Raw genomic sequence first — 72,089 nt, 5'->3', positions numbered from 1 at the left:
CATCTTCATGATGGTATGTGGGTACACGACTGCGACCTAGGCTGGTTCGGATCATTTGCTACAGGCGGTACGTGAAGGTTTATTCAATACTGAAATCGCATTAAGGGACGTCTATCTCATTCAAGATGCAAAATTAAGCATCCTGCAGGGACGCAAGTACTGCTTGGTTCCACTGAGGAGAATGACGCCAAAGTTTTTGAATGACAAGCTGTTCCAAATGGCGAATGGTAGGAACCGGACTGTTGGGACAAAAACATAAGCCAGAATACGAGGTACTATCAGTTAGTGACGCGAAATCATCGATTGCTTAGATGAGCTTGAAAGTTTGAAAACAAAAGATTTTCATTGAGGGTCTGAGTCCAACAAAACCAATTGGGTACCTCAGCGCCTCCTGTTCTGCTGATATGCTTGATGATAGTCATAGGATGAACGGCCATTCGGTTAGTTTAACATTAGAAGAACCTATCAAGAAATATATATGCTAACAAGGTGCATTTTAATAGAGGTTGTATTATTTAACAAAAATTGTTAGTCCATGGGTGTTTAGCTAGTTGCTCTATGCCTAATATTAACAGAGAAGGTGATTTACACTAGTTTTTTTTCCGCAATAACATGCATTGCATTCTTTGTATGGCCTTGGGCCCTCCGATTCGAAGCTTCATAGCAGCTCATAATGATATTATTCACTGCGTCATAAAATTGCAGCTGAATCTACCCGTTTGAAGATTTGGCAACGTTGCTGCAGGTCCCATGAGGGTTGCTCCGCATATATCCTTCTTCAGCTGGTAATAGTGAACATGTTGGATGGTCCCTACCAAGGTGTGCGAAATAGTGGATGATCCTTTGCAGCTGTGTTGGTTATTACGTAGGCTCAAATGAGTTTGCGATAACTATAACGCGATGCAAGCGAAAGTTGACTAGAAGATCGATCGGATTAGGGGTTAGGTTTAGGTGCGGCAGAAGGTGCGAGTTTAAAAATGTTTCTCCAAGAGAAGCTGCAAAACAATCAAATACGCTTTCCACTTTTCTGTGTTGTCCGAAATTGAAATGACTTGATTGTGAGGCATGTGGTGAGAGTTATCACGAGACCCACGTTATAAGGGATCCAGAACGCAGAGCTTATCGTCATGAGTCTGTCTAAATTTTGACATAGACGATAAGATGGGTGCGCGAAGAGCTGATCTTGAGCGTGAGATGATCGTGAGCACTTTGCATACTGATGGCAAGCGTTGAGATGATAGACCGGTGTAGTATTGAGACCTTTGTGGCCTTACAATTAGATACGAGATCTTCGTTGAACTGTTTAATTGCTTGCTAGTCTTCAGAAGAAGAATCGGGTGTTTTTTCTAATACCGATAGCGATTGTTGTCTATGAACGTTTTTTTTTTATACGCTGGATACTCACAAAGCAAAAGTTCTATGACGGCTGAGTGATTTACTGATGATCGAGAGCAAATTGGCTGACATACGCCATTAGGCGTACATTTAGGCAGGTAAACAATAATCTCCTGTAACATCTTCCCCCTTTATTGTATTACACTATTATTGGTAAACGTTACAGAACATGGAAACCACGTAACTATTATTTACAATGATTAATAGAATTAAAATTTAAGAAAAACATAAGAACCACTTTTGTGTTTGCGATGCAGCTGGCAACGTTGTAGCATGTAACTGGCGCTACTAGTCGGCTTTACAAGTTAAAGCTGTTCTATTGATTTACGTAAAAACCCTGTCCTGTCATTGATGATGAATTCCCAGTAATTACTGTATTCATCGTTGGGTATTCTTATTATTATTGGCTATTTTTTTGCAGTTTTTTTTTTGTTTATATATACACTTGATATTCATATTGTTCTGTTTTTTTTTATAGATAAAAAGTGAACTCGCATTTGTATTGCGTTATTCTCTCACTTCGACCGGGCAGTTTCTTCTGTGCTGATGCGGCTGGTTGAACGTGGAGCACATGCGCATTCCTCTTCCAGCGGCCTGCTCTCCTATTTTGTTTGGATTGAGCCGCAGTCCTGCGTTTGCTACAGACCTTTCGAGCTACGCGCAGTAATTCAGACCCCAATCTGGGTTTGAGTGCAAGCCGTAGAGACAAGGCCTTTCGATGGATTTAGGATGCTGCAGCTATTCTGTGCGGTCACCGCCATAAGTGTCTAAAGACTGCCTATTTCCAAAAATTTCTATGCACTAAACTGCTCATTAATTTAAAGATTTTCTTGAAAACTACCAGTATGTAGTTTTGCCTCCATCTTTTAACTATAGGATTAAGTACTTTTACTACTACCTTTACGACTACTAGTGCTGCTCCACGTAATGCAGTTTTATAGATTCTTGTTTGAGGTTTGATTGACCTTTTACTACTTCTTACCTAATGTCCTATCTAATGAGTAATGTTTTACAGAAATCTCAAGAAAATGTCTTACCTTAAATGAAGAAAAGCCAACATTTGTTGCTTTAGGTGGCCGTGGGTTGCGAGAAGAGCCCACTCGTAACTGTGACCTTTGTGTTGTGTGAAGAGGGCTAGGCTCCTGTTGCCATTTGTTACAGCGATGTAGTCTTCGGTGAGCGTATGGTTACAACCATTCAGGATCAAATCTCTACTACACCGTTGGCCTGAGCGCTTCTCTCGATCCTTCAATGACTCGCGGTTCTTGAAGTGGTCCTTGCTGTGGGCACAAAGATTACGAATTATTTATTTTGTCAATTTCGTTGAACGGAGTAGGGGTCTCAAAGAAACGTCGTTCCCGATTTCTTAGAAAGATTCTCAAAGAAATCGGGATTCCGGTTTTGTCTCACACATTCTAGTTGCCAATTCCCTCCTGTAAAATATCATTCCCTTAAGGTGTCAACTCAACAAGATCGATACTTCCAGGAACGTATTTCACCGTTATATAGTATTTTTTAGTTCAAGGTGTATTCGTTGAGCAAGAATCTGAGGTTTTTGAAAATATGCTTTTCAGTGGCCTGTGGCCAATGGACCGTTGTACTATTCCTTGCGATCAAGCTTTTCACAAATAACGACTATTGCTAGAACCTCTGTCAGTTTTGGTAGGTAGTGCATGAAAGTTATAATAGCAAGCGATTAACACACTTCAGGAAACATAATACCTTTGCCGTTTTTTCGTGGTCGCATTCCGCTGTGTCTTTTTTCTGGATCCATTTTTACTTCTCAGATAACCCACAAACTTGGCCTCAGCCATTTTTGGTGTTGTTGGAACGTAATTCAACTGTAAGTGCTGGCATGAAGCTCCCGATGATTGTCTTTAGCATCCTGAAGTCCTGGCATTGTGGACTTCGTAACGTTTGGACAAACTCATCGCTAGCATTTACTGCCACGAATAGTTCTGTTTTGCTGAGACAATAGCGTAGCGTAACCTGTGTAGAGCTTTCCTTGGTGACTAGTCCAGAATACAGCAACGAGATTTGATCTACAGTTCGTAGAATGGTTCACTTTTTAAATGATCCCAACCTTTCCAAGTTTTCCATTCTATCCACAACAGCTTCCGCAAAAGTAACGAGTAAGTTCCGTCATAACCGGGAAATTTAGAACGGTTGTGGTAGTGGATCTAAACCTAAACAAAAGAGTTTCCAAGCGGTTCTTGTCTTACTGAATCACTATGTTTACACTTAACCCCTCCGAAAGTACGCGTGACACCAGTGTTGTTCATTGAATGTACAGAACTGTGGTAAGGTTAACGCTGCAACGAGATAAAGGGTGTGAGAAGAAATCTCCCGAAAAATGTATTCTGTAATTCATGTTTTTAGTTTGCGTTCGTTGCGTTCATAACATTGTCACTATACAGTGAGTAGTGACTGGATTTATTTTTTTTATTTTCTAGCTTTTACTAGATAAGTTCCCATTTCAATGATAACTCACGACACCACTGCTTACCGTATTCAGGACGTAAGCGCCAATACATAATCAGTCAGAACTTCTCCATAGGAGAATAGCGCCCTATGTGTGATCCAGTTGTTATCATAGTCCCTGAAGCTCACTAAGCCCGCTGAATAGGTTATCTAATACTTGTCAATTTTCGAGATTAATTTGTCCATAGCTTACGTTTTCTTTATTACGAGCCATCTTAAGATAACTTACATTGGTAACTTGTAGCCTGCTAATAAGGTCTTCTATCTACCCAATAAGGACCTTTGTAGTGCAAGAGGTCGACCGGCGTTCGTAGCAATTGACGGTCAATCCGACCGTCAAATTGGGATTTAACAAACGATATTCTAATATCGCTGCTACGTTAGGCACAGTTGGAGGCGCTAACTACATGGCACGTTGCTGTTTTCCCTATAGACTATTAAATTGAGGAGCAAAGGCGCTAGAATCATTTCTGCCTAAAGCAGTAAACTAATTCTCCAGCATACACCAAAGGTGATTCCATGCATCAGGTTATCATTAGTCTAAATTCAGTGTCTTCAAGAAAATCGGCTTGTTAGTCCTCTTCATAAACATTATTGTAAACGAGGCTCCATTTTCACAATTTTTTACTAGTAAATCGCATTGTTTCGCGTAGTTGGATACGTTAGCTGATAATTGTGGTCAGGCACCAATTTTAGTTATCGGCGAGAACGTTCGGGCCACAGAAGCACACTGGCCCGATCTTTGGCGCGATCATCTAGCGGTTGATTACTAGCTATTCCTTCGGATCACGTGACTAATAGTTGTTGATACGAGAAGAAACAAACTATATATGAAAACAGCGTTTTTACTGGAAGATCTGATTTTCGTCTGCTAGCAGGAATAACGCATAGACGCATGCCCGTTATCATGGCAAAGTCTATCCTAATTTAGATGCCGTAACCGGTACCTAAGAACGTATTATATAAATTGTTGAATCACTCACTCTTAGTTTCACCGTTTTCAAGGTTTTCTGTATAAACTAGATAACGCTAGTACCATTAGTGAACGTAGAAAAACAGTGCGTTGTACTCGTAGGTGTAAGAAACTCAAATAATTACCTATTATTAGACTAACGTAAACAGTGGGTCGAATTTTAAATCCTATCTCTCCGATTAGGCGTGCTTGTCTGTTAGGCTACCACGCCATACTCTATTCACTCAGGTATATTGTAAGGCTCGGGCTGTCTGTTGTTTAAAACAAGTTCCACAGGAAAACTGGAAGAATTTTAAATATATTGAAGTTACTTAGTACCACTTTACTTAATTTTTTTTTTTCAAAAACAGCTGTTACAGCCAAGTTGGGTGTAACAAATTACCACTAGAAATTCGAAGGATGTCTGGCAGCCCAATGAAAAAAGGAGGCGCGGGCCTTTATTAAGCAAATGAAGACCTTAGGTATAAGTTTAAACCAGGCGATGCGAATCCTTAACAATGACACATCCACTTTCTTCTCTATTATTGTCACAACGCCAGATTATTGTCCACTGATGATCTGCTCAAACTTCGAAATTTTACTTAATGTACTTAATCAAATGCATAAGTTTGTCAAATTTTCAATTTTTCCCGTCTTTCGTTGCAGAGTGTATCTAATAACATCAATATAAATTCATAAATATGATACATCAAGCCAAATAAAAGGTTCATATTCAAACACTAGTCACATTATGCTTCAGTTAAAAATTACCTCACATTATAAACAGCGAAATAGTGCCAGGTTTTATGTGATTAAATATCTTTTACTTCATTGTGAAATAGTAAACTCTGAAGGTAGCATTCTTTCACAAGGGTATTTATTTTTGAAATCAAACTGTCGACTTTTATCTTTTAGAGACGATCAGTCTTAACACCCCGATATATTCGCCACAGTCTAATGCTGAGACGAAAAAACGTTCAATGAACGTGGATGTCGTAACTGGTGTCATGACCCTCGTGCATTTTCGGTAAATTAAAAAACATGTTTGGCGGAGCTAAGATCGTGGTCGTAATTGGTTAGGTGAGGGTGTGGCATGTCTGCTTTCTAATGAAATCCCCCCCTTGCGCTCCCCCCCTCCCCCACCTGAACCCCAAAAACCTTTCCCGTTAAACGCCCATCTAGGTTTACACTCGTATCCTGCGAAATAGCGGCACACATTACTGCCACTAATGACCTCAGCAAGCTCCAAGCAACTGCTGCTTTTACTCCAGGGGAGCTAAGCTGTGAATATAATGCGAATGAGCGAAGTTACATCTGCTTCCCGAAATGGTTACTGCGTCAGGACTGCAAGATCAAGTGAAAACAACCTTTTCTCAAAAGACAATAAAACTACCGACGTTCACGAATCGTAGAAAGCTCCCCTCGTACATATAATAATAATAATAAAAATACGAAATTACTTCGAAGCCGCCATCACCGTCGAGGTGTTCTGTCTCACCCATCACAATCATCTAGCATCGTTTTCTACTTTTTTAGTTACGAAAATATATTTAGTTAGTAAAAACAAATAGGCCAATGTATCGAGAACATAAATGCTGTTGGTTTTGTGTACGGCACTGGGAAATTGTCACCGAAAATAATATACAACACATCATTCGAGTAGCCTTCCTAGCAAAACCGATTTTCTATTGAAATAGACAATGCTTAATGTAGAATTCTGCGCGTGTAGCATTAATTGGAACTGATTAAGTCTGCCGTAGTTGAGTTGTGTGAGTCAGATGATCTTATAATGGAGAAAATACTAAATTAAAGTGAAAATTTCTTCGAGACAAGAGCTGATGGACCACTAGGAATGGCAAAATGCGGCAAAGTGGGTAATAAGCTGTTCTGGAAGATGAGTATAAAGCCTAATAAATTTATAATTACTCGGATTCTTGCGTATTGCATTTATTTTTCAGCTAGTGTTTGACGTGTGGAAGTCTGCTTGTTCCCTTTCCCACTGCCCTCTCTTCAATTCACTCAGCTATATTTCTGCGTGTATATAGCGCATATAAGAATCTACAATCACGACGCGATACCTAAATGTAATAACCACTAGTGTGCAAATACCTTGTAAAAGGGTAAAGGGTCCCTCCTTTGACATATTATGGAAGCTTAACAAATGAGCCTGATCCAAATACGTGTGTAACGTAACAAAGCTAGCCTCTTCAAAAGAAACTGACAATGGTAACGAATTGAAGATGCCCTTTTTAATGGGTTACACTGCTTTTTAGATACCTTATGTATACACGCAATTTGTAAATATCTTTATCGGCGAAATTTTTATTATTCCCAGTCTAGCGTAGAACTTTGGCGAGATCTGCTTATACGAGCAGTGTACTTATGAAAGTTTTATTGAGTCGAAGTAGTGCTATGTAAGAAAATGTTTTTTCTATTGGGTTACTCCTTTGTTGTATTCTACGAAAGTGGTATTTCGATGCTGTACAAAGCGACTGTAATCTGCAACGATAAATTGCGAAGGGCAAAGGCTTCCGGAGATTTAGTCGATTCTTTGCTTCAGGCGAAGCGTTAAATTTTGGAAAAGAACAGACTGCACCGTGGTCTTTGTTCGACTTTTTGGGGCTAGACGTTCTTGTTCAATCTTCCTTTTTACTAACTTTAACTTATTTCAAATCAGAGATGATTTTATTGATGTACAATGAATACTCTAAAGGATACATACACGTGTAGTGTACCGTGGTAGACTAATAATAATTCCTACAGTTACCCTATTTATTGAAAAGTGAATGAAAATTTAGCCACGAAGCTCAATGGTGAAAAATGCTAGATTTCACGTATAAAGGATTGCCTTTGTCGGTTGTGTTAAGCGGTCCACTATGGCTGTTTCCATCCTAAATCAACTTTGTGGGTTTGGCTATATTTTACTCTGTCTTTCAGTAACGTTCTTCGCATTAATTAGGATGCGAGCTTTGTAGACATTTTGTCAGTTTTCAAGAAATAAAAGTCACCTATTATGATACAGTTAAAACAGCAACTTGCTATTTTGTATAGATTTGTTTTCTTATTTTAATGGTCGTAAATAGCACCGATAAATCTCCCAGGAAACTTAAGTTATGCTTGTAGAGTTATCTGTTTTTTGTCAAGTTATTTTATGCTTCACCCGGTGGCTGAAGCACTGCGGCTGCTGTATATGCATGTTATGGACGAAGAAACTGTCAATAAGCTTGTGTGCAATTAATTAAAGTATTAATTTCATTAAAATTGTATTAATTGTTCTGCAAATTGATATTATGCGTTTGTATAGGAAAGCGAAACAACTTGCTCGGAAAAATATTCAAACAGTCGAAGTATATAAACTGCGCTCCATATTATATAATTTATAAACTGTCCAGGTAAATTCCACCAGCGTAAAGGTAAACGTAAAATGCTAAAAATTGTCCCGTTCATAAAATGGATTGTTACGTCCCTATTGTAGAGCTTGAAAAACTTTTCAATACAAACTTTTTGGTAATCAAACGAATCGTGAAAAAAAGCACTTGGCCGGTTTAACAGTACGTTATAAATTTATGAATTGATCTCCCACGAGTAGTTTCTTCCTCCCAGAGAAACTAGTCGTTGAAAAAGGGCGGCAATTTATAGATAATTTTATATGACATAATGAACATCTGCAGCTGTCGTTCAGCTTTAAATCAGACCTCAAAATAACTGTTTAGCGTAACAAACATCCGTGCCTATAGAGGCTCACTCTTAGAGTTTACGCCATAGCTAGGGGCAGTTTAGTCGTGAGGTCAATAATATAAGGCGTCTACCATTATGCAACCTAAACAAAAATATTGGATAAATCCTACAGATACTTATACCGTCATATCATATCACAAAATACAATCAAACTACACTACGGAGTGCTCAATTAGCAGCTCTGCTAACTGTTGGGTTTCTTTCATAAACAACGCCTAGTTATTGGTGGCCAGGTGCTACATAGGTAATACTAGCTGGTAATCAAACTAGAGTGAATATGCTATTTATATTTTTTAGGGATTTGCGACAATGCCTAAACATTCGTTATTCAACCATACGTTCAAACCATCGTATATATTCCAGCAGAGTTAATTATACGTGACACATCCAACTGCTGCGGAGTCAGATTGCGTAAAACGAATTCATTATTAGAAGGTTTTCGGTCCACGGTGATTCTTTCATATAAGTTGCGTCATTTTTTACCAACTGAGCGCAGATTAACGTATAATGAGCGTAAATATAACGCTCATTTACGTTATTGTAAATGTTGTATGTAAATGTAAATGTAAAAAAAAATGTAAAAAAAGAAAGTATGCCTAATTGTTCGTGTTTAAACAATTGTTCTGGTAACGTTCACAGCAGGCGCCTTTAAGGCCCTATCCGTTTTTTGCTTTGGGGAAAGCTTTTACTGCTGGTGCGCTATACAGGTATCGAACACGTTGGTAATTTGATTTTGTTCTAGACACCACAGGTGGCTCGATATAACAAGCTGATTTGATAGTGACATGACGCAATTAGTATAAGCGTGAATCTCCTCAGGTTGTGGCTGACGTTAGAGGAGTGTATCCGTTGCTAGTACTAATCAACCGCCGAAAAATTTCGAAATTGCGTTGCGGTATTTATTTATTTATTTAAAGTGAGCTTGTACATTGTGGAAGAAGCCATTAGTTAAAGCATTGGCCAATGGATTGGACTCTGCAAACTCTTTTACTGTGCTGTTGCTGAAAGGGATGGTTTACTCTTTAGATTACGTCAGCACCAAGTTGGCGTGGATGCAGTTCGCGCTAGCGTCTAAACTAATTTTTCGTATGCAAATTTCTTTGGCCTTTATCCTATTGCGGTACGGTAGTGGCAGCAACCGTAACCGCTTACAAACAGCACTGACATTCACGGCTAGGATAACACTTGTATAATAGGAGCGGCGGGAGATATAAATTTCCGATGTTTCAATGGCTACCATTGAAACAAAATTTGCATCCTTGCTTGATGTCAAACGTCTTCGACGTTTCGTCTTCCATAAAATCTATATCTGACCGATGCAACAATAGATGGAAACAAAGGGCATACACTAATCTATGTAGAGGCTAACTCTCCGCAAAACAAATCTGCTTTTCGCGAGTTTTGGCTTGAGACTGAAATCAGTGCAGTTGTGCCGAAAGCGATCTCGGAACGACCCCCGTAATACCTCACAGATCATGCGGGGTAATCCGATATATAGAATTTAGAGGCTGAATGTTAGTCGTAAGCGTTTTACTACGTTGTACGCGGTGATAAACTGAAGGAGGTTCTAGCTCATAAATGTGTACGCGAAACGATACCTATATTTCTGGCTCACGGGTGGTAGTAAGCCGAAGGAGATAAAGATGTCTTATGTCAGGCACAATCTGAGTAACTGGACGAAAGCACGATCTAGCATTACAATTGACAGAAATGCAACGGTGGCTATTGGATATTGTTCAAAAAAAAGAAAATAATTTCATTAACAGCTCATTTTTGACACCATATAATGCACTACCGATTGCTGCTGCTGCTGCTGTTGTTATTACCTAAGAGAAAGCACGTGATGTTAATTTTGCCGCAATGATTGGTTGAGTGGAATAGGCGTCAATGCATGATTACATTCTGAGGTGGTTGCCTCTGTATTTATTAGAATAGTGATGATATCAACTGATTGTTATGTTTGCCCTTTGCTGTCCCCTTGCCTTCAAAACTCATCCTTTCCAATCCAATATAGCCACTTCGTCATTGCGTGTTGAAATCGGGACCATTAGCTGGTAAGTATATCAATGTGAAGTGATCATTTTTATTGTATATTACGCGCGGAATTTATATTTACTGCTTTGTTTTTACACAAGTTAGTTTTATTTACCTCAGATTTCTACAGGCAGAGGGCACGTACACGCTTTTGAACGTATGCGACTGAGGCCGTGATAAGGGTAATCACCACGTTTAGCTATGAAACATCTATAAAACCGGAATTGAAGAAAACAGCTTAAACCAGTTGCGATTCTGTTAATCAAGATAGAGGCCGAATAAGAAAAAATAGGGGACAAATTAGGTGCCTTTTCTTTCAGTTACAGCTTTATAGAAAATGGCAGATCCTCGGTAAGATTTCTTCTATTAATATTTTCCCTGGTGGAACACGATACTTTATAATCTTCACCAGTCCGAAAGCTAAAATTTACGAAGTTAAATTTCTCGAAATTTTTAAAACCGAAACTATATACTAGTCAAATAGCGTTCAGACACCATAAAAAACCTTTACTGGATGTGAATGTACTGTTCACTCAGAGTAATTAAGGTAGTCATTAATGAGCGTTTCAGGAAATACCCATTACGCTTACCTACGGTTACATGTTCCGGTCAGAGTTAAGAAAAAAAAAAACGAATTCTAAAATATTTTTGGAGATAGTGTGTTCGGACAGTACATTTACAAAAACAAAAACCGAGTAAAGATAATCCAATTAAATGTTCCTTAGCGTTAAATATTCACGCGTTTCAAGCAAAAAAGACCAAATACCCCCGTGTGTAACCTTGTAGAAAGAACTTTTGTCAGGATGTCAAAGAATACCCATAAGTAATACAGTTTAAAATGATCTCTGATTAGTTACTGTAGTTCTGATTCAGCGTTACTATTTATATTTAAGCCATACTAAACTAATTAAACTGCAGTTGAACATTCTTTCCAAACATGAGTGCCGATAGCAACTATAAGGAGTAAGTTATCTTTAGCGTACTTATTTAGATTCCAACAAAAATCCAATTATAAATGGATTCTACAGTTACTGCGGTGCTGTCCAATTGTGTCCAGTGTGCGATTAAATTGTCGCGCCCGGCCAATGCCCTGATTTGCCCAGTGACCTGTTTGTGGCAAACGAGTCCACTTACCAACAAAATCCGATGACTTTCAGTCTTCTTCGACGTCTTAAATCACAGCCTGCTGAGAAATTCGCAAGGTAGCCAATAGAACTCTTTTAAAGACCTTATACCGTGCTCCTTACTTGGGTAAAAAGTTTAGTATTTTTGATACTTTGTGATAATGGATAATGACTTAGTATGACCACTTTTAGAGAGACAACATTATCTACAACAATTAGGCTGGAGAAATGGTAAAGTAGAACATCTTATAGTTATCGCAGTATTTAATTATTACTAGCAGTAATAAAAGAGAGCTTCATGCCGATTACAAAGATAAATGCAAGTATCTGTTAAAGCTTTTAGATATTTAGAGATTTCATTGACAGAAACATGTTTATACAGAGCTTAAAGCAGTCACAAAATGGTCTCAGCTCTTTGATTAAGCCGAAATTACGGACAATATCTTAACTAGCAGCATCGTGAAGAAGGTAGATGTGTTGTCACGGCTGCACTTGGCCGCTGCGTTAGTCTCACGGATTCTGTTAGATAATCTTTTGTAATTTCTTCTATATATAAGGTCCAAATAAGTCGTATATAGCGCGTCCTAATAACTAATTGCTTTTTAAATTTACTGAGATATTCTTTCGACTAGTTCACGATTTTTTCATAGTGTCAAGCGGGAAACGTGTGATCAGCATCTTTGATAATATCTAAAAGATACATGTTCAGTTCGGAGAATACAGGAGCTTCATTGAAGCTTCCGCAAATGGACACCTTTACACTGCACTTCAGTAAACGGTTTTCTGTCTTGGATATTGGTTCAGTTGCCGATCAATCAAGCTTCGTTGAGCAACATTTAAAAATACGATTATATATGTTTGTAACAACTTATAGTATTTTCTTCCCGCGATGCATGCATATTTTTGTACACCATCTGCGTTCTCGCCAATCCTTTGGTGAAATCAAGGGATTTTTTAGATCCATGATTTTATGAATGCGCATCTCATAAAGTCATATTTTATTTTATACACTTTATCATCGAGTAAACCTCTTGGTAAAAGGAGTTTATTCAAGCATTGTCGAAGTTTACGTATATCAGGAACTCTTGGCGATAAACTTGTATTCTGTTGGTAGTAGTGCGATCTGACGGCAGACCTACCCAGCTGCAACCAGCTTTTCTGTCGTTGCTCTGTTATTTTCATCGATGCGGCAAATTTTTATTCTATCAATAAGTCCTAGTCATGTATATTTTTTAAAGTGCTTCACATTTTTCCATTTTTACGTTATGCTTTTCACTCCGGAAAAGTTCACTCCGCAGAAGTAAGCAATCTGATGTAACGCGTGATCCCACTAAAAAATGATATTTCTTATGTTTCCTATATAGTCCTGTTGAAAGTCTTCATTATAGTAGTCATTTACGTTGATTTATGCGCTCATAGGATGACACTCGCACCTGATGGACACGTTATGGTTATACAAAGTTTCATACAGGTGAAATTGGGTTCCATGATTCGACAACGGCGGATTCTTTTTAGGGACAGTTTGAAGAAAATGCTAAAGCTCTAAAGATGGCGAAATGGTCAAAGACGAAATAATAAGAAGATGTCTAGCAGAAAGTAATAATCTTAATAAGTAATGAAGGAGAATTATTTATTTGCCGCAGCTTTTTAGTGCGAACACAGTGAGTGGTCTCATTCTTAAAATAGATCAAAAACAAGTCGGAGAGAAGATATCGGAGCTAGGTGTGGAAATGTATATTCTTAATATTAAGAATTACCAATTGTAAAGTGTTTGTCAGTAAAGATTACATTCTTGTACCATTATATACGTGTATGGGTGAAATTTTGAATACGGGAGCGTTAGCGTTCTTATGGCCAAAATGAAATATTAGAGCGCAGCAGATCTGCTAAAAATTATGTCCAATGCTAAAGGGTCTCAGAATTTAGTACTTGAATAAAAGGAACTGTTATGGATACTACAATTTTCAGTCAAACTGAAGCTAGCACAGCAACACCTGGTGGCCTTTAGTGACTCCGCTAAAAACTGGCAAAGGGAGAGTCACCGCTATGCTGGGCTCTATAAGAAAACTCTATGAAAAAAACTTTGTTTAGAGAAACGCATATTCATATCTAAAAATTTAAAAGACTTTTCAGTGTACTTACATTTCGCACGAAAGTTAACGCTGCAAAGTACAGTTTATTTGGTTAATGTATTGGGTAACTTTTCTATGTGTTTATATTGCATATTTTTCTGAGATATTTTGTCAGATTATCGAGAATGTCGAGAAAATTCATATATTATGCATAGTTTAAAATCGATAAAAGTTTAATGACTCATTATGCTGAAAATCGATAAGCCTGGCGTTTATTTTTTACTATTTCAATATGAAACGAGCACTTTCTTCACCCAAATCACCATTTCTCGCCCTTTCATATCCAAACTAAATAGCAGCTTTGATAGGAAACAATCGGTAAAATTTGTAATGTCTTTATTCTTAGGTTCTTTGCGATGAAATCGTATCCTTTGTCGTACCCCTAGTTTAATTTAGAATTCCATTAAGAGAGACAGTTCACATGAAAACTAATGTATGCATCTCTACACAAAAAGCATAAGTATTTTAAGTACATGAGCAGACTTTTATGATCCCTTGTCAATACTAGCTACTTCCTTCCTTTTCTAAAATAATTTTCTTCTCTAAGTTAGACTTCGTTTTGACTAAGGTATTGCTGTATTCTCAAAAACCTCTAAATCTTTAGTCCACTTATATAGAGGCCATTGTAACGGTACTTCGGTCAAAATCCGCAAACATGACTTCCGCAGAGCAACATGTACAGTGTTAAGCAGATCATTAATTTTTATTACGCTTTTAGGTTTTTTTTTCTGGTTTCGGGGCATGTAATTTCATAAGAACTGCATTTTTATGTACCAAATCATAGATATCAATCTAAAGGTTGCAAGATATCCTCCAAAATTGATGGAATCATTTGTATGTATGTATCAGGTTAAGTGTCTGTATACGGAAACAGGTGGTGCTTGCTGAGTCAACTAAAAATGGCGATTCTTTACCGCTTCGTTTGATTCAGCTCCGAATTCGGTTTTTTCGTTAGTGCATCAGAAGGGACAAACCTTTAGGGTAGCGTAAATGTACATATGTAAAGATTCCTAGCAATTCCTTACACTTGATAAGTGAACCCATTTTTAAATCGTATTTTGTTTTTATGAGCGGACAAGATATGAGCAATCACTGGAATATATTTGAGACTACTAAACAATCTATAACGTTTTTCAATTAGGGTATCGTAGTGAAATTTTAAGGTTTGTCGAGATTAGTGATGGAGAACTTTTATTTATTCGTCAAAAAAAGGAAAATTTTGTAATTTTTTGAACTATCGAAATTGTTAAAAAACGAGTCAATTAAGATGCTGTGCTATGTTTGGTGAAGCCGCAGATCAACGTTGTCTCCAGCAGAAAGCTATTCGTTATTCGGTAAGACGAAAAGCCTGTTTACAATAGCCAGTTAACAAAAAATTCAGGTCTTTCCTGGCCAAACGCTTATGGACGACACAACAATTGAGATTCAAATTTACTACACGAAACATGTCTTTTAAATTGTGACTACAACAAAATCAATCATGTTTACAGCTATAATGGGAGCAACCTTTTTTGGATTCAACTATAGTAAGTGTCATACGTTCATGCTACGCTACAGCAACGTGTTTGTTAGTGTGCTTTTTGCATCCCCGTTCCCTCCCCTGTGATTGTAAGATGCATAAAATACGCTCTATAGATAAAATTTAGTGGTGGTCTACGGCTTTCCTCAGTGATCGTTTCCGTCTTGTAAAATGTTAAGCATAGTACGTTGACAAGTCGCGGCTAACTCATGTAAAATTCCTTAACGTTCAGTACCCCTCATTTGGCAGCACTAAGCGTAAAAACATTATCATTCAATTTTTGGCGCGCAACATACAGTCTAGCACACAGTATCCAGCAGATACAAAAACTATTTGAACTCATCCCCCTCTTACTGAAGAGCGACTTGTCTGGAGTTTGAACTATTTACTTATTACTAAATGAACTATTTATAAATCAAGAAAATTCACCACATCTCTTGGCGTGTAAATGAGAAAATCTGGTTTTATTCTTTTTGCACTGTTAAAAGTTAAGTTTCTTTATTTATATTATTGCCTTTGAATCTTAAGACTATTTGCTCGTTGTGTAGTTTAATACCGAAGTGTTATAAACGACCATACACACCATTCTCTCAACAGATATACCTTACCGTCAAGGCTAGCCATACGTCTTGTAGGTGTCAACGCAATACAAGCTTTATTAAGTACCGTGTACTAATTGCAGTGCTAAGAGGCACATACAATGATGGCATAACCCGAGCAATGTCAAAATGGTGAACGACTGTTTACTCATTCAATGTCGTGTTGAACGAGTGGGAATTTAAGTTCAGTTAAGATAACCTTGCAAAATCACCCCTTAATCTAAATCAAAAACATCGCTTAGCGAGTACGATTGAACTCAAACGATTATACCTTCAGCACCATGTTTATAAGCTAGGAAATGACATAGCTGATTATTTAATATTTAGAATGACCGTTGCGAAACGGTGCTACAAGTGTTGGTTATATATACAGCTCTACCATACCCACTTCAAACTATAGCTAGAATGAAAAATCGTTGTTTAATTAAACGTACTTATTATCACCGGTTATTGTATATAATAAGAAAAAAGAACGATTTTCAATTAATTTGCTAATAGGCTAAGGCCAAATGTAAACATATGTAATTATCGCCATTTATCCCTTTCAATTTAATTCAAAGAGGCCATGCTTTTTGAATTATTTTTCCCCGCAAGGTTCTAACCCGCTTTCTCGAGTTCTCCATCGCCTAGCCCTCGCTTTGATCAGTACAGAAAAGTGAATTATAGTAAATTTTAGAGACTAATGGTCTCCTAAAAATAAATTACAAAATAGTTTATATTTATAAACCAATCAAGATTGCCTACAGCGTAAAAGTGAGTTAAAGTCCACTGATAGGATATAAAACCCCAATTAAAAGCTTATGTCATCTAGAAATGATTTCCTCTACTCTCCTTTTTGTGTCTCTGAACAGCATATGGCTTCTATGAAAGACGGTTAACAAAAATACTGTTGAAAATATCGTATCTCAAAAAAGGAAACAAGGATCAGATCAAAATGAAATTGGTAGCAAGGGAGCGTGGAGCCATACAGGCCAGACCTCACTAGACGATACCATTATGAAAACCGCTTTTACTGGAAAATAAAAAATATTTTAGTGTATTTATTAAAACTTTTCTGTCTTATGGTTTAAAATGGGGTATAGGAGTTCACTGATTTTCACGAAATAATCAATTCAATAACCAGATATCGTTCTCCCATATAATTTCACCGGGTGAGTTATATGGACCGGAGATTTAACTGGACTGACTGATTATCAATTCTTCAGCGCGAAAAAAGCAACCAGAGCTATCGGAAGTATCGCTCTTGTAATGGTTGGACATTTTCTAAAGATTTAATCGTTTTTCATTAAGCAAACAGATATTGATAGCCAAATTAGTAGCATATTTATTTGGATAACCACATTGACTTTTGTCGGATAATTGAAACAAACGAATTAGTGGCTGATTTACTTGTTGTAATATAGTGGCAACTGACAACAAAGCAGCCAGCTTCCATTTCTAGAATCAACGTTTTGCCAGAATACACCCCGAGTTGGTCAAACGACCCGCGCTTGCTTGACGACGTCGACTGATTACCAGCTTGAACCCATTAACATGTGTACACATAACACAGCGGAACTGTATCTTCATTCGTAGGCTCGATGATCAATATTGTAACAGGAGTTGTTGTGATATCGTTTGACAAACCAGCTTCGTTCCATTGAAGGCAATCACTTTTGAAGACTCTATGCCTCGCTTAGATTAAAGATCACTGTAGAATTGTAGGACTTAACGAATATTTTGAGAATATCGAATAAACCTTTTATCCGTTCCTTATTAAACTCGTTGTGAGTACCGCAAGGGAAGCCGATTATACTAAAGAAGCCGCTAGCCCATTACTTTCCCTATACTCTGGTAGCGATGCCAGGTTTAATTCGTTTGTACACTCGTATGCCATTGACTTTGCCTTGGGCGTTGTACAATCCAACGTGATCCTTGCATATTTGCTGCTAATGTAGCATCTTCAAAAACACACGACGCGAATGGACATACGTTGAAGCAAACGCCCTTTAGTATTAGCCGCTGCAGTTTTTTTTTCGAGGTGTTTGAGCTGTTACGTTAGCATAATCCCAAACTGATTAACCACCTCCTTAACGGAAAGGGCTCATCGATAAGAAATAGCATTTAAGTCATTGAGGAATATAACACATTTGAAGAAATTATACATCTAGGAATTTGTATTATATCCGGGTTGAGCATGCGATGCACTTATCGCAACAGTGTTTTTCTTGTCGGTGGTCTATAAAAATATCGTTGTATTCTTTCTAATAGGGCCTTGAAAATGGGGCACACAACCACAAAAATATAATACTCAGGTACCTTTAATAACATCAAAAGTAAATAGTAAAACAAAATGTGAATAGAAAAAAAATTAAAGTACCATAACATAGTTATTCAGTAAGATTTTGAAAGTTTATCAGAAAGTAATTTCTGGTGAACATAGAACGTTGCTAGACAAATGACCGAATGAAAAACATATTTCAAGTGTCTGGGTTTTTTATATAAATTATAATTTGGACTAATTATACAAATCTTTGTTATCCGTCACCATTTACGAAATCACCGAAAGGTGTAATGGTAATGTAAAAATTATCAATTTTGGCAAACCCGAAAATATGAAGAATATTGGCAAGTGGACGAAGAGAACGCATCCTAAAATAATTTTCATTTTTTTTGAAGTAATAACGTAACGAAGTAATACGTAAACAGTATAATATGACTTTACATTAACACGAGCTTTAATACTCGATTCGGATTTTAATAATTTATAATAATAATATATAATTAATTAATAATAATATTAATAAATTTATTAAGTTTTGTTTAGCTACTTCTATATACGGTTCTGATGTGAAAAGACCTAGCCAAGGTTTGACATGTTGTCAATCTCCGACCAACAGCGTAGCTTTTCCAATTTAGTGGCCACGACAGAGCCTATCCCTAATCAACCTGCAAAAAAGAGCGAACCTCAACATCACGCAACTATTCACTCGCCCATTTTTGCTCGACTGCAGAAGGTGGGTGACGAGGCGGGAAGCGTGAAAGGCATTGACCAGATCGCCGATATTAGAAAGTGATTGATGGCCAGATGAACCATACGCTGCAACCATTAGTACCAATAGCGACATCGGGTCGTGGTTTACATAGTCCTTAATGTTCAGCAAATGACAAAAGGCATAGCTCGACCGCGAAGGGTTGTTGCCCGCAGAAAGAGATTAAAAAAAGACCAGACGAAGACCGTAGATGTAAACGACCATACGACATACACCAGATCTGAACCCTACAGACTTCAGGATGAAAAGGCGCCGAAGCTGCACTGCGACGATTAATTGAATTGTCTGAGCGCCATATTCGCTGAAGGGAAAGTGCTAACGACGCGCAACCGTAAGGTAATAGTCGATCAGGAAGGGTCTCGGCAAGTGTGCTGAACCAGTAGGACAAAGTTACGAAGGTCACAGCTGCACGGGACGCATACAGGTGGTGTGTGTAAGCGCAGCCACTGGTAGCGATGGCTAAATCCAACGGTTAACAATGTAGCGAATAAGATAATGAGATTCAAGCGTCGCTAGGGTGTCCTAGCCTTCTTTTGACATCATGATTCTCCGACCAACTACCAGGTTCAGTGTATCAATCTTTTGTTTAATATCTGTTATGAGAATGAATATTTAACATGGAAAAAGGCTTGTACGTTTAGTGAGGGTATGCAGACAATCCTAAATCTAGGAGCAATATTGTGTTACGTATTAGCATGGTATTATATGTATCGGCAGGAAAAGAAGGGTTCATACAATGTGGGAAACTACATATATATGTATATATATATATATTTCTCCCTAGCACGATCATTCTTTAAATTTGAGGATCAATTTGAGTTCTTTGAGAGTGATTCTGTCAGAAATATATCATTGACATGTCACAGCACCTAGATTGGGATTTTTTAAAACCATATTATTATATTCAACGAAATTTTACAGGTGCCAGGGGCGGCATTTTTGGCAGTTATACGGAATAAATTTATAACCACTATTCATTGCAATCACAGCTCTATTGCTGAGCTGAACGATTCATTCGACATTTTCAAATATTTTTTCTCTAGTTTATAAGGAACTTTTTTGTGGTAATCGTGCGTAAAGCGATATTAATAATAGTAAATGAATCTAAGTATTGATATACTACATTCTCAAAAAATTCCAGCGGCGTTAGATTTTGAACAGAGGGCAAATTAAAAGTCCAAAAAATGCAATGGCTCGAAATCGTCGAAAAGTGCAGAATGGCACAAAAAGTCTAGAAAAACTAACTATTCAGGATGAACGGGCATTCATTTCTGTACCAAAAATCCAGGTGTAACAAAAATGGCTTTTCAAGCTATTTTGATACATTTTTGGATTCTTTGAATCAAAACTCTACTGAAAAATCATATGAAAATCTCCTCGGGCTTCTTAGAAACCTCTTGATAACTGATAATAACGTAGACCGCGTATTTCAGCCAACGAAGACTGTTTTTGATTTTATTGAGGGTGCGTTTAGGGGGGAAGACAGTGGATTATATCACATTTTCGTTCGAATAGTGACAACGACGCACTGTTTGCTATCATGGAAAATTCGTTGTCTTATCCTTAAAAACGTAGGTTTCCCTTTTGTGCCCAGAATGGCGGATGAACGCACGCCTGTCACAACAGACGTTTCAAACCTTGCTCTAATTTAGGTGTCGTACTCTCTGTAGGAATACTGTTTATCACTAAATATAATATCACTATATATTCACTTTGAGGCTTATTTAACCGTTCAAGAAATAAGCAATAGACAATCTTCTCCGTTGATAAACAGGGGATGAGGCAGAAAGATACCGATTTGCAATTTCATGAGAGGCAGCACCCTGTTTCCTTGTGAAGACAGAGGAGACTTCAACTCGTAGGTGTAAAGATAGTACAATCAGCCCAATACATTTTTTGAAGTCCAGATGGGTGCAAACTGGTTCATTAGCGGGCTAACTAAATTCTCAAATGTCTGGTATTAAACTTCAGCTGAGCGAGTTGTCGTAATAGGTTGAAAATAAGAAAAGAAGAATATCATCAGTGCGTGATCGATCAACAAGCATAAGTCATATTTTATGATTGTTTACTTTGCAAGCATCTAAACGTTTGACGCGTTCCGCCACCCAACACGCAGTGCCGCGATGTGTTTTCATTCCACTCCAATTTGACGAACATAATATGACTCAGTATCGTGTACTATAAATATAAAGGAAGCTGATAACGGATATTATGAGTATGGATGTCACTGCTTCAGCACAATACACATTGCTATAGGCTCAAAACCTCGACGAACATCACATTTCCGTTTTATCTACTCAAATGGAGAGCTACTCTAATATCATAATCGGGAAAAAAACGTCTACCGACTCTATCTGCTATTAGCACCTACAGCGGCAAAGCATGACGTAACATGGTTAGTGACACCAGCCGATACCCATGTTTCTCTTGTTCAATAAAGCAATATTTACTCTGTCGAATACTATTATCTTCATTATAAACAAGGTAGTTTTTTAAATAATCGAATTCGAGATAACATATATTAAAAAGTCTGGATAATCCTTATAATTTTAGGCAACATATAACAGTTCGAACACAATAGACCTGTTAGTTATTAATTATATTGTGTAAATTATACATAAATATTGACATAACAATGTGACACAGTTTATAACATATTTTATACAACATACATTTCTATTGCAGTAGTGTGTGTACTGTATTGTAATATATTTTGCTGGGAGCCAGCCGTCTGATGGAATGTCTAACGGCGATACCGGACGTAAAACGCGAAAGACAGAACTTCGAACCCAGGTAGAGACGAACCTCGTTTCATGCTGGGAGCCGGCTGTCTGATGGAATGCCTTACGGCGATACCGGACGTATAGCACGAAACATGGAGGCAAAACATAGAATACACTTCATAAATATTGATGCTAATAATTTGAGATTTCTGATTTCTTTAGTACCTCTGCTGATTGAACAATCGTGCCATTATTTTTCAGCTTATTCGAGACAGGATAAAAAAGCATTTGGCCGTTGACAAACTTAAGCAAGAGTATGCATTCCCTTGGAAATAGGGGCAAATTATTTATTATCTTGTACCCGCATTCACTTAATCGTTATGAAAATATATATCCACAAAAACTTATAAACAATAATATTAATGAGTTGCAAAATCAATTGTTAAAAACTAGTTCAGTTTTTGCAAAACGATATCGCTCTGTCTTATGGCTCTTATGGAAAATCGTCTTACGGCTCGATGGTAATATTACAATTAATCAAAAACGGCATGGTGCTTCAAATAATTTTCTGGACGTAAGTTATAAATATTGTTGGACCACATGAATAATAAAAATTTAATAAAAAATACAGTAAATACTTAGACGAAGCAAAACTTTTTTTTGATATGTACAATTTGTGTACTACAACTATGAATTTTAAATTAATAACGAGCCAGTTCGAATTTATACGTAATGCAGAGAAAAAAATTTGAATGACAACAAAGACTTTGTCTCAAACGTCTAGCAACGAATAACCATATTGTTATATACGGTCAAATTTATTTTTTTTGTAACTTTGTTTAATAAATATGCTTGACAACACAATGATGTTTCGGCGAATATGATGCGATCCCATTATATTAACTATTCTTGAATTGCTACAAGCACGTTTTTTTACTTTAGTTTTGGACCTATCATTTTTTGTCCTGCAACGACTGAGGTCTTTGACGCCAAAATGTACTTCTCTCGTACAACGAAATCTTCGACACTCTCCTTCAATAGAATAAATCACCTAAGAAACTATCATCGGAAATTTCGCGTATTAACCCGTTTGCTTCACGCTAATTCCAAATCGCAGCAAATTTCATTAATGTGTAACACACCCAACCAGAGGGAGCAACATGATTTCGAGTACAAAAATTCTCGTTTAGCTTTTTGCTAGCAGTATCTCTTGTTTGTTGTTGTTGATGGACGCGTCTTATCCATTATGGTAGCGCAATCGATTCAAATTTCCCCGCCTTCTGGAGCAGGTGGTCTCCACCAGAGGGCACTGCTGGGCCACAACAGTGATCAACAACAGTGTTGAGAGACGCTCTGTGACAACAGTGTGCGGTGTTCCAACGGAATTAGTTGAATTTTGTTGATCGCTACCATCGGCTGAGTGTACTCTGACCCTCCGTGGGTCCTTCCGCACCTGGAATACCAAAGCAAAGTGAAGTGAGCACCTGCACTTAATATCTGTGGGATTTGTGCTTTCAACCAAACGGATACTATTCGCAACCCCTGCTCCACCGGATAACCATATCATAACAATAATATACCGAGCAAAGACGCGGCTATTGGGTACGTGTTCCTCATCTTACCGCACATCCCACCTTGATAACTAGTATAATTCCACATTCATTAGGTTTAGATATGATGGGTGAACAAATTTCCAAACGGTGCGTGGCGTGCTGTGTCCTATTTTCATACCGAGAAGCATCTTTCGGTGGCTGTTTCTCTTCCAAGATGGCGGCCGAACCTTTAGTTTAGTTAGGCCTAGTGCGAATTTGCATTCGTTATTCTTCCACTTCGCGCAGAATCTGCGTTCGTTGTTTGTGTAGGAGATATTTCAGATCACCTAGTTGACTCGTAGTTCTCATCTTAGACCAAACATCACGTAAACAAACCGTACCAAGTCTCGGGGCTTGAGGCGCCCCTGTATTGTTTTCAAACGGGCGACCCCCACTTGTCAAAGTGAACTGAGCGGTTGGCCGGCCAACGCTAGACTGCTTCCCACAGGAGCTCGTTTCGACTGCTCTGAAGGCTTGTGAAATATATCAATGAAGCAAATGGGTACTTTCGTCGACGTAAGATCTACTGGTTGTCATGTTTGGGTCGAAATTTGTTGTGCTGTTATTAGCGTTAGTTATACCCACTCATCTTCCTTCTCGTAAACAGACGAACCAACTCAAGCGATCCGCCGGTGAGGTTCCTATTACCCGCCTTGTTGTTTTTAATTAGCCTTAGGCGCCCCTTCCTTGGTGTTATGTACTCGGTTTATAACTTCACATTCAGAATGGACCATCAGTGCTTCCTGGGTACCTAGACACGTTTAGTGTTGTGATGGGATAAAGGAAAATTCGGTGATTAATTTTGCAGTGGCCAACTTCTAACTGTTTAAATGAACATATTCGATATGTATACATGTATGACTTGCTAAGCATTCTATAAGCTGAGTGGGGACTAATGTTCAGCTGTCTGCTAAGTTACTCGAATTGTAGCGGGCTACGGCTCACGTACTCGTTGAATATTAGCAAGTCTGTCCTGTAACTGTTCACTATTCAAATACGGTAGTACTTTACGACCGTCTCTGCCATTAATACCGCTGCGTGTTATTACTGTCACGATTGCTACATTATACAGCGAGGCTTTGGTGCGTGTTGTGAGAATGCGCTACATGCTCGCTCCCTCCCCCTGTGCATCGTACTGATTGCTTGCTATTTTTGAAAAACACGATGTTTATATCATCTTCGATCCGTTCCGTTCGTTAATTCGGTTTTGGCTGTATAGTAGCGTCAACTCGTGTGCTGAGTGACAAAGAGGTGGATATATACCGGTAGCTTGAATTGCGACGTTGGTTCTGCCCGGGGATATTGGGCCAGCGACAGTGAAGTGAACAGGCTGCTGCTGCTGCGGACATCGAGTGGAGCTCCCGGTTCGGCTCTGCCCGTTCATCTGTCGGACTCTCCTTTCATTTGACGGCTCTACGGCAGCGGCGCCCGCTGCTGCCGGCGGACCATGGGGTGAACGAACGGGCTAGCGCCGGGAACCGTGATGGTACCGCCGCCAGTAGCAACCAGTTCATCGTGTATCCATCAGCCAAAAAGCCAAAGAACGGAATGGCAAACGGCAGCACAGGACAGCTAGCTAGCGGATAAGTACAGCACTCGGCTGACTGTCTGGGCATGGCGATGTCTCCACGGGTCCAATCCGCAACCATTGATTGATTTCACTGGTTACTTCCGGAGATCCGAACACCGCTCAGGACTCCAACGCCGCCAGTATCGAAGCTGTTTTTGTTAGCTTTCGGTTGCTGTCGCTTGCAGCAGTGTCAAGTGGAAAGGGAAAAACAACCCTCAACGAGAATCGAGTTACTGTTTTTGTGAGTGAGGATGCATGACTGTTTGAACAAGTGTGTGTGTGTGTGTGTAATGTTTGTCAGTTCGTAATCGTAGATGTTTGTAAGTAAACTTATACGCTATAAACTGGCCGATATCTTGTATTTAATAAGAAAACAACGGGAGGGCTATAGAGGCCTTTTTATCGCTTAGCATGCACAGGTTCCTTACGTTCATTGGTTGAATAATTGGAAGTTAAGACTGTGGACTCCACTAGAAATTCGGAATCCGGGGTGTGAAACATTTCTACGCTATAGAACTGTATGGTTTGTCACAACAAGGTTGATAGAGGAACACAAATTAAGACTCTCAAAAACAGAACGTGATTCTTAAATAACAACCTGTAGCATTGGTAAACGGAACAGTTAAAGAAATATGGTACCTTGAATTAAACATAGGTTTACGATGTCGCTACAATAGTCTGAATATTCTTTGAGAATTCTGATTGGTTGGTATCAAGTAGTTTGTTATGACATTATATCGACTGCGTGAGAAACAGTTTTTGTAGCTATTATCTCGGTGAAAAAATGTATTGTACGTATTTATATCCACAACAGTTACCTTGCTTGAGTATTTCATGTGACGACCAGGTAGTGTCTTTTAGTTTCGTTTTATTGCACACAGACTGTTGTGCAAAAATTTTCTTTATAGTGTCCACGTGTGGTTAAATTTGATGTTTTATAAGACAGGAAATTTGAGAAATTCTGACTGAATTATAGTAATGTACTCGTACAGCGTAGCTCTATTGTCTATCTCAAAAAATATCACTGACGTGAATTACAGAGGTTATAATTTTCTCGATACTAGAGGCCCTAAATAGACATTTCTTTGTAGTTGTATGTTTTAACAAATGCAATACTCTTTTTTTTTTACCAATTGCAGCTTCTACGGCCGGGAAACCGTCAAACACGTTCGTTGCTCAATTACATCAGAATACGCTAACTATTAGATACGTTAAACGTGAGGGTAAGCAGCAGCCGTAGTCGGGTAAAAGAAACCAACGAGTAAAATCCACGCATTCGTTAGCACTACGGTGAACTCCTTTTGCCTATGCAGGGTGGTGGTGTTGCTGCTGCTGAGGCACGGGCCGCGCACAGCATGCTGAAGTGACCGAAGTCTACGACTCTCGTTGGGATGCAATGCACAGACCCCACATAAGGTGGCAGTTGCCTCTCCGCAGTTGCAATTGTCGCATTCATTCTAGCACCAATAGTAACAGGAATAGCAGTAACTTGTTGCTATTGAAAAAGGTCAGCATTGTGCTCATATTGTCTTTGTCCTCTGTGCACGCTGCACGTCAGCGTTGCTTGACGTGTCTCGCTTCTCAGGCTACCATAGCCTCCGACCACAAACCACGACAGCAATGAAGGAAGGCTCCATCGTGCGTCGCGTTTTTGCGTGTTGCTCGTAGCCGTTGAGGCCCCCGTCTGTTGCCGCCGGCGGCGGAGTAGACATCGCTCGCCGCAGCACCCGCCGGCCAGCCTCAAGATGAACGGCGAGGGGCCATCGGTGCCCATCACGACCTTAGCGGCCGTGCAAGGGCTTACCGATCTCCTGAGCGAGCTACCTTTACCGGTCAGCTTGCCAGGCGCCTGTGGGCCCGCTGCTCGGCCGTTAGTAGGACCACACGAAGCCGATGAGGTCCGAAACATTCTCGCGACCGCGAACTACCTCCTACCGCAAGTTATGGAGGCCCTATCAAGGACCAATATCGAAAATCTTGACGTAAGTCCATACACATTACTGTTTAGATCTCTTGAAATTTCATTAAATTTTTGAGATATTCAGTTGTATCTACTTTTAATCTCATATATATATATATATATATATATATATATAAATGGTAAATACGCGTCTTTTGCGTATGTTTTAGATTGAAGATGGCGGTCAGCCTCCACCAGGCAGCGGGATGTCACACATGTTACAGCACCTGTATTCGCAGCAGCCGCAGCTACTAGCTTCACGGTCTGCTACAGGCGTGGGACAGCCGAGCGGTGCTTGGGGTCCCGGTGCCAACCAGTTCAGTTACCCCTCGGCCGGTCAGCCTAATGCATTCCCGCCGCACCATACGCAAGCAAATAACCAGCAGTTCGTGGCACCTCAACAGCAGGCGTCTTATTACCGCCAGCAGCAGCAAACGAACAGTAAAAGCACTAACGGTAGCCAGTTCAACAACAACCAATTCAATCAGCAGGGACAACAAGGTCACTATCCCCCACAGAAGGATCACAGTGTTGCCAATATACTAGAAAATCACCACGGAGGTTATGGGCAGAATAATCTTCCAGGAGGCCATATGAGCGTACTGCACGGTGCACCCCAGTTGCAGCCGCAGCAACATAACTCTATGCAGATGCCACCTGGCGGTCCCATGCTAAATAATTATATGGCACCAACAGCTAATGGTGTTACGGATTCTACAATGCTCGATAAGCACATTAACGATCTTGCGCAAGGCTTTCCTGGAACGCCAATAGATCCTAATCTTCAACCGGCAACCGTTCAAGCGCCCCCAACTCCTACACAGGTTACTCCTGGTACACCCAATACGCCGCAGACAGATAAAACCAACGTACCTCCGAAGAAAAAGTTTCGCTCGCGTGGTAAAGACCCAAAAGCATGGGGCGGGACACCAATTAAAAAGCGAAAAGAACCAGAACTCCGACCGGACGAGCTGTCGACAATGGATAGCCTTATTGCGTCTTCCCTTACTGAACGGGTTAAACGGAGAAGGCGAGGCAACCAGACGAAGTACACGGAAGAAGAAGAAAAGAAGGATGAGCAAGATTCAGAGGGAGCAGTCGATGCAGGCGCTAACGAAGATGGGGACGATTCCGATTTCGAGGGACCGAAGGGTAAGGAAAAAAAGGACAAAGGGGATAAAATCGATGGGACTTCCGGTACTAATAATAAAGAAAAGGCTACGACGAGTCCTAAGAAGAACCATAAAGAGCCGACACCCCCTCCTAAAGAAATTATCATCAAAAAGGCAAAGGTTAAAAAGGTGCGCCGTGAAGCTATACCGGAAGCTATAACAGCTGAGGAGCTTATGGAAAGCACCACTTACCAGAGATTCACGCGACTTGTCGAGAAAATCTTCGATGCTATGGAAGACGTAGACTTAGCCCAGGCCGTCGACGAGGAAGATACCTGCCCTGAAGAATTCCTAATCCCTCATAAAACTCTAAAAGAGCTAACTGATGAAAGCGCCAAGCTCAAAGTCTTGCGGGCTATCAACCAGGTTCCTGCAGACAGACTTGTTCGGTAAGGCTCCTTTGTAAACTTATGCGACATTCATTATTGATTGCTCGTGGTTTCCTTATATATAATACTTTGACCATTTCTTATATTTTTCTTTTAAATGAGTTAACAGTAGTAATCGACGGCAAGCTTCTGCAGTACACACCTGCATGCTTACATGTTATTTCCTGTTTTTATGGCGGGTTTAGGGTCAATTTGACTGATACATCATCGGCGTCATTAACTTTTCTATCATACTACGTTTGTATAATGAAGCAAAGATGTTTCTAATTTGACCTCCGGTAGTAATTTTTCTAGTGGGCCTGTAGTACAAAACGATTATCCTTACACTACATGTACCCGTCGGTTTTTTTAGAGTAGGGACAGTAGCCCACCTTTGCTGTCGGAATTTGTCTTCTTCTCAAGATAATTATTAGTAACGCTGTGACTTGCTAAGATTCCAAGGTTCCTGTCTTCTAATGCATGATTGACAGTGTTGCTGTCTTTTTTGTGCTAGAGCCTCTCCTATTTTCTATCAGGGAGTAACATCGTCAAAAATGTGTACGGACGAAACTATTATAGTATATACAATTAACGATTAGCACTTTAGTTAATTTTATAATCGCATTAAAGAGTCAAGTCTGACATTGGCGGGTTATTGATCTTACAATTATGCGTAAGAAATCTAACGTCCTTCCTTATTTTCTTTTTGAGTGAAGTCTTAGCCGCTCATCCTTTTAGACAGGCCATGGTACCTTTTGCTCAACACACATATCTACTTCGCAGGCCGCAAATCAGATTCTCGTGTCGCGGAGAAATAACAGACACAAGTGTTTGCAGGTTGTAAAATGTTTGAATACAACTTCAAGCTAGAATGGAACAAGCGTTCAGTAAGAATCGATTTGTCGTTGCAGGTTGCTGACCATTTTGGAAAGAAATATTTTGGATGGCTGTCGCGTATGTCTTAGCGGCGATCATGATGAAGATGAAGGGGCCGCCCTAGAACTAATGATGGACAAAATTCAACGAAGTGCAGACAGCTCGTTGACGGCTCTGTATATCATGACAGCAGCCGATATGCCTGAGAAGGTCTTTCTGGAGGACGTGATTGAGCGGATAGTGACGTTTGTTAAGTTCCAAGTCCAGAACACCATCTTTCCAGCCTTTGATCCAGCGTACCGGATATCAAAGAAGGATGAAGAGTCTACAGCGTCACTTAAACAAAAACGCTATTACTCGTCTATGAAATCGCGCAGTCAGAAGAATGTTACGCAACTGTATAATAAGCTTCATGAAGCAGTGGGCCTGTTGGCTGAACTACTGAAATTGCAGTCGCTAACGGATACTATCGTGTTGAAGGCGTCCAGCCTGGGTGTGAGCCCTTTCTTTGTCGAAGGCGTATCTGAGCTGCAGCTAAATGCTCTGCGTCTGGTCACGGCCATCTTCACTCGGTACGTGCCGCATCGTCAACTTATCCTTGAAGACATACTCGCATCGATAGCACGTTTACCCACTTCGAAACGAAGCCTCAGAAATTATCGACTGAATTCAGAGGAACAGATTCAGATGCTTACCGCGCTGGTAAGTACATTCGATTCCGTAAATATTTTGATGTTAATATTCTCAATGATTTGTAACATACTGAGTAAGGATGGTCAGTCTTTGCTTTTTTGATTAAAGGTAAAATAGGTTCATTGACACAAATAAATTGACACACGTTTCTAGCTTATTTGAAGTAAAAGATCTACCCAGAGAATTTTCTACTTTATGGATTATTTATTTATGGAGTGGCAAGGAAAGGTGCCTTATAACACGGTCAGCGAAAGTTAGAAGTCTTAATAACCAGTAAGTAAGAACAAATTCTTGTTGTATTCAAGATATGGAAGCTTACGATCTTTTTATAATATATAGTAAGTTATCATATAACTTATACATAACAAAATATAAATAACATATACATATATGTTATGTATATTTCATGGTGTAACTGTGAGAGCCGCTAATTTACACAATATGACCATACTTTAAAGGGTAACACAGCCATACCTTTGTGCTATTTCATTGTTTTAATAAATACTTCCGGCTAAGAAAATCTTTAATTCAAATCCCACCAGCAACATGTGGTACACCGTGAGTGCGATGAAATTTAAAACACATTTTATATAATATAAAGTTAGAAAGATAATATTGAAAATCGAACCAGTTGTTTGTAGGTCTTGGAATTCGTGCTTAAACTCGTTTAAGAAACTATAGTCATATTCCGTATCCGAAAATTCTTGGCTCCAAATTTATAATGTAATTATCGTTTATTCAGTAGGTAACATGTATTTGCAGAACGATAAAGTAAAACATACCTGAAATGTCTTTAACGCCGAGTAAATGATCTTCCATAAAACAGTTTTTCCATAAAAGGGACATAATTTCTAAGCCGATTTTTTCAATATCTGGCACTTGTGGAAGACTATGTGAGCAATAAAGAAACGATTATAAAAATGCATTTTTTCATAGCGAGAAACAGATTCCTTATTTCGGCGTATTTGTCCTCAGCATTGAGGACGATTATATTCTACAATTACGAGCTTCGCGCAGGTGTTTTTTCTATACTAGGACTTGTTTTGACGACACCAATGTAAACAATTATTGAAATGCTATGTAAAGCCGAACTCGGTGGGGAAACATATTTTTTTAATAAAATTTTTATCAATGTTTCAATTGGTACGCATAGTAGCGTAATGCTTCGAGGCTCTCTCATTTCACCATTAATGTGCAGCTCTAGCAATAGACCAGTAAAATTTTTGAAAATGTTTTCGCACTGCTTTGTACTAGTCATGTCGTTTTCAAAATATTTCTGCATCACAGTGCTGCAACATTCATAATATTGAAATACTGAATGTCCATTTAAAACGCAAATTATTTCATACATTATTTCGGGCAAACCCGTTTTAGAAAAGTGATCGGGAGCGTTAGGATCGTTTTTTTTTCAGTATACGCACAGCTATGTGCAAAATGTTCATCGCTGTAAATTGTAAGCTAATAATGATAAATTCATGTGAAATATATAATTTCATTCCAAATATGCATCCGGTATCGACTCAGTAAACTTGAATTAACATGACGTTGTTATAGCCTTGCAAACGTTCAGAACTTAAGCGAATTCATGATGGAAATATTTTCTAGACGCGACTGTGTGTAAACAAAATAAGCTTACATATACTTAAAAAAAAATTTGTAGAAATAGAAAGAATAGTGGCGTCTGAACAGGAGCAATGGACTTGTAAACATACAAATAAATGCTGCAGCATCGCCTATTTCCGCTGTCATAGATGACATATGGTATTGATCTAGAAGTTACATTTTTACCATATAACCGTCATTTAAGTCTGTTTTAATTGCCAGTATCACTCAGTGTGTTTCTTTGTTTGGTTTAGGTTCTCCAACTGATTCACAGCGTAGTTAGACTGCCTGCGGTGGAAGCTACGAAGAAAGAGGATAAAGAAGACAGTCCCGAGAAGAAAAAGCCTGCTGGCAGTGCGATTAGTCGGGATAAGGATAAGGAAAGTGGAACCGAAAAGGAGGAATACAAACCTCTTGATGAGGTGGTGCTGATGACTTCGTATGACGAGGCACTTCGAACTGCTGTGAGTTTTCTCTCGGTCTTTCTCAAGAAGTGTGGAGTCAAACACGAGGAGATGGATTACCGGTAAGTCGGACATAATTATGTTCAAATGTGAAGCTTGCGAAATTAGTGCCTCGCGTGTGAAAGCGTAGGTTTTTCTGAAGAAATCCTAGGGACCCATCTAGGCTGTTGGATTTTGTGCCTTAGGCACGATATATATATATATATATATAATGCCTTTCAAGTTACTGGTGTAAGTAGCCTTGCTTTTAAGTCGAAAATATCAAGATAATGGCATTGTATTTTTCTAATGTAATTACCACCAGAATACTCGACGATACTAAAGGTAATGTCGCTAACCATTTTGGATTATGCTTTCCATGTTTTAATGGAAACAAATTATTGTTCTCTAATTCGTGTTTGCAGGCCTTTATTCGAGAACTTCGTACAGGATCTTTTGTCAACTGTGAACAAACCAGAGTGGCCTGCCTCGGAACTAATGCTCTCACTTCTAGGCCAACTGCTTGTTAACAACTTTAGCAATAAAAACCTGGATATGTCTATGCGAACGTCTTCACTAGAGTACCTTGGTGTCGTTGCAGCCCGACTTCGCAAAGATGCCGTGCAAACCAAAATTCGACAAGAAGTAATAGATGATATTCTCAGACAGATTTGTGACGACAATAACGATGATGATGATATGATTGTTCAAAGCAAATCTAAAAAGAAGAAAAAGAACAACGCAGCTAAACTTAAGGTATGTTGTAATTTTTAAGTAGGATCCTAATAATCATATAACTAGTTACAGATGTAAATTTGTAAACAACATGATGGTAGTATTCTAGAGATGTCAACTTTCACCTTTTCGTGTATGTCGACTTATTGTCCATGACAGGTTCCTTAAGAGATTAGGCGATTTTGCATTGTAATTATGTTTGGTACTAATAAATTATTTAGTGGTCGAACTACTGTTCGAAAAACACCTTTACCTGCAGTGTTATAAGGATCTCAAAGGTAGAATGTTTAACGATGTGCATGCTGATCGAATGTAATTGCTGAACTGATATACAATCTTAACTGTACGCTCCGCGCCTCACCTTTACGGCCACAATGACAAAAACTTATGTCATGTCTCCGTATGGTTTTGTTTTATTTGTGCGCTTATATACGTTTACACAAAACCGTAGTAAAGCTTCGCACAGTGTGGTGGCATGGTTGCTATGACAATGCTGGTAGCAGTCGTCATCATATTGCTAAACGGTTCTTTTCGATGCCTGCCAAAAACAATCTTTGCTCTACGTATGGCTTCATTCTTAGAAAAACAATACCATCTGGTCGAGAGAACAAAGTCAAGTTTAAGGAAATTCCGTTGAAAAGCTAGCTTACCTTTTTTTCGGTGAAGAGGTAGTGCTTTTATGACTCATATTATGCTCTTTTCGATGTATGAGACACAGAATGTTTGTCTGTTCTACTGTCCACAAAACCTCTAACCATCAACTTTTTTTGCTTAGGGTTGCGCATATGATCATGTGTTTATGATCATATAATCTTAACACTGTTCTATCCGGGTTTTCGTATATACGTGACCCATTACTTCATAATCTTGTAAGAGTCGCATCTCGTTTTGTGAAGCTGATCACTTTGGGACCAGGAGCTGTCTGTTACTATATTCATAGTACCCCCTGTAACCCTGTATTCCAATCCTAATATGATATCAACATCTTCTCTAACTGAGGTGCATTTACTCAGTTCTACGTGTTTATATATATATACGTGGATATAGTATCCTCCCTAAATGGGCTTAGGGTATGGCAATGTACTATGGTGCAGTTCTGTTTTTTCGGACTCCTACTCTTATTTTTTCTATCTCTCTGGAGTCATATAGAATACAGGTGTCCCCTAAAGGTTTGCTGACTCTAACCGAATGTGTTTGGAACTGGCCGTAGACCGTAAGTACCTAAATGGTGTAGAACGTAAGCTTTTCATAAAGTCTGTTGTTACAGATTTGCATATCTGGAGGTCAATAAATCGGTCTAGCTGCTTGGTATTTGTCCTGGTCGAGCGCGTGGTCATGTGTCCTTACAATTTTAGAATGCGGTTTTTCTTTCAGTGGTCGGGTTCGATTCATAGTTTTTCATAGGGCAGCCCTTTCTTCAGCTAGTATGGTCCAGGAGAGCCAACACTAAGGCAGCAGTACCAATACATGTTCGATAGACACGATTTTCCTGACAACTGTTGTATGTCACTGTCGATCGATGAAAATTTCGGTAGTAAACTAATGTGCACATTGAGACGCGTGCGACTATGTTCAAGATTTCCATCATAATACTGATCACGAACCGTGTAACGGTTGCGATAGCGCCTTGTTTCTAAGCGTCATTCTAAATAACGAAGAAACTGGGAAAAAAACTGCCGTCACTTTTGTCCCAAACCTAAGAACAAACATAAGCATAAGAACAAAAATAACACCGATTTAGCTTATCGTAAACTGTCGGATGGAGCCAAGATTACCCCTCCCTCCCCAACACCATCCTTTAAGCACTCCCTTGTGGAAAAATATTTTAGTCAGGAAAACAAAATCGAGAACAGAAACCCACCAAAAGATAACGTGTCCGCACTTCTAAGGAACAGACAGACAGCACCAGCGCTAATAAATTTAGTAGGTTGATGGATAAACGTAGTTAGCGGCTAGTAGAATTATTCGTCAATAAAAAACCATACAATTTCTAATATAAAGACAGTTTTCGCAAGTACTGTTAGCGTAATGGATCTACCCTGCATACCGCATAGCGTCTGATGTATTTCTGACAAACTTAATTTTATTTTTAATTGTTGTTGTTCCTAACTGGTGGCTACCAGTCGGAAGGCAGCTGATAGCGACAGTAGTGGGTACAAATTTTGAAACATTTTTGATATGTTCGTCTAAGCATTACCTAAGCATATACTTACCAAAAGAAGAATGATGAGGATAGCCTTAGTATTAGTATTATTTTGTGTTTAGTAGGTATATCGACATTTTTTATTTGCTACGACATTTGCTTGTGAGGATATGCCGTCTGTGTGATTGTCGGATATTTTGCAATTGTTTCCTCGACACAAAGGTAATTGTTTCTCAGTACCTATTCTTATTGTTATTGTTTTTGTTTATTCCCATAGGAGGAACGCGATGAGGTGACGATCCTTCAACAAGCTCTGCTTCACTACCTCGATGGAAACATTGAGTCAGATCATTCGCTCGAGTTCTCGAAGCGCTTCTATCTCGCACAGTGGTACAAAGACGCTGTGGCGAATGCCAAAGTAGACGCTGCACAAAAGTCTGAAGCCAAGGCAGGAAGCGGAGGTAAGTCAGGCAGTAAAATTAAAAGATAAGGGACAGTCTTTGATTTAGATGATTTGAGGACTAGACAGTTAGGCATTCACCTAACCAGGAATTCGTATTAGCAAACTTAGTTTCGCATTTCTGAAGTGGTAACTTAGCATATTTTCAGATGAAGACACAAGGATCAAGAAGGAAGAAAAGAGAGCCAAATCTGCGTCTGAGAAAGAATCTCCAAAGAAAAAGGAGATCAAGAGTGAACCAGAGGACGAAGATGAAGCTCAGAAGGACGACAAGGATCAGATGAAGGTGCAGAAGTTAGCCGAAAAACGCAAGAAATTCGTGTGCGAAACCATCCAGCAAGACTACGCTGATTTTGGCACGATAGAGATTATGCGAACAACGCTTGACTATGATACAGCTGAGCTAATCTCACGTTTCCTTGCTTCACGAAGACCCTTTTCACGAAGCTTCGACATATACCTTTCACAGATCCTCAAGGTTTTAGGAGAGAATACGACTGCCGTGCGTACAAAGGCAATGAAATGTCTTACCCAAGTGGTCGAGGCTGATCCTGACATATTAAGACGACCCAACGTCAAGTTTGCGGTTCATTCGCGTTTACTTGACTCAGCGACGTCAGTACGTGAAGCCGCAGTTGATCTCCTCGGTAAATTTCTTCTACAATCACCGGAGCTCATTGATGTTTATTATGACATGCTGACTCAACGGATACTCGACACAGGTGTATCTGTACGTAAGAGAGTTATTAAGATCCTCAAGGATATCTGCGTGGAGCAACCCGACTTCGAGAAGGTGCCGGAGATCTGTGTCCGTATAATTCGTCGAGTCAATGATGAGGAAGCCGTTAAAAAGCTCGTTGGTGAGGTTTTTCAATCGATGTGGTTTGTGCCTTGTAAAGAGCGCGAAACAGAACGAATCGAACAAAAAGTCAAAAATATATGTCATGTTGTGGCAGCCTGTCGTGACACAGGACTCGAGTGGTTTGAGCAGTTGCTCTCAAATCTCCTGCGATCTAAAGAGCATGAGCCAGCATTGCCTCAAACAAAAATGGCCTGTCGCCAAATAGTCGACTGCCTTGTTGACAATGTACTGGAGCTAGAAGGCGATCAACAGCAAAATGCACGGCCGCATCTTATTGCTTGTTTGACAACACTCAACATGTTCACCAAGATCGAACCTGCTATGACCACGAAGCATTATCAGGTTAGTGATATTAAAAGTAAGTATATACATATATACATGTACAAATTTTGCTATTTCAAACTAATTTCAGTTGCTTGCTAAATTCGTGCATATAACAGACATTTTTTTAGGGTTAGGGTTTATGGAAAACAACATTACTATAGATTATGTGCCTTTATTATTTTGAAGGATTTAAGACGTCTGCTGGAATAATACATGGTACTGTCTACATGGTTAACTAAGATATGTCAAGTTACCATACATTCTTATAATTTTAGCACTTTATACTGCAAAAAATAAGTTTTAAATCTATGCTAAATTCCATCCTTGCACACCTGTTGCAGAATTCAAGCTTCTTTTGCCAAACGGATCGATAATAACAGAGGCTCTGTATTACGCAGACCTTGTCGGTTTTAAGTTCAACATGTTGATGTCTATCGTCGTTGATTGAATTATGTCGGAACGTCTCGGACTTTGAATCATGGCAGCATTATCTGTATTCCTGTGAACTTCGGCATTGGTTATTACAGTAAAGCGCCGACTGTGCTGGTGATATGCTCGTATCTGCAAAGTACGAATATGGACAAAACTGCGTTTTTCAAGATTTTTGTTAATTATTTTCACACACTTCCTAGCAAAATGATGAGAAAAAAATGGCATGAAAGTATTTGTATTCCGACTTAGCCCACGACGCTTTTCTAAGGCGTTTTAATTCCAAGGTAGGATATCTTGCCCCATTTTTTTTAGCTTAACCTCCATATGCTACTTTTTTCGTTGATATGTCAGTCATTGAAGTACTTGTCATTTTGTTTGTAACCCTTTGCTATTTATCAGGCTGCTTGCTTACCTTCTTGAGCTGAACTTGTTGGCTCTTTGAGTCAACAGTTTCCATTTTTTATATCTTCAGTTGTCAAATACAGACCATTTTACACCGATTTAAATAGCGGTTTTAAGCATCCAGGTCTACTAAATGATGAAGAAGAGCATTTAACAATAAAATGGCTTTTGCATCATTATAGCTGTCTAAGGACAAACGTTCTTTCCTAAGCAGTTTTGTATTTTCAGTTGAACTGGTCAATTTAATTTGTTGACATTCACACCGTTGTGAATTAAGTGTTCTACGAAGAGTTATGAACACATAATTTAGTTCTCCTCTTGAGTTTCACCAAACGGACAGAGGAGCCCCCTCAAGGTGAATGTCTTGCTTGTCAGGAAAAGCTCAATGTATTTTGTGTTAGCGATTTGGGTAGACGAGCTTTATTTCTTTGACAGGTACAGTTTATAGAAATATTTTTTAGCTGATTTTATAAAGCGAATACGATGCAGTATTACAAAGGTTTAGCTAACTGGAAGCCTACCATATGCTTTCTTCGCCTTCCCTGTAGTGCGGAGAGTGTTCGAAATGGCTTATAAAACCATCAAACAAGTAATGGGTTTCCGCTGAACTTGGACTGAGTTTTTATTTTAAAAAAATTTAGGATATTCAAGTAGTAGGTTGATCAATAAAAAAATTCCTAGTCGAAATCCAATAAACTACCTTTTAAAAATTGAAACTTTCAAACGAGTTAATACACATAGCGTTGAATTGATCCATTTTGTTGCTTAGGTAGTATTATTTTATATTTAAGAGGTCACGGTATCTCAAGGAACGCTATTAGAAATCCACGAACATGCCTCAAAATACGTAATGCAACACCAGAGAAGTGTTAAATTTGAGACCAATGACTTAAGGCGAGTGTTAAGGTAGTCAGCGTTTCAGCTGAGAACTTACCTCAAGACGTAGTGAACTCGAACATATCAAAAATGATTCGCTGAAAATAAATGGTCCCTTTCGGGCTCAGTAAAGAACTTTTGCGGGTGTATTTTATGTATTGCGTCTAATGTTCTGCTCTTCGAAAATGAAGTTTTGAAGGATCATTGATTACTTTAATCTACAAAATTTTCGAATACTTTAAGGCAGTTGTAGCTTTGAATTGGTTTTTGCGGTGCTTTTTAGTGGAAACGCTTAGCTTTGAGTGTTTGAAACTCAAGAAAAAAAAATTAATAAAAACTGTAGTCTCCTTCATTGAAGTCAAAATGTACTTTTTGATAGTTTTGTCTATTTCGCTAATTTCATACCTTTGACCATGTGGCATCGTTTTTATTTTATTTTGGAGAAACTAACGTCGTACTATTCTATTGTTCGAATTCAGGTGTTTCAACCGTACCTGTCGGTAACTTGTACGACGGTGGCAGAGCAAATGATCATCAAGTGTGTCGTGAGCTGTCTAGAGCTGGTGGTGCCTCTCGTAGACCATCCCTCCGAAGATTTCCTTGTACAAGTCGAAGAAGGATTAACTAAGCTCATCTTACGTGGACATTCGGCCGTATTGCCGTCTGCAACCAGCTGTCTTGGAAAGATAGTCAATCTCGTTACCAAAAATCACAAACTGGTTCGCGATTGCTTTAAGAAAATTGTCAAAACACTAGAAATATGCAAGAATGAGCCTGATAAAGCACATAAACCCATTTTGATGCGCAACCTATTTACGGCCGGACTAATCTGCAAGCACTTCGACTTCGAACATCTTCAAGATCCCGCTACACCTGAAGTGAGCGAGAAAGCTGCTGTGTTTGACTGCTTTATCCATTTCAACAGTCATGCTGATGAGGCTATTCGGTTAAAAGCACTGCAAGGCCTTGGCTCTATGTTAAATCGTCATTACGATCTCATGTTGGGTGATGACGTGAAAAATCTATACAACTATATCCTCACAAATCCTGAGGTAACGGCCACGTTTAAGGTATCTGTGTTGACTAACATTAAAACGTACCTGCATGAAGAGGAGCAAAAAATGATAGAAAGAGACCGCGAATGGGCTAAACAAACGAAAAAGGAAAATTTAAAAGAGATGGGTGATGTGGCATCGGGCATGGCTTCCACCGTCATTCAGCTTTACCTCAAGCCAATCCTTGCATCGGTCATCTCAAATCATCTACAGGTTCGTAAGCAAGCGCTTTATGTCATACAACTAGTACTTGGCCAAGGCTTGGTACACCCCGTTCAAATGGTGCCGTACTTATCGTGTCTCGGCAGCGATGATGACCCTCATACGCGAACTACAGCAGAACGACTCTTGCAGGAGCTTGAGAAAAAGTATCCCGGCTTCGTTCAGATGAAAGCGGGTGCAGGAGTTCGACTAAGTTACAAACTCCAGACAGTTCTGAAAGAAGATCGTCTGCAAAAAGAGGAACGCCTTATTCGAGGCGTGCGCATTCAGGCGGACGGACAACCAATTGCCCGCAATGGTTTCTTGTACACAGTGTTACGATCGACAAGACAAACGAGAAGAGCTTTCTTGCTCTCACTGCTTAAGCAGTTTGATGATTCCAATCGGACGCCTCTCATGGAGTTACTGTACATCGCGGACAACGTTGTCTATTTTCCATACCTCGTGCAGGATGAACCTTTGTTTGTAATGCATCATATTGATATTCATCTCTCCGTTAGTGGCACTGGTCTTCTGCATAATTTCCGTGAACAGCTTTCACGTCGAGGAGGTCAAGAACAACAACGCAATGACCAACGACGACTGGGCAATGAGAGCGACTCGGATGATGACGATGATTTGGAATCGCTTATTGAAAGACTTCCACAGGACACACGAGTAGCTCAGGAGTGTATGATCAGCTCACACGCTTGTGTCTTGTTGTTGCTATGCAAACAGGCTCTCAAAGAAATATATGGATTGACCGATGCCAGGATCGCGCAATATTCTCCTAATGAACAAGCAAAAGTGTATGAGAAACAAGTGAGTCGGAAAGTAGGCGTTCATTTTTCTCCCTCACTTACCCTTGAGAAACTTAAAGAGCCCGGTGGATCGTTGGACGTTAAGCAGCATTTAGACGAGGACGGAAAACGCGCTCTTGTTGAACAGTACATTCATTTTCGCCAACTAATGCTCAGCATCGATCCTAATGATGATGATCAGGATGAACAGCCTCAGGTAGGTTTGATCATAGCTTCCTAATAATATAATTAATAAGATAATGGTTATAGGAGTAAGTCAAATTGACAACATTTTTGTTTTCAATTACCTTTCCTTTCAAATTAACACCTATGGCATTTGGATAGTGGATCATTACGTTTATGAGACGCTATACGCATAAGAAGGTATTTGTGTAATGTCAAACAGTTACCATTTCTCTATTCACAGACCATTGAAAGCAAGAAAGATCACTAAACGATAACATTTATTGAATTTCAGGGGCCACTTGTGACTCGCGTTGAGGAGTCAAGCAATGGTATCGTTCTTAAGATCTCAAAGGCGCCGCCACCGCCTGAAAAGCCGGCTCCACCGTCAGCTACGACGGTTATACTGCCGCCCGGCCATGAGGTTACGCCGTCCCCTGAAAAGAAACGTCGCGGACCAATTCCCAAATTGAAACTCAGCGCTGCTAAGGAGCCAAAAACTCCTGGTCGTCGGGGCCGAAAGCCTGGCAGTGGGCGTGGACCAGGAAGGCCGCGGAAGAAGCGAGTCGAGTCGTCGGAGGAAGAAAGCGAGAACAATATGGACGATTCTGACTACGAATAGAAGCTTATAGAGTAGCAGTCAAGCACAGCGCGACTTCTCTGCTATTTGTGTTTGTTTTTGTGCTGCAGAAGATGCGCATAGGGTTATCAAGGTCGTCGAGAGGTCGAAAAGTGTATACAAGATAGCTCTTATAATTATATTGGTATGATGATGATGATAATGTTAAGGCCAGCCAAGACGGAAAAGGTAGGTGACGGGAATAGGCGTGGCAGGTATGTGTGTAATGTGTACCACAAAATAACAAATATCCGATATATGATGGTCACAAGTTGCAATGTGGAAGTTTATGCCAGGGCGACCTTTCTTATCGAGAATAATTCTCACTGACACGGTGAAGATGGCCTAAAAATGGTCGCAGAGAAGGATGCTGAATCATAAAATGACTGCGTGTATGTAATAGGTAGCCCTAGTTGGTACTTGTGAACCTCCTAATTGACGATGCGATGCATATAAAGGTACACAAAACGGTGACCAGGTCTGAGGCGTAGTAAATCCTCATTGGCTGCGGTTTCTGCATTCGTAAGACGCAGGTAAAATGTACTAAATAACGACGATGGTGTTTAAGCTATGAGACCATGACGTTCAGTGGTCTTCAATGATTTAGTATAATTGAGTGATTCAGGATGCGAAAAGTGTAGTAGAGTAAGAAGTTCTGGGATTATTAGACGTTGCCTTACACAACTATAACCAGAATATATAATTTCGATTCTTAAGTGACCGTTTGGGAAGGGGAAACGGATATCTACACGAGAGTGCTGAAGCATACAATGAATTGAGAAAATACGTTAGGCAGGTAAGCGACCGAACAAGAAAGAAATATGGTTGGTGGATGCATAGCGCTGTTGCATCAGCGAATGACTGTAAAAGTGACTATGGATTAATTACTTAGTGAATGAATTATATAGATTTATTATTATTATTTACAATGGAGTGGAGCTAGTAAAAGCGAGTATGAACGAATGTGTAAATAGATTGTACGATAGGATGTACACAGCAAAAAATGGGAAGGCTAATGATAATTATAGGCTCTTCCGCGTTGGGGTCAATTGATAAGCGCTAATAAAGGAATTAATGCTGTACACACATATAGATTCAATCACACAAACTACAGACATTAACACCTAAAATTGACAAAACAGCTTAATAGGGAAAGAGGGGACAAAGCGGTCCGATCGATTATGTTACCCTAATGACGACGTTAACATTAGAATGAAAACAACAGGGGAGAGGGAAAAAGAAGAAGACGTCAGAGCGCCGCTGACGATGACAACGCTTGCCACCCGCCCTGTACATAGTGTATATATTATATTATCAAACCTAAATGGGAAATTCAATTTAAGGCGAAGAAAGTAAGGCAGAGTGGCAGCAAATAGAAGAAGACTCTTGTTGGACGTACTCTTGTTCAGCTGTTCGAACAACAAGTGAACCGAAGTGGATTAAAGTGACTATGGACAAAACAATTGCGGATTAAAAAATGAGTAAACAAATGACGGCAGTGGAGAGTGGCACATTTGGCTCACGTTTGCGGTGAAGGATCCTTGTCTAAAAATTGGTTGGTTATTACTCCTTTGGTTAGATATCAGCAACGAAGATGGTATAAGTTGAATCAGCTTTTCACAAATAAACGTAGACGGCAGAAACAACATCAAATCATACGCAACTGCCAATAGTAAGAAAAGGATCAGGCAAATCAAGAAACCGTTAGATAACGAGTAGCTAGGGCGTAATCATGGTTAAAAATTCTCTTTGGGTTATTAAAATGCATGGTTTGAAAATATTATATTACTGCAAAGCTCATAAGTTTTAAAAGTATAAAAGATGGAACTCTAGAAAATCATTAGTTCATAAAATTTTACTAAAGAAAAGTACGACGTGACAAGCTTAACAGCGCTCATTCAGTTTTATATTGAATAGATGCACCCTGTTTGAAAAAAGTCTAGTCCATCCTATCCAAACATTTTAAGTCAATCAAAATGATTACAACTCAAAAAGTATTTTTTACAGGCAGGTTTTACATTTGAACATGACACATCGTAACAGAAAAGGGCCTAACTAGTTATGGCTCGATTAGTTTAGTTCGCCGTATTGAAGATCATTGTGTGAAACACGAGTAAATGAGTTTAAATTGATTCCACCTTTACGATAAGTTAAAAAGCTGAAGTCAGCAACAGTCGGTACTGGCATATAAATCTCGATTTGTGTGACCTATTTATAATTTTTCTATAGGCTAAAAAAAACAGTCCGCTGCTGCTTATATTTTTTTGTGTTCTACAAAGCGAGAACTTGAACCCATAACCACTTGCAGCGAAAACAATTCGTTAAATAAATAGCGCCGTCAGGCATTGTGTACCGTAAGTCGCTCCAAGTAATGTATTGAAAGCTTTACTGTTATTAAAGAGCCAGAAAGATGATTCGGAAATATATATACATAATTACGTTGCAGACTCTGTGGTTATGTTGGGCGCAGAGTGCTATCGTTTATGCCGACTGCTGCCATTCTAACCAAGTTCGCAGAGGTTAGAGTTACAACAGCATTGCAGGAGTAAGAAGGAAGAATATTGACGGAAACAGATGGAGTAAGGACTGATAAAAGAAAAAAAGTTTAATGTTCTATTCTGCTTGCGTGTCTAGTATTTGAAATTATCAAACCAAATCTGCCGCTATCTTCACGGCCGCCACCTACTAATATGATTATGTGTATCATAGTTAGTGTAAAAGAGTTTCGCTAAGTTATTTCTAGAGATAAATACAAAAATACTGATATAATAATAACAACAATAAATAGAACGAAAATAAAAAGAGAAAATGTATTATTGGTGAAATATATAAATATGTAAAATGTAAATAAAAAAGCTAGCAAAGAGTTATTTGCAGATGACGTGACGCGTTTTTATTCTCTAAAAAACAAACGACAAATAATTCAGTGCACAGGATTTCTTGAGAACTAAGATGTATTATATCTTAGTTCTCTAGATTTTTAAATAGATTTTTCGATTTTTGTTTTTCTGCCTGGATGACTTCATCGTTATATGTGAGATAAAATAAATCGCGTTACATCAGGATTAACGCCGTTTCAAAGCCTAGATTAGGCAGTAGTATACGTGTTAAAATTGTTGGAGAACCCGGGATATCGTGGGGGAACGCTTTAAAGATGAGCCAAATTTTTACAAAAAATTCGTTATAATAACGATTTTATTTTGATAAAGGCGAAAATGCTGATTAGGCTTTTAAAATATGTTGCTGTTATGCAAGATGCATCATCAAAAAAAATCTAAAGATGGCTCTGCCGCCTTTATTCTAAAATTTTTGTATGAAAGGTATTCTATGGTGTAGTCAACCAATTACAAGATAAAATTTTAAAATTACCGCGGGAATCTGGCAAGATCGGCTTAGAGCAGCCGTGATGCCGTTAAAAACCTAAACATTTACCTCTAAGGAGTTTATTTTTTATTTCTATACGCGAAGCATGAAATCGCGACAAATGTATATCACATACGACAACTTGCAAAGACAAAGTCATATCCCTTTACTATTTGTAGCAAAACCTAGGCTGACATCAAAGAAGATGATGTTGTGTTTGGTGGGATTAGAAAAGGATGGTGCATTATAAGCTGCTCCCGCCTGGAAAACAGTAAATTTGGATCTCTACTATTAATAAGTAAAGAAACTACAACAAGCTATGTCTAGCTTCCCGGAAAAATTTGAGAAAATTTGAATAGCACAATTTTAATGCGTTTGTCGTATGGCCCGGATGTTACATAATCTGGTTCGATCTGTGCAGAAATATCTTAATGGTGTTAATTTACATTTAATACAGGGATGCAAAAGTAACTTGTCACAATCTTCTGCCTAGATACCACAGAATTTGTACAGTGCTGGAATTATGGTGTTACCAGGGGAATGGCAAGAAGTCATCCAAGCACATTTGTTTATATATGAACATTTTTTTTTTCAATTTTAATTTATGAACAATTAATACTTCCGAAATTTTAAATAAAAATCATAAATCTATGTCAAATCAAATAAACAATAGTAAGGGTTGCACTGAGCACATTCAATTTTTTCTGGTTTAGTATTATGTCAAAAATGCTAATAGTGCTAACAGATCTATTAACGCCTGTAAAATATAGTCTGAACCTTTTCATACTTAAAAATAATTAGGTTGCAAAACCATTATTGTTATTCTTGATAGGAATAACTCTAAAAATACGAGAATTTGATTGGTATAGTGTCGTTGATATGTATCTCCTATACTAAGACGCTTTTTAATCCTATAAATTTATTGATGTTGTGACGATAAAATATTATCATTTGTTTTTCATAAAATAAAAAGGAATTCCTGTGTACTCATCCCTTCACCCCAAAGCAATTCAGAAGAGCCGAGAACAAACAAGAAATTTCGATCGAATCAAAACAAAAAACAAAATATTACAGAAAATATATTTTATAATAAATATGAAAAACTGTTTTCATTCGTGTTATTTGATAAATTATTCATCTTCCTTGCCTTTTTCGCCAGTTCTTATTTTAAATTTACGGTCTTTACCTATTAGTAGATACATACGGCTTACTCTGCCTAATATGATTTTATATAAAACGTTGAGAAAAAAAGCTAGAAAATACTAGTAACATAGCGATCAGTTCATTGTTGTCAATTCCTCGTAGACATAACTATAAGGTGCTTAATATGAAGACGATCAGTTGAATAATCTTGGTGAACGTTTACAGATTAAAGTCGATCAATTTGGCATCTAGATATCGTCTTGTTGTTTTATTTATTAAATTTTTGTAAATATACTATTCAGACTTGCCGACACATTAAATACCGAACAAATCGGTACTGCAGAAAAGCAAAGCTGGAGTCGATGAGAGTTGATAAAAATATTAACAAGTGTGATGTTAAGTGGGAAAAAATCAAAAATTAAACAAATGATTATCTATATTCGTCTTTTCTTCAAAACTTGTAAGCTTATTAGTAATGATCACACACACACACACACACACACACAAATCTACCTAGGTATATGTATTCAAAAGGATAGCGAACTGGAAAACCTTTAATTAAAGAATATCCATCAATAATGCGACTGCTGGAAATCACCAGCTGTTGGATCGAATTATTATTATTATTATTGAGGTAATAAATTCAGTAAAGGTAAAAGGTTTAATAGGGTAACACCCGTAGAGATGATAAATAGTGCTGGTTTCCGGCAGAATCATTAGCAACAAAGTATTGTGCTCTGTTGCTTTAACACTATGATACCGAAAGGACGTTAATTATTGTTCACGTGGGAACTCGGCCGACCAAGTCTCTGCCTGATCGACGGCAGAGGTTTTAGGTTCCGCCAATGATACATAGACAACTTCTTAGAACGTCATTATAATCGGAACAGTTATCCTATCTAGTCAGACATGAAGCAATTGATATAATGCATGAATTAGGTAATTCTTTTGCAAACGTTTTAAATCAACAAAAAATAGCCTAAAATAGAAGGAGAATTTTTATATGGTAGAAAAAACAGTTAAAAAAATGAATAGATTTTATAACGAACCGAGGTAATGTTTCGACCTTTTCTTATTTATTCGATAATTCGAACCCAAGACCCATATAGCCTCGATAAGCCACTCGACCCGAATTACTCGACCTATTAATAGAGTTGTGTGTACTTGGTGTTATTAAAGTATCGTATGTACGTTTAACGAGATCATTTAGTCGAGAGGACGTTAATTCGACAGAGTGGCCCTACACAGCATAGGGTGCACGGGATGCATTGCGAAATCCTTTTTTATTTTAAAGTTAAGGGTTTTTACTTTGATTAATTACTGAAGTTGAAAATCTAGATCATATTTGTGATCACTCCATAGTGGTTAAGTAAATATTCCAGAAGCTCGTACAAGAATCGCATTCATACGCCATGCCATCTGTAATACAAAGCATATAACTAACTGCTAGCTTTATAATCAAACGCACTTTAAAGGCCAGCGTCGTATCAAATAGGCAACAGATAGTTTAGATTTTATTGCGTTGAATGCAAGGTATGTGTAACTGCATATAGTCTAGTAATGACACATGTTATCACGAGCGAAGTTTATTTAAAATGTTTTCTATCTCAAAAATTATTTCTAAATTGAGAATGAAATTGAATAGTTGAATATAAAAGGAATTAAAACACGGATCGTTTCAGGTGATGCATGCAAATCTCCATTTAGATTATTTAAAAGGCACGTCTTTCAAATGCTCGGACGAACAAAACCTTAGTAAGGTCAACAACAATAATAAGCTCAATTTCTACTCATCTAGACCAGAGCAAAAAATGATTAAAATCTACCCTTTAATAATCATTAAGGATTCATGCGAGAGGTTCAACCGTGTTAGCAGACGATAACAATATCGTCGTATCTATTAATAATTCAGCAACGTTCGGGTATAATAGTTGATTTGTTGATATTTCGTCGAGAGATCACGGAGTATTATCTCTTGTTGTTCCAACTATATCAATCGAGTTAGTATTTCAGCAGCTGTCGTTATAATAAGCAACAACTGATAAGGCTGTCACAATTGGATTACGAAAAACTAGCCCAATAAAATTTTTTCAACCCGCCTCTAATTTCACGATGCCTGTTACTAAAGCTTCACAGAAACATTTTAAAATGAGCAATTTGTTTAGCAGAGACGCCTTTAGTTACTTTAGTGTTGCTTTCGCTGTCACATAAATAGATTAAAACAAAAGTTACAGGGAATCGTACAAGGTAATTTTTTACACAAGTCTAATCATAATACAAGTGTTAAGTCAAGCAGGCTGTATGATTTGTGTTGTTTGTATTACAAATAAATCGAGTTCTCATCTCTGTCACGATTAGGCGTTCGAGCTCGCATCTCTCGTACAAAGGTCATACGCAACGGACTGCGTTCCTCGTGAACGGTCACCATATCAAAGTCGTGGCTACGCCACATGAGAAGTATTGGTTCTGAGCTCTGGACAAGCGCTGCACGAGCCTCGGTTGGTATGACCGGTAGGTGATGACCCAGAGGCTGGGCTTGAGCAATGGGCTGAGTCCTCACACGAATATGACCGTTGTCCTTTTGTCGATCAGCTCTTCGACGGAGCGCTTTGGCGAAGACTCGATTGCCACGTCCACTAATGAGAAACTCAAGAAAATCCTTTACTTTAAGCAACACTCTCTCCTGCATTGCATGATAGTCACGCTGATCTTGACTGTCATCGGTAATGTGAGGCCAACGTAGTTCTAGTGCTTCATACCGAAAAAGGTAACGCGCAAAAATAGCTGCTAAGGATGAAGCCGTCATTAAATTGCGATTTTTGAGACGAGTGATTTGCTGCAAAAAAAATATGCAGTGTAAGAAACAGACGAGAGGTAACGGGGGCGGTGATTCGCCGTCTACAATGAGCTCAGTTAAACGCTGTAGCTGCCACTCTTCCGGTTCTTCAAGCACACTTAGCCGTTCCACGATACTTCGTTGAATATCCAATGGAAGGAGGGGATCTCGAAGGGTCCGCAACCAACGTTTGTACAGCGCGCACGCCTCGTGTACATCTCCAATAACTTCTTTTGGCAGCGTGCCTGTATTCAAAAAATGTTCGCCGATCTGTCGTCGCATACTGGTTCGACCTGGCTCTCTAAAAAGTAGCGGGATCTCAGCACGCAGCAATATTTGTTTGGATAAGTAATCGATGACATAAGGAACTTCGAACCCGGCTAGGTAAACACTGACATCCTGTAAACCGTCACAGAGGGTTCGCAGACGAAGAAGGAGAATACACAGGTTTATACTTTATTAACGCTGTGGCTTCTTCACGAAGCGTTCTTATGAAGATTTAAATCAAAGCAGCTGGTATTTCTCGGTCGTTTTGCAACATCTAAAAGATTCTAGCTACTGATACGCGCTTACTTAGATGTTCCCTTGTTGTTTTAACCGTTGATAGCGTTTTATTGCTGCATAGGGCTGTATTTCGTAACAGGTCGCTCGCAGCAATTAAACGCGAATATTGAAAAAGAGAGAAAAAATGATGACATATCCTTTTACCAATAATATACCCATCGTTTTTTAAATGGAACTTGTCTAATGGCAAGTCATTTCAGCCGCAATGCCTACGTCTTTGAATCGAGTTACAAAGGTAATAGTTTAGCTTCACGCAGATATATTTAAGAAGGGATATATTGTGACTGAGCGAATCTAACTCCATGGTAATTTGTTAATAATGCATTGTAAACTTAAAAATGGCTTGTCTAATGTAACGGATGTTTCTGTACAATTTGTTGATATATTGTTGCAACTCTTTTTACGAGTGGCTTTTCTTCAGTTAGACCAGGGATGCTCTGTGCCATGTGAAAACTGACATAATTGATGCTAAGCAAAGCGATCTTACCATGAACCTAGCTTTTAGAAAATAGCATTATGTAACTTGTTGTAAATCTTGGATAGAACAACATTATGGATTGCAGGAAAAATCATAAGCCAAATGTTTAACACGTTATTAATTTAGCCCGTTCTGAAGTTATCAAATGATACCTCCATAGAAGATCTAGTTAAATTCAATACCGACTAACCTTGTTGCATAGCACCAATTTATGTTTTGCCAAACTGCGAGAAATATAGCTCGGCTCCGTTTCAAAGATCCGGTCCAACCACTTCTTGGCTAAGCGCCGAAAGCCCATGGTCATCTTTAGGGTAATTCGCAGTTCGAGGCGCACACGGTTAGGCGACTTCTTCATAAACGCGTCTCGAAATAACGCAGATTAGAGTTTTAATCTGTGCTAATTGCTTTATGACAAATGGCATTAGCAATTCAAAGGTCAACTGCTTTAACCCGTGCTGCTTGAAGTTGGCCAGCATTAGCTGTGAAAAAAATTCTGTCCAATTTTAATCTGAACGGTACGGAAAAATGTTGAGCTCACACAATGGAATTTTTTCCGACAAAGTCTAATGACCTCAGAAAGGCACCGTACGCTGCTCTTCTTGAATCGAACGGTATCATCGTCATGCGTAGGAGAGGGCGCACGCTATGCAGAAGACATACTTCTTGTAAGGGACACGCGGCACCCGCTGACGGCATGACTGGTGCGCTCACAAGATGCGCCATTTTGCACTTGAAGTGTCAAAGTGACTGACGCGCTATCTATATATGCGTATAGGACTCTGTTTATCGCCGTCACTGCCGCTGTTATATTGTATGTTTTTAACGTTATTAATTAATACATCTTGTTGCAGAAAGAAAGTGGAGCCATGCGGAAGAAAAGTCGTAGCCACTTTGTTATAGGATTGTCCATAGTCAGATACTCTGTTGACATCAAACGGACGACGTAACTGGCCGCATATATGCGCACCACTATAATTGCTACTCTACGGAAACATGTAAAGATGTTTCTAATTTAAGTGAACCTCCAAACAACAAGCTCGCGCCATTTTTATATACGATCATCGTATATGTTATATATGAAGCACAGAGCACATGCGGTAGAGGCATTCAAGATGGATACTATTTAATAAACGAGAATATAGTAAAAACAAAATTACGTAAATGAGCTTAAAAATTAGATGCAAATTCACGGCACTTCTGATTGAATTCATCAGAAGAAGTGCAACGGGGCCAAGTATGAAAATTAAGGCTTTGCATATAAATTTCAATTATTCTAATTAGTAAATCTTATGCATACCCCCGAATAGAAGACCTCGTCAACTCAGAAACCTCGATTAGGCTGTAATCTCCAATTAGTTCATAATCTAATCATAGTTCATAATTAGTTCATTTGATTACGTGTGTGCTTCTGTAAGAACTGTGCCCTAGTACGATTATGGGCAATAACGCCGTATGGATGCGCTCAAAGCGCACTGTTTAAGTTTTCTCGTGATCGCTACTTGTCTTCGGTGCGGCAAGGTGTCCCTAAAAAGCAAAAAAGATATTCCTAAATTAATAAGCAGCTACGATTAAGATGGTACTGTTATTTTTGGACACTGAAAAAGCCTCAATTTGCATTTCTCTGTGCCCATCCAAACCAAAAAAACTTCAACCATAAGATGAATTACCTAAATAGACACCAATGCTAATGCTCCAATAGAATTCCAGTTCTATATGAAACTTATTCTCAACAAGACCCTGAAAATAGCTTTTATATTGAACTTACTATAATCTCCCTTTTGAAATTATTCGAGAAAAACTAAAATTCTGAAAAAACTTGGCTTGCTAATAATATCAAAAGGTCAGCTAAATTTCAATGTGTAAGTTGGCGGTATTTGCTTAGCATGAAACATAAAAATTCGTTCTGTTCAACATCTAATAATAAATTATGCCAAAAAGATCCACACCTGTCACTTGGAATTAACAGGAAGCCGTGAAACAGTCTAAAGAATCATTGCGTAGGCTTATTTATTATCTTCATTAATTTTATAATGACTAACAACAACTGCGTAAGTAAGGCACAAGTTTGTTCTTACATCTAGCTTTGGAGCGTTGATCTCCGCTTTGTGTCTTTCTTGTGCCGAGCCCCCACCTCGTTCTGTTCTTTTTTATTAGTTTTGAATTTTACGTCTGGAACTAGGCATTTTTTCGGACACCATTTCTATTTAGGTTTGCTACAGGTACCCTGTGTGTAGAGTGCTTTTCATATATTAGTTTAAAGAACATTCGGTCTGTTACATATCTGTGTTAAACATTAGCGTTTTTTCTCATTGAGAACAGATAGAGCAACTGTGGAGACCATATTTTACTTCCAGACAATGAGAGTGAGTTGTGTATTGCCATCTTATCTCAGATAATCGTCAATTGATTTTATTTCCTCAAAAAGAGTTCTGTTAATCTTACACTTTTCCATATTATTTACGGGCATTCAAACATTTGAGTTTGGGATTCAAGCTATGGAGAAGGTAATCCACGTATTTTTTTTTCTCCTTTGTTGATTGATTAGTCAAGTTGCGATTATACAGTGTTAGCACTTCTATAATATCTTTGCAATTCTGTAAGTGATGGCAATTAAAATTCGCTGGCAAGATAAAAAAAAGGACATATTTCGAAGACACATTCAAATATAGGATGCATTTTTTACGTATATAAACAAAATGAGGTGTGGTAGAAATATTGTTGAGCAATGCGTCTGCTTATGGTAAAACATGGGAAACATAAAAAAGCAAATGAAAAGCTCCCCGTTAGGTAATGTTCTGCTTGTTGATCTTCGAATGCAGCAGGGCGCATGATCGAACAATGCGTCAGGCGAGATCTCTAAGAATATTGATAGTCAAAAGAGAACTGAAAAAAAAATTAAATTTAAAAAAGTCATTACATGTCAAGCGGACTTTCGGATTCGGCCGCAACCTTTAGGATGACTAGTTAACTAAAATTGTTTTTTTTTTCAACTTAATCAAGTTATCGTAAAAAGTATTGTATGAGAAGAACTAAGAACTAACCTAATTGCATTGTGATAACTAGCTATTAGTAGAACATTATGCAGTAGTGTATAGTTTGAAATGCCTATACATATATATATATTTTTTTTTAATCAACATGGAATATGGGTAAAAACGCGAGAGCGTGTTATAAATTAAGGTTTTTAAAAATAGTAACTTGAATTGATTAAGGTAGTTCTCAAGAGCTAGCCTAAATTCGACAGAAAATTATCGTAAGATGTGTATGGGTGGTTTCTCTGTGCGATTATCTCTTTAATGCATGTTCTCTGTCTCTTTATTAAAAAAATAAATTCAAGTTGGGTCACGGAAATAAATACGCCAGCAGAATTAAAAAGTATAAAGAAAAATATATATTAGAGTAGTAGGGTTACATCATTAATTACCGTCTCGATTTCCATTGAATTACTGAAAACCAAATCCTTATTCGGTAAACTGTGTGGGCTTTGTTGATGGAAATACAAAGAGAAGAGACTGCCGCACATATAGGGTAGTCGGTGCTTAGAGCAAAAAAATATGTCGATTTGGTGTATATTTTATGGGTGGCTAACAGTGTCACAATATCAGTATTAGCTTCACAAATGAATAACTATTACGATATATAATTTTGGATTTTGGTTGAATGTTCCTGTTTCTTGAAAGCGGCAGATTCTACAAAATATATTCGCATTAAATGTTGCCTACAGAAACTGTCTACTAGTAACAAAAACAACATAGGTTTCTATTAGCAATATTATTTTTGGTTTGAATCTTATATTTCTCATTGACATATGCATACACTGCCAACATCATATGATTCCCCACGGGCTTTACCCAAAAACGATTTTTTCATTAATTAAAAACATGCAGGTTAACTACCTGTATATACAGAAGAACAAGTTACATAGTAAAGCTGGGAACTCGAGAAGACAACGTGTGTTATTGGTTTAAATGCCACCGAAGACACACACTGCAAAATGTGTGTGACGTTATTCATTTATAATATTGTCACTGATTGCGGGCTTTCCAGAGCTCTGGTCTTCTTCAATCAAAAACCACAAACGACACTTGCGGGTTAGTGCCTTGGGAGAATTATTGCACATACAACCGGAATGAATGAGCGTGTAAGCGGATAAACCTGTGATTCCACTTAAGGATAAAATACTCAGTCGCATTAGTCATAACGCAGACTCACCTTTGTTTGTAGTGCAGACAATACTTAAATAGGCCATTTGGCGTCTCTACTTAGTAATCGATTGATGATATATTAGCGTGTTTGAGAAGGCAAATCTCTCCGGAGAAAATAAGGGCCTGAAGGCAAGCGACTTCTGCGTTGTGGTCCTTACTGAAGTAAGCTTTCAAGAGGGTTGCGTACCATTTTGACAAACAGGAATAAAAATGGCCTTGTACACCGGGCAAATAGGTGCCCAGACAAAGAGTCCGACTTGATGACGAGCCGCGTGCTAGCCCTAATCTCTTGATAACACATACAGAATTCTGTCTCTCAGTTAGTAGTAGCCAACGTTATTTGTTACGAATATTCGGCGCGAATGTGTCTTAACAGTACATTCGTTTTTAAATTCAGTTAACCACCTTCAGAAGAGACTTCTTATTATAAATATTCAAAAAGTGTTTGTCTCTCTTAAACGTATATAGCTCCCTTTTTTTCTCCCCCTAGTCTCGCTATTTCAAAAGGGTGAAAATGAAAGAAAAAATGCTATTAGCTAAGTTCAGCTCGATAAGATGTTACGAGCTGTAAAAAATCGCATGTCATAACTTTTCTACTTGAGGAAATGAACACTATTATCACAACCTTTTCCTATTTTGTTTAGTCTAACAGTCAAGGAGTAGGCTCCCTGTAATTTTTTTGAACCCATGGTGTCGATGACGGTGTCCTAAAGAGGGACCTAGAGAAAGCCTTGCAAAAAGTCTTGGACATTCAGATATATTCGGGTCTGGTCGATCTTTACTTAAAAGGCAGCTTGCACGGTCTTCTAAGTTGCAGCAAAACTGAAAAACCTTTTCTCAGCTTCTAAGACGTTCCACTCAGCCAGAAATGTTACGATGGGGATTACTCCCAGGGATATGAACTTCGAAGCATCCTGCAGCTGCTAGCCCCCACCACCTTCATAGTGTGACATGACCGTAAGTTTTATAGTTTATAGAGTGCAAGATGACTATACGACGCTGAGCAGGCATACTATGCCATTATTTTAGACCCAGATTAAATATCCCGCAACATTTACAGATATGCAACTTCGCCGCTGGCAATGCCATTGCTATGCACGCCACTTCGTCCTGGCCCATTGAGAAAGCAGCACTACTACATGCGGTTATGGGTTTATTATTATCTTACTCCAGCCTACCGATAATAAGTTCAACGATCTTAATATTTACAGGCGTGTACGATGCTCTGCAGGGCCGTAAGCGAATACGACTTTGTGCCTTATACGCTGTCCGTAGCAGAGCGAGCAAGTGCTCACTTCAACCGTTACTTGACACACATTGTTGTCTTTTCTCCATTGCTGCATCGAAAACGGAAACGGGAAATGAGCAAACATCGATAGGTGCGCTCGACCACCGTCTGAGCCTGAGGAAGCTAGCCTACACGTTTGCCCCTCTCAGGCGAACATCCAATTCAAATGACGCCTATTTGATTAGCGTGGATTGAATTCGCTCAGTCAAAGGCCACTTGTAGCCATAGAAGGGCGATCTCTCTTCCAATATGGGCGTTCTTCCTGTTTTTTTTTTACTGCAGTTCTAATTTCCAGGCCGCTACCCGTGCATGACTTTGGAAAAGGGAAAACACTCAAGCCATAATTTTAATTATTTAGTAATTTATATTGTCAACGACACAAAGTTCGAGCCTATATGACTTTGTTTGCAGATATTAATGCGCATTGAAGTGTTCACAGGCCGTATGTCTCAGGCATAGATGACACTGCTAGTTTCAGGCTATACAGCGTTGACGACCAGCTCGATCCGCAGTTATCAACTTCAAAAGTGTCGTCCAACTTTTTTTTTCCTAACCTTTTATTATGCCTTTCGTACTCGTGTCCGTTTGCCACCTTGAGGCACATGTGTACAGCATCTCTTTTTTCTTTTCTTCCCTCTTGCTGCACCGAGATTAGTGTGCCTCCGTACGTTTCCTTAGTCCAGCCATTTCCATCGATTTGACTGATGATCGACTGTCATCACTTGGCATAGATTTGTTTGTATTTTCTTTTCAACAATTTGTAGGTGGATTTCTGAAAGCCGGTACAGTGCCCCGTCGCACTTTCGCAAAACAAACCAATCTTTCCAACCAACTATTCCGGAAAGCTCTGATTAATTTTCCAACTTACTTAATTATTTATACATTCACCAATTTATTATGCACAATCATTTGACATTTATAACTGTTACAAACGATTCGGAAAATGCTATTCGGTCCCTTTGGTAACGTTTCATTTTGAATGTTTCAATGGTTTATTCTGCCAAAATAAATGGACAAGATACAACAGCCGTAGTAAATCCAGTAACTGTGATCTTTTTCACAGGTCTTGAATGTGTAATTATTCAACAACTTACTGAATGCCCGCACAAAAGTTCATCAACGTGTATCGCCTAGTAAGAAAAGTTCGTGTAACGTAACCGGCAGCAGGGCAGCTTGCAGAGATATGGCAACGTCTACAGGTTAGACAGATACATTTCAAGCTGAGTAAATGCGGTGGATGCATTTAACTCTTTTGGGTGGTTGTTTACATCTGTAAGAATGGAAGTGAGTGTTCCCAGACACTAGCTTTTCAGTGCAAAAGTTCCCTGACAAACTGCTTTGATAAAAAAAAAATTTGAATTTATCTTGTTATTTCCGAGATATATATCCACTAATCTTATACATATGAAAGTAGAGCGTAAATACTGAAAATCTCAAAAACCGCTCCAATCAGAAATATTCTACGCGCATATTTAGCTTAACAATGAAACAAAAAAAGAAACATAGTTCATATGATTGTGACAATAAATAAAATGATTTTTTGTGGACTTCATGTAAACTATAAAAATATTACCCTTTTTGGATCGTTATCTGAACAACGGTTGAGAACTCGTAAAACGTCTAAGTATCGGGATTAAGAGAAAAATAGGATTGATCTGGGGGTAGGACCCTGATAGGACAATGAATGGGCGTGCGCTACTTCTACTAAAACTATTGTCCAGCTTCATATCTATAGTAATCTGTTCAGGAAATTAACTCCCTCTCAGTGTTAAAGGAAATCAGTTTATCCATGACTCTAAGATGGTTTACTCCGCCCAACGTCTTATAAAAAAATTTTAGGTTGAAAATCAAAAATATTATATACGTATATTTTGATTTTCAGCCCGTCATTGCCATTCATTTTTGTAAAAACGAATGTGACGATAGATTGCTTAAAACAGTCAGGCGCAATGCTATCCTCGTATAATCCACAATAATATTGTTTTTTTATAAAATACGAAAGGTATAGAATCTAAAACTACACAATACTTCTTTAAAAACTGTTTAATTCCTCTATATTTTTTTGAGGAGTTAATAAAAAAAATGAGGAAGAATTACGAGACAAAAATCGATATGGAAAACCTCATAAAATAGTTCGTTTTTGGCGGAATCAGTAGTTATCATCTTGTGAGCTTTTCAAGAATCGAATAGCCTTCCTTTCGCTTGCAGTTTGTTAGCATAGCGAGAGATGATCTGGAATCTTTAAGATCCAATTTATTTTTTGAAGTTATCCTAAGTCTTTTGTAATTTTAATTTATACATGGGATTGGGATAGCTTTCTACTCTTGTCGTTAATTCGATAACGTATTCTACCAGCATATTTTCGAAAAAACGAGCGTGGATTTTGGGCTGTATCTGTATAATAGTTACAAATTGTTCTACGTGTAATCAAACGTAGAACAATTCGAGAAAAAATCCAACGCTACTAGATTATATTTTGCTATTTTATAATCCACTTCTTGTTTGCCTATCTAATCCCCATGAGTACTTCAAACGCTAACACGTTTGATCGGTGTATTAGTAACCACTAGATTTTTAATTATACTTGGCTCGAAAATAAGTATGTGGTCAGTAATAGGGTTGATATGGACCGTTGCCAGTATAAGGATATGTCCAGAGGGGTTCTTTGTTTTGAGGACTGAAAAAATACATTTGCCTTATCAAGTTTGGGAAGACTTAGATCTTTCAAAACTATTGCTGGGCTATCAAAAGTATACGAAAGAAAAAAGAGTCACAATTTCTTTGCGTACCTTTCTTACTTTGAGCAAAGGTTCTGGCAACAATTTCATAAAGGCACAACAGTCTGATAGAATCTGAGTACGATCCGAGGAAGCAACGTCTGCTTAGCATTTAGTCCAGACAGAACGACAGGATGGTGCTTCTTGTTACACTACGGAATTGTATCTTTGAGGATTTTAGTCAAACTTCTTATAGTGGTTTGTAGGTTCGGTCAGGCGACTTGCCACTTGCTTGGCGCAAGCCTGCGTAAAGGGAGCTTTTCAAACTTCCTTCGATCTCTAGTTACCAATTGATTTACTCTGCAATAATTAATGCTGCTTTGTGTCACACAGTTCCAGATGCTCGTAGCGCGGTTTATCGCTGGGATTTGTTCAGTTTGCACTTGTTGGTTTTCTTCAGCATGGTTGTATTCCATAGTGGTCCAAAGTATAGGGTAATGGAGCCTGCGTTTACAGTTGATATCCTTTAGGCTCCTGTATCAGAGTCATACATTATTGGCATGGTTTTTATAGGCTGTTGATTGGTTTTACCTTTTGTCGTTACGTAATTGGCTGGGTTGCACGTGATACTGTTCCGTCTATGATGACCATTGTTTTTTTGAGGCAGAATCGTGCGGAAATTTATGTGAACCTTAATGTCTTCGCATTTTTCCGACCATTCGGCTATTTCAGGGGTCAGCTTGACCGCGCGCTTCTCAGTCTAATTTATAATTATGTCTATAGCATCATCAATCTTCATTTGTAGTTCGGTCCCTTTTCTGGCTGTGACCGCCGCTGCTAGATCGTCTGCAGAGGACACCATTGATATTCGATTAAGATATTTCCCGTTTAGGATGTCCTGGGATCCTCTTGAACAGATGGTACCATCATGCGCCATAAATCTGGCTTTTAGGTACCTAAAAGTAATCCTTTAAAGAAACCTTTTTTCCCTCCGGTTTATCAAAGATACCCTGCCAAAGGTCGGATTTGAAGGCATTACGGATATCGAAGGTCATTACTGGACACCCTCCTTCTTTTATGTGCTATTTTTCATTTGTTCTTTCGCCAAGCCTATTATTTTTAGACGGTGTCAATCGCGGATCATCTCTTCATAAAGCCGTACTAATGCTCGGAAATGAGTTCTTTTTTTTTTTTATTTTGTTTTAATACAGGAGTCCCTTTACTACAATTTTCGAGAAACTTATTGGATATAACATATAGATTGATTTAAGGGCCGAGGAGTTTGATGTGTTTTTACCTGCTTTTGGGAGTAGCATCAGGTAACCTCTTTCCCACTGTGTTTAATCATCCCGAGTTTGCCGTAGATCGTTTTTTACTTCCTTGAATAGCTAGACATAGCATTGTACTAGTTTTGTTATTTCTAGGACGCATATCCGGGCTTGTCGATTTTCTCGATGATTTGATAGCGGTAACAACTCCATCCACTCTGTATTGTTTGTAGGTTCACCACTATAGATGTTTCAGGGTCTGCTAACCGGGGGAACAGAATGGTAAAAGCTTAAGCAGCTGTAGCTTTTAAACGGTGCACTCGTAAATGTAAGCTTCAAGCTGCTGTTAGCATATTTGAATAAGCTAATTTGGACTTACAGGCAAATCAAATGAAGAGATTGTTGCGCAATAGAGGTGGATGAAGCAAGCAAAGGAAGAATCGTGGATGGCATAACCTAAGCATGAGCCTCATTATAAGGGGTGTACGTGGGTGGGGGGGGAATCGGAACGGAATGTGGCTGCATTGTCTACAACCATGTATATGAATGTGTTGATGTGGGTGCGGCGATCATGAGGGTATCAAGGGTATTGCCGGTGACGGTGTGGTTGTTGCTAATGGTAACGCTGACTATTGACCCAAATGAATTCAACGATTTCGCTAAGTTGGGTCTCCTCTTCATTGTGCTTTCTGAGCATGTACAATTTCCAAAACATAATCAAAAGCGGTGTTATCATTCTTTTTCATAATGCCGTATTCAAGTGTAGAGCCGTTTGCAGTAGCATCGACAAACTAAAAAAAGTTTTGTGAGCCTATTTGATTGTCTCTTCAGATTTCACAGTATATAGACGCGATTCCGTCCTCGCCAAGAGATGGAGCTAGCACCCTGCCCGATCTGAATAGCCCCCCGCAATGTTGAACACGGCGATAGGCGTTACCAGTATAGGTAATTGTAAAGGCTAATGAGTACTTTCACTCCACAGTGGCAAACTAGAGCAGCTAGCCCGCGTTTAGTATCCATTTTCTCCAGGTTGTCGTGACCATTTTTTTGAGACAGTGTTACACCCGACGATCTATATGATTAAATGACTAGAAGATTTTAGGGTCAGAATAGAAAGATAGCATATTCGTCCGGAGGAAGCATTAGACATTTTTTCTGTCTATGTTTATTTCTAACTATATATATATATAAAAGCTAGATCTTGGGAGATTATGTTTATTAAATGTTACTTATGATTTAATAGATATCTACAACTTCGATTAGTCGATTGAGTTTTCCTTGAAGACTCAAAAACCGAATACACGTCAGATTTACCGGAGTTCTGTCAAGGCAGCCTAGATGGAATAGGAGTTTTTTATGCAAAAAAAGTTCAGCATCTACTTTCTGCCTGTTATCCTTGCATTTGTGTAAATGCGTTATCCGTTTTTATGTTAGGATTTTAGGCTTTTTGTTAATGTAACCACTGTATGTATTTCAGCTACTAATAACAACAAGTATCGAAACTTAAAAATGTGATAATGATATTTTTCTAACGATGACAGACAATGTTACGCCTTGCGTAATATGCAATACACAACTTCTAAATATGCTAGGTGTATTTTTAAGGTACTTACGTATTTTCGATAATTTCTTAGGCACCATTCTGGAAATAAACAGCTGTAGAACTTAAACGATAATCCTGTAAGGAGTTATTTTTTTTTCTAGAGAATATCACTGAAGGCATACTCGATCCATCGGTACACGTAGCGTGATTGTGCAGGTTCAACGGAGCAATGTTGCTTCTAAGTGATAGAGGGGTCGGTTGTTTAATAATAAAATTAAAGGTTTAACAAGCAAACAATTTTTTTTTTTATAGAATTTTTTATACAAAACTACAAAACTAGTAGGACATGTGTGTCCTGTGAGTGCCTCAACAATAGTAATGCACTCAAAAGGAGTGAAATTAGCCGTTTTTTGATCACAGAACGCATCATTTAAAGAGGCAAGTCCGAAAGTATACATATGTTTACGTAAAGACGCATGTACATTAAAAAGTATCAAATAAAATTTAGGTCATGAAGTCCGATTAGTTACTTAAAGACTGCGCGGATGCTTGCTATATCATTGTCTAGTGAAACTGGAAACACTGAGGTTTCTTTCACGTTTTTCGTTTTATGTTCCAGCTCGCAAAAAACAGCGAAGAAGATATTACCCTGCGTGCATACGGCTTATCATCATTAAGTAAAGAAAAATTTTTTGTCGCTATGCCACACCTGTGCGAAGTCCTATTGCTACATGATAGGCGTCTCTGTAAAAAAAAAACTTTGTTAAATTGTATATATTGTCATATCCTTTTGGTGCCAGCAACATAAAAAGTTGCATTGTTAATGCATCCCCATATTAAATGCGAGGTTCTATGCCCATGCTTCGATCGTATGTCGTGGCACAGTGTTTACCCTACTGTGCTGAAAAGGTTCTCATAAGTCTTTTTCCACATTGTTTATCTATAGCATAGGTTGGCGGAAATATATTTTAGGAAAGTATACACTGTTCACCTGGAAACTTGCCGTCTTTTAGCTTTAAGGCTACATTGCTTCGTCGGCCTAAAGCAGCATTTAAGCTTTGCACGTCGAAACGTCGAGTAAGTCTTCATTTACGTTGCCAAATAAAACTTATCTCTGTGCGATAATTGCAGCCAATTTTTGACTTCTTATTTGCAGGGTAAAGTCTAGAAAATTGGCAAAAAGATCTAAATGAAGAAAATCGAATGCTTCAGGCATACGTGCGAGTGGAGGCATATGGTGCAGAAGCTTGTAGAAAGAGGCACGATCACTTTGATGCTTGTTAAGGGCTAAAGTAGGACATTAAATGCACAGTGTTGTGGACATTGCCAAATACGTTTTCGGCTTATTGTCTGTTTTCAACCATTTGATTTGCAGCTAAATTATTCGCTATCCGCTTGTTTCATTGAGGACCATTGAATCGTATCTGATCGCCAGCGTACAAATCTGGAAGGAGTAACTCTCATGAAGTCAAAGAGCCAATTTGGCAGCAGTATGTGAGGGCCGTGGCAAGCACAAGTTGCGCCGACTTTGCTACTGACACAATTTCTGACAATCCCTCCCGCTTCGAGGAAGCAGTAAGGCAAAGAGAAGTGACGAGCAACAGAATAGTAGAGGCAGCGGACAAGTTTGCCAAGAGGCCCACGAGGAGTGGCGAGAATGCATGAAAAGTCAGGTCACGCCCAACCTCAAACTCGCACTCCTTCAATCTTGTCAGGACATGAGGTTACGAAAAAGTGAAAATAGCAGAGTTCATGTACTACGCTGCCAAGAGATTGATGTTGTTACAACTTCGGCAACGAAGATTCATGAAGCGATAAATTTCCACGGAGGTGGTAAACAGGACATCGTGTTATTTTGGTGCAGCGTGTTCTTATTGTACATAGAGGGTGTACGGAATGTCACTGATATCTGCTTTGCGTCTATAACGCGGAAACTGTGTTTAATGATCAAGTCGTAGTACACGAACATATTACTAATAATTCAACGATTCAACCAAATCATAAACGCCATTGATGAGAAATTGTAATACGCATCAAAGTGTGTAATACGTAGAGATTTAAATATTACCTGGTAGGATTTGTGCTATATATTATATCCACAAGAGGCAAGGTGTATTTTTGACGCAAAAGAATACATTTTTGTGGTTAAACGTCGCGTTGCATTTAGAACTAGAAGTTAAACTATAGCGATGCAACGTTGATCTAATTAATCTAACTAACTTGGTTTTAAAGCTTTTAAAGTTCGCTTTCTTCTTTGTCCACACATCCGGAATGATGGATTGAAGAGGATCAGACCGATCATTGAATATAATAGCCTAGACAGAACTAACCTTTATGTACCCTATATGCAATCGAAAAAAAACTCGAATTAAACAATCGTCTTCATTACAGATATGCGTATGCTTCTCTCAACGGGTTCGCCATTGTTTTGGCTGCACGTACCTCCCTTTGTAGCCAAGCGTTTCACTTAGCTAAACCGTATTATGCGTATGCGCTGCGTATTTACCTACTTCTGCTATCATGGCGCATTCGCGCCTCGTGTTGCTTGTCTGTACAATGATTGCTTCGAATCATATATTCTGACAATAGATTAGTGAAAGGATAGGAGCCCCAGAAGGACAGTGCACAGTGTGAGAAGCAAACGCAGACACTAAAAAACCACTGATTTCATTTACTGTTTTTAACGTCGTACAATTTGTACCTATATGAACAGGAGAAGGAGAAGGGTGACTGTAAAAATCATACATTGCTCATGGCCCGTTCTATGCAGATCCTATGTTCCTCCGGTTCTTCTGGTTCTTCATCCGCTCGGCCGATTTGCTAAGAGCACCAGATAAAGGTTAGAAATTTTCACTCCGCTTTGGGGGGACCTACCTTTGAGGGGCAAGTATACGCAAACAGCGCTAAAGTGCTTCTGCGTAGGGCATGCTTCGCATGCGAATGAACGCCTTGATTCGGTAAATATGGCCGCGGTACGTTCAAGATAATTGCTATCAATGATTTTCAACAAGCAGTGTAACTATCTATTCCATTAAGTTGAATTTAATTACCATAACTGTTTAATTTGTTATATAACTGTTCTTATTGTGTTTGCATTTCGATCTCCTGGCCCAGGTTTAACGACGAAGCATACATCTAACTCAAAACATTTGTTTGAACTTGAGCTTAAAAATAACGGGGCAGATATCTGTGAACGTTTATAATTCTATCTGGTTTTCGTAGGCCGTAACCTTAAAGGTTATGTGAGCTAAATTGGATTCTGTACGCGAACTTCAAGCCGTCAGTTTTACGAACGTTTTATAATATTCCATCTCCTCCGTTTGTCTCTCTCGTAGCAAATAAGCAGCACAGGTAGCGAGTTTCGGGGGTTTGAAGCACTTTGCTGATTGTGTCTTACTAGATAAAACCGAGCACCAGTAGGTAGTACAGGCAGAAGGATTAGCTTTTATAACTTAGTCAAATTATTACGACTGAAACGATTGCTTAGGCAGACAGCTTGAAGCAATATTGCAAAGCTTAAACAAATTAACGAAGTTAGGTACTTTGATGGGATAACTACTACGGTTCATCTCTTATGATTGCAGTGCTAAAGGAAACAAGACAATAAACTATACAAGGCGCAACAGAAGAAGGTTTACAGCGTAAAATGGGTGGTGAAAAAAACCCACTCTTAGTTGCTATCTAACCTAAGTATTTCCTCACAGTAGACTTCTTTAGACCAAAGCTAATTCGAGTAGTATTAATCAATGCTTCGTTTGTCAATTGCCATCATAATCGATCTACATTAACATTACATGAAATTGATGCTTACCCTTTCGCTGTCTGCAATATTACCGTTGATCTGACTATTGAACTGCTTGAGCTATAGCTCAGTTTGTCCTATGGAAAATACGCAATTTGACATTTGTAATACCAAAGGTGTTGGCAGTATTGAAGCTCTATTCAGATCTTGTCTTACATGGACTTGTACATTCGCTTGGGATATATCTTAAATTGGTCTCTTTCGGCATATAAGAAGACATTGAATCGTAGGCCTAATCTCGAAGTTTTTTTAACTTTAAGCGAGATTATCTTCTATTCTAAAGTACTGGCGTATTCCATATGTAGAGTGGCAGCGAGGTCGAAATCTAAATACTTAATAAGCTTGTATGTTCAATCTGAATTCGTTGTCATGGAAGCCACGAATCACGAACCATCCTATGCCCACAGCACTGTGGATGGTCAGAGATAAAGGTTGGGGGCAAGAAACAGGTACATAACTATACATTGGTTGCTATGCTATACAGATTTACATATTTCCATTTAGATCTTCTGTAGAGAAGCTTGGGCCAGTTTAACAAGACTCCTCCAAACAAGTCTTTAATGCCTAACGTGTACATTGTTACTCAATATACTATCTAGGCAATTCGAGAAATTCAGTTTGCGCGGGACTTGACTACTTCGCTTCCTGGAGCTCGCCAGTATATAGCTATAAAGTAGCTAGCTTTAACTACATACACATTGTTCGAGTGGCTTAAAGACAACACTACCTTTCCCGTAAGACAGAATACTTACTTATTGGATAAGGTTATTGGAATAATACCTTTGACATCTATTGGAAACCAATAGATTCTTGTATGGATCACTCTGCGTTCTCCAGAGTACGAGAGGACTAGATTTTTTGCGGAGGATAAGCTTTTTGTTTGCATTCGCACGTGCCTTTAACGGTCAAAGTAAAACATTTCGCAGTATTTAATCAAACTGTAGATCACTAAAAAAATGGCCACTTAGGATATATCTAGCCGGATAATAGAACAGCTCATTTCGACTGACATAAGATAAAATAGCTGGACAGCGGCAGAAGCTTGCAGACGGTGAAATCATAAAACTCATTACAGCACGACGCAGAATTTGGCTTCAAAGTCAAAGTAATTTTACAATGGAATTTTCTGTGACAAGATAAACGCAGCTAAAACAAAGCTTGTTTAATACCGGTCGAATTATCAATGGAGGCTTCCGACATCGTTTCGAGAGTTTTACCCTTCTGCTAATCATCATCATCTGAATCCGCTAAATGATTTCGAACATTTTCATTCGATTTAATTTTGAAGTATCGGTAAGTCAGTTGTATTGACTCATAGCATCGATCAGGGTACTTCTAGCTAGAAAAGGATGAAAAAATCACGCCGCATGTATGACAATGTGTTTATTTGAACAGGTGATGTGGATCATATGTACACGAACTTTTATAATTGACAACTAGGGAATTTTAAATATTGCGCTCAAATATGTGCTCTTAAATTTGTTATAAATATACAGCACTTCTCATTATATAACACTTGCAACACATCGTAACTTCACAGGCATAGTCACTTATTGGAATTATATAGTACGCTTTTTGTGAGTTACAGTAACTCTTTGTCCAGATCCTCCAGGGTAACAGGCTCGATGTATTTGGGGTTAACTGCAAAAAAAAAACGATGGCATCAATTTATTACTGGCTGGGTATTGAAAGTTCGTAAATATAATTACTGCTAGTTGTTGACGTAATGTGTCAGAGTTGGACTAAGACTCATTCCCGCCTCTAAAATGTGTGAGAACAATTATATCTAGGTAAAACATGTGTTTTTGGCCACTTCAGATTTATTCGAGTGTAGATTTTTCTTTATCTGTGCAGTAGTAAAAAAAAAAACTTCAGTAGGCTAATTTTGGTTCAGAGAAACCAAAATTAGCCTACTTGCACATGAAACAGGTTTATATGAAGGAAAAGCATCACATGTCTGTGTGGGATTCCTAAACCGTCATGGCACAATATGTAAGTTAAATTATTGAAAAATATTTATTACGGTGAACTTTCTATAATGGCTAAAACGTGAACTATATGCTTACCTTACATATATCGCTTTAGGCTTTTTCGAATATAGTCAATAGGGGTTAACTAATCAGTAGACCGAATAAAATTAACGTTTAGTAGGAGAACGATAAAGCGGTCACTAAACTGTTAGTGAAATTTGCCTTTCTAAACATATATCTGCCTAATTAAACACATAGGATATTCTTTCAGGGAGCAATTGTTTGTTCTGTTGTGCTGTAGCGCCGGCCAAACAATAAATCATTCGGCGCTCTGCTCAGTAATTCCTATTTTCTTTGTATTTCCTGAAGACGTTATTGCAAGCTTGATTTGAAGACATTTAACAGTATGTAATCTCCGATGGATCTTTTCACAATAGCATCCTCACGAATATAAGAAGAGAAGGCTTTTTATCAATGTTTTCTGTACATGTCAGCCTTTACGTACGTCAGTCTTGGTAGGCCCTTAACCAACAACCATACCGCCTTAAATAACTTGTTTACTAGAATGCTCTGCACAATTTGTGTAAATGAGGTGGTAATGGACCAAGCTACCACATGCGTAGTTTTATGGCGTTAACCCCATATTCTTTGAGGGAGCACAAACTCCTTTTAGCGTATGATACTGGTTTGATTTCGCTGTAAAGCTATTGGGGACTATAGTGAACACGGCTGGCCATCCATGATGGGCACCGTAATAAACTCATTGGATGTCCACAACCATTTGATGGCTTTGCTATGGATATTCCGGAAGTTATGCATGCTTATCTGAGGTATATATATAGACACACGTCCATCGCACTGACAAACATCTACCGGCCAGTTCCGCCGGTTTGGAGCGCGTTTACCAGTGGCTCCTTGTTAGGACCCGCAAATCGCTAGCTTTATCAAAATTGTAACCGTGTCAAAACGAACCTGACACTCCTCCCTAAGTCATATCCAAACAAGTTTAGTAAGTAGGTCTTGCCGTAAACCTGAGCTACATAGACCACTACAACAGAGGGATTTTACATTTCAGAATAGATGATTTAGAAGGTATCGGGACCTGAAAGGCCAAGTGCATGCGTCGCCGTAATCTGCAATTACATACTGGGAAGATCGCAACAACCATGGGAGATGATAACTGTTCTGTGCTTTACTATCATCTGTTCAAGTCCATCGGGACCAACTTCGATACTCACAGACAGAAGGACACGATGATGCCTATCCTTAGTAAACCTTTTCAATTCTCCAATTCTGTACAGTGACACCAACTGCTTTCTCGATTAGTCCAAACAGGTGAGGATCCGCTTTTGCGTATGATATGGCATATAATTCTGGGTGATTAGTAATCCAATCGACCACATGCTCATCAGCAATTAAGGATAGTTTACGGTCGACATGCTTGAGATGAACAAGGAAACGCATCGCGTCATGTAAAGATAACTTCTTATCTTGACCATTTAGCCGCACCTTCTAGCCTATTGAAGCTAAAAGATAGCCGAAAACACTAAGCAGTTCTAGAGGTAGAAATAGATTAATACGAATCGGGTAACTGATCTTCCCAGAAACGTATTACTGCCGCCAGAAATTTTAATAGTAAAACAGTACATATGCGACTAAACGCGTCGTTCCCGGAAACGTCAGACAAGATTTGTCAGGGGGTGCCTGAATTTCGCGCTGAACCAGAGCTTGCTATCCAGGTTTATGTTTCCTGAATATTTTCGCTCGGGAGTTCTTAGTAGTTTTAAACGTTTTACGAAAACGAATAGGTCAAGGCATATAATAAGAACTAATTGCTGACCCTTTACAGGTGACCAACAGCTCGTGAAGCATCAAACGCCTCAAGAAACCTCAAGAAAGGAAGCTGATTGTGGAAGAAATTGGATTTTGCGAAATTGCCACAAGATGTACCTGATACCCTTGCTACTATTTTTGAGAAAGGGTAAAGTAGAAAACATTGCACTAGACAACAAGGACCGCTTAAATTGATGCGTTTGCCTTTATTCTCAATTTTAACATAAGGATTCTGCAAGTTTTTAAACAGAGACCCTAACAAATCAAAGTATTTAGGTAGACCGCTTTGTGAAATACACATAAATTATATTCTGATTCAAACTATTTTTCGCTACCCTGAAAGCATATTATTATCAATTATTTACTAACTAATGAAGCTATTTCGAAACGACGGCCGGTTTGCCGGTATTGATGTGCTGCGCCTAGGCTAATACGTTAGCTACCTCACTTATCCAAGAATGGTACTGTTGATAATAGGAATAAACTTCAGGCATAATTTACGAGAGGTGATCTGCAAAGGTTCCTAGCCCATTCCAGTCCTTCGAAAGCCTTCTGCAGTTAACTATTTCCTCTGGGTTTTTGATTCTGGGTTAGCGCAATGGCCAACTGGCCGCATTTACAGATTTAAACCTAGCCGAAGTCACTTGCGTAAAGGTGGCGTTTTTAAAACCCTTGTTGAAGGTTCATAGGTTACCTCATAATAAACAGATCTATCGAATCTTCAGTTCTTCAGAAGATCACTAAAAACGTCTAGGTTTCTTAGAACTTCTACATACGAAGAGCATTTCTGCGAATAAAAAATAAAGAAAGGCTTGAATTCTTCATGACTCATACCGTATTGAAAATGACACCTGCAAGAAGCTATCCTGCGGAGTCTTTGTAAGCTATTGCGATTTTCGATGCGCAAGTTTCAACGTGCTATACGCAGACATTATGGCTTCCAGTGTCCATCTTTACGCTACTTCATTCGTTACCGATCATTTTCAGGAATGTTTACACGCAGCGCCAAGGCATAATTCTGTGTAATGTGTCTTCTTTATCATATACTAAAACGTGGCTGAATAAATAAAATTTTTGACCATAATAAAGCCAACTAATAAACAAGCGCTTGTTTAGTTAGGTACACGACTTGATTACCTCGATATCCTGTTTCGCGTTTCATTTGAGGACAATTGTTTCCCTGAAAATCAAATTTAAAAAATGTTATCGTTAGCAGTATAGCAGTGCCTAGAAACATAATAGTATGATTAACAGGAGTCAGGGGAAAAAATGCGTTCTGGAGAATTATTTTTCGCCCTAAAAAAGTTCATTTTCTTCTTTTAGATTTCGTTGTCTTCATTTTCAGCTTTCCTCTACGAATGTCTACGAACTTCGTCATACATGATGTCTTACTTCCAAATCAATAAATGTGGAATTTATATATTCATAGCAAACTTAAACGAAATATTACGTTGTTGATATTACGAATAGTACGTTTATACAGTCGCTCTTATTGGCAGCGCAATTCATTGTTCTAGCTAATTACGTGAATTTAAGTTTTATACATACTTGATTATTTTAGAAAATCATGTTCCAATTACACAATCCAAGTATCTGTCCTTCATCGAAGTTCTATGACGAAAAACTCACTCAAAAGAAACATACAAAATATATTTGCCTTTTGTCCAATGCGGACTTTGTTGTTGTTATGGAAGTCTATATTGGTCCACGTGACGCGGCGGTTGAGTGGCAAAGGCGGTCGAAAATTATCCCACATTGGCGCCTTGGGATTGGCGTCGTCACCTTGCATTAACTTGCGCAAGAGATAAAGTTGTTGTTTGGTCACGTACACGGGTTTGTTCATGACTATCCACCTGGAAAGATATTGAAGTTCATGAAAAATACTTTGTACAAGAAATCTCAAAAAAGGTCTACCTCTATCAACCTACTATGTTACATTTTTGTATCAAAAACGGGTACACGAAGAAATGGCTTCATTTACTGTATTTTTTTCTTGGTTTTTTAGTTAGCCTGTAAATAGTTCTCGTGGCTCAGACATTTCGGCCAATAATTACTTGTCTGCAACACTTGCTTGCCCACTGTGATTGAAGCACCAAAGTGCCATCCTTCGGAAAAATTTAATTTTAATTCGGGTAAGTAATGAGCAAAAAAAAACACATAATTTGTGCGCTCATAGCTTAAAAGTCAATAGTGGGTGAGATCGGACGCACCGCCAGATTCAATACAGGCAGAGTGAAGGTAGTATTTTCGACTTGAATGTTTTAACCGGTTTGAGTTTATATAAAAAAGTTTAAATATTTATATTATTAGGAGTACTTAAATAAAGTACGCCGGCAAGCTGTGATTTCTATATTTCATATCTATACAAATTTCCAGTAATAACTTACGAATTTCTACGGCAGGTCTCGTATCAGAAGGAGAGCAGATATTATCAGCATTTGAGTGTATTTAGTTCGATGTTGATTGAGCTAACCCAGATGCATGGAATCGTAATTTTAAGTTCAGCTGAAAAATAACTTATGGCTCTAGTTTAATTAATTTTTAAATTTGTGTGCAATTATCGATTGACAGCAACAGAGATGCACAACTTTATTTATCTTTAACTGTCCGGTGGAGACAGAGTAACAACGGTTGAAACTGACACAATGAAACACATACAGTTTAACTTCTTTTTGGATACATTTTGTCATTATGAATAATTATTTTATCAGTCTCTGATTGAAGGGACATTTACTTCGGACGTCTTAAAGCGTCAAAAGCAATTCTTTTTTGAAACGATTTTTATGATTTTTCTCATTATTTGAAATTTGACTTCATTAAAGACGACTATAAGTGCTTCTACGAATTTTAAGGACCAACTGTATTTCACTGAAACAAACACCAAATAAAAAGTTTGCTTGCGGCAGTTCGGACATGGCCAGTGCACAAAGACTCTTTCCGCTAGCCCATATGTTGCCAATCTCTGACTACTGACCCAGTCCTTTATAGGTTGATAGCAGCGAGAAACGGAACTTTTGGAAAGTACTGAGGAGACCTAGAAACCGGCCGGCTACTCGGGACCAAACAGGGGACATAAAAACAGGAATTAGATCGTTGCAAGGATGGACCGGAACGTGACAAAGGGGATAGTAGCCCAACGCCCGTTCCTGCAAGTTATGGTTTCGAAGTAATATTAAACTATATCCCGAACCAAAGCCGAAGTCTTCGAGGGGTCCAGGGTTTAGTGGGTGAGAGTCCGACGGTGTCAGACCACCAACACAGTTATGACAACACAGTCTGATCTACATAATGCATTTGCCCTCAACCTTCAATAAACAAAAAAAAAATCGTTGCGAGGAACAGGCCTGTTGGAAACCAGGTCGCCATAGAATACAGGCTTCGAGGACAGCCGTTTGTATTAATAGCAACATCAAGTTGTGATCCACGTGGCCACTGGCGTTCGAGCAAGAAATGGAAGAAACGACTCGCTCGCGAAGGGGCAACGATGACAGAGGGTTTTCCTGATAGAAAAACCTGATTTATGTTGTGCAGAGAGCAAGCAACCCTATACCGAACGAAATTGCCAAATTCGAACCGTAAAGGCTTCACGGAGTCAAGTCGCCGCGCACCAACAATAGCCAACAGGGAGACCACTCATTAAACACGCGAGACATTTCAGACACCAAATTGCAAAGAACGCAATCTCATAGGGGACACACTAATGGTACATCGATGCAGCATGGACAGTAGCAATGGCTGAGTGTTAGGATCACAATATGAACAATAAACGATTGCTAGTTCGGGCGCGGGTAGGATATAAAACCCAGCCGTTAGCCGATATATAGTCAATTTGTGCCTAACGGCCTAGGTCGTTTATTATTTCCATAGGGCTGCTCTTGCCTCACCGCTAAAGGTGTGCATGCGGCAACGATAGCGTCGACGGTACTCTACGATCCCGAACAGGCGCAGGGAACAACCGTACGCAGTAGAGACAAACTTGCGC

At 38.8% G+C, this 72,089-nt stretch overlaps 3 protein-coding genes across 4 annotated transcripts in view; 1 reads left to right on the top strand and 2 right to left on the bottom strand.

The window, feature by feature from the left end:
• The first annotated feature begins 23,180 nt into the window (after positions 1–23,180).
• Nipped-B (Nipped-B cohesin loading factor) lies at positions 23,181–43,978 on the top strand. The gene is made up of 10 exons (XM_022831780.2): positions 23,181–23,331; positions 26,031–26,873; positions 27,022–28,412; positions 29,303–29,969; positions 31,817–32,088; positions 32,431–32,761; positions 35,161–35,344; positions 35,493–36,547; positions 38,719–40,512; positions 40,774–43,978. The coding sequence occupies exons 2-10, from the start codon at positions 26,637–26,639 to the stop codon at positions 41,098–41,100; spliced, it is 6,258 nt and encodes a 2,085-aa protein (XP_022687515.1). The 5' UTR covers positions 23,181–23,331; positions 26,031–26,636; the 3' UTR covers positions 41,101–43,978.
• Positions 43,979–47,088: 3,110 nt separating this feature from the next.
• On the bottom strand, positions 47,089–50,141 carry LOC111259627 (uncharacterized). The gene is made up of 2 exons (XM_022831781.2): positions 49,672–50,141; positions 47,089–48,838 (listed from the first exon to the last, which is right to left on the bottom strand). The coding sequence occupies exons 1-2, from the start codon at positions 49,834–49,836 to the stop codon at positions 47,924–47,926; spliced, it is 1,080 nt and encodes a 359-aa protein (XP_022687516.1). The 5' UTR covers positions 49,837–50,141; the 3' UTR covers positions 47,089–47,923.
• A 15,533-nt stretch (positions 50,142–65,674) lies between these two features.
• The window catches only part of LOC111259630 (carbonic anhydrase-related protein 10), a 123,589-nt gene continuing 117,174 nt past the window's right edge, over positions 65,675–72,089 (bottom strand). For both annotated transcript variants that reach the window (XM_022831782.2, XM_022831783.2), the window contains 3 exons: positions 69,765–69,960; positions 69,245–69,287; positions 65,675–65,945 (listed from right to left, as the gene is read on the bottom strand). In XM_022831782.2, the coding sequence (XP_022687517.1) occupies positions 65,887–65,945; positions 69,245–69,287; positions 69,765–69,960 (298 nt within the window). In that variant the 3' untranslated portion in view covers positions 65,675–65,886. The remainder of the gene's footprint in view (positions 65,946–69,244; positions 69,288–69,764; positions 69,961–72,089) is intronic.

The sequence above is a fragment of the Varroa jacobsoni genome, unplaced genomic scaffold (assembly GCF_002532875.2).
Source record: "Varroa jacobsoni isolate VJ856 unplaced genomic scaffold, vjacob_1.0 scaffold_353, whole genome shotgun sequence".
NCBI lineage: Eukaryota > Metazoa > Arthropoda > Arachnida > Mesostigmata > Varroidae > Varroa > Varroa jacobsoni.
Note: the sequence above shows the minus strand (reverse complement) of the source record. Positions and strands in the feature narration are given on the sequence as shown.

Coding starts and splice junctions, on each gene's coding strand:
- Nipped-B (XM_022831780.2), top strand. CDS start 26,637: ATGAACGGCGAGGGGCCATCGGTGCCCATCACGACCTTAGCGGCCGTG. Junction 29,970..31,816: donor TTCAGATGCTTACCGCGCTG/GTAAGTACATTC, acceptor TGTTTGGTTTAG/GTTCTCCAACTGATTCACAG. Junction 32,089..32,430: donor CACGAGGAGATGGATTACCG/GTAAGTCGGACA, acceptor TCGTGTTTGCAG/GCCTTTATTCGAGAACTTCG.
- LOC111259627 (XM_022831781.2), bottom strand. CDS start 49,836: ATGAAGAAGTCGCCTAACCGTGTGCGCCTCGAACTGCGAATTACCCTA. Junction 48,839..49,671: donor AATTGGTGCTATGCAACAAG/GTTAGTCGGTAT, acceptor GACGGTTTACAG/GATGTCAGTGTTTACCTAGC.